The following is a 72,089-nucleotide window of genomic DNA, read 5'->3' as shown; positions in this document are numbered from 1 at the left end:
ACTGCACATGTAAACCCTGGCAGTGTATCCATGCAACTGCGCACTACCAAAAGCTGGTGACACACAACAAACACACATGTACCTACCCCCTTCCTGCTGCTGCTTCTCCAGTAAGCGCCTATCCAAGTCGGGGAAGACCACCGCCAGCACACGCTTCTGGATGTGGGTCAGACGCCGGCGCCCACGGTTCTTCCGGCTCTCAGGTGAGTCCCCCAGCAGGACCCGTGCAATCCTCCTCGTCCAGCACCGGATATCCTGCCAGCGTTTCCTCACCTGGGCTAGGCGCAGCTTCCGACCCTCCGTATTCCTCACGGCACTGACGGCTTGCTTCCATATCTCCCCCTTGGCATGGACGCCTACCTGTGAGGATGCAAACGTGAGAATACTTTAATTCCCCTGAGCAATGACACAGAGACACACATATTAACAAATTGTCTTCTTGGAACAGGCCATGGTATGCAGGCAACTCATTGCACATTTGTCATAGGGACATAATCCACTGTGGAAGGCAAAATGCACTAAGTGGCATTGAAGGTACACAGGTGGCATGAGGGGTGCCACACAATCAATGATCCCGGATCACACTGTGCATCACAAGCTACACAAGGATTATGTACAACACCTCAAAGCAGTCACATGTTCCAGCCCACTGACGCTACCTCAGCAGAGTACACAGACACACACAGGCACAGGACAATCACTTGCCATTGCCAACTGCGGGTACAAACCTCACTCTGCCCATGTGCCACTGGACTGGGGGGTGTCACAGGTGTGGGGCTGGCTCAGCACCACAGTCACACAGCACTGCTCCCTGCACACATCACATGGGCAGGGTATATCCATCCCTCATGCAGCTGGTGTGCAACACTCCCCATATGCACTCACCCACATGACAGGGGACTTACACACACACCAATGTCCAGGGGACGAACACATCATTTGTACACTCACAGCACAGCTACACTAAACAAACACACATCTATGGGTACTGTCACCTGTCACACGGGGGGGACCACAGAATCACATCAGGACTGTAGCAACAACATTCCCAGGAGGAGTAGCCATGCAGAATGTGGCATGCACCATGCATTGATTGTCACAGTAAGCACAATGCAAGTGAGGAGTGCACACAGGAACCACAGCATGCTCTGCATGGGAGACATGAGGCCTTCCCCACCCTGTGACCCACTCCAAACAACATTGCATGTCTGTCACACAGGGACACAATGCCAGAAGTCACAGTCACAAAACAGGGGCACAGTCTAAGCTTGTGGAGTCTGCACTCACCTGCTCCCCTGGTCAACCATACAACATGGTGTACTGTGGGAGGATGACATCGACCAACGCAATGTTCTCCTCCATGGTGAATGGCTGGGCCCTCTCCACAGACCTGGACATGGTGCCAGAGGAATCACAAGCAGCAGCAGTGTTGTGGAATGAAAGGATGTGCAGGCAAGTGCTCTCTCATGGGACCTGGCTGCCTTGTATCTGCCTTCCTGGCCTGTTTCATTCACAGGAGTACAGAGTGATTGGTCAGTCACATTAGCATCCTACGTTTCCTCCAATCCCTGTAAACCTACCCCAGTGAGTGGCTTTGCATGGTTTAAAAATTGAGCATGATGTCAAGTCAACAACCACTTTGCAACAAAGTATATTGTTTCCAACTGACTTCTGCTGGCCACCTGATGCAATAATTCAAAATTTAAACTCGGTCTCCATGACAACCAGCATGCATTTAGGCCCTTATACTTGTCCCTCATGTGTCCCCTATGTTATTTCAAGATTTACACACAGGTACGGTCCGTTCCATGGCCCTAGAGCACCCCAAATGCAGTGATACGGACCGTACATGCGTGTGTAGGGTCCCTATCACTATGGGAGTGCTGGCGAATGCGTACGCCATAGTGATACGGACCGTACACGCGTGTGTAGGGTCCCTATCACTATGGGAGTGCTGGCGAATACGTACGCCATAGTGATACGGACCGTACATGCGTGTGTAGGGTCCCTATCACTATGGGAGTGCTGGCGAATGCGTACGCCATAGTAATACGGACCGTACACGCGTGTGGAGGGTCCCTATCACTATGGGAGTGCTGGCGAATGTGTACGCATACGCCAGCACTCCCATAGTAATAGGGACCCAACACACGCGTGTACGGTCCGTATCACTGTGGCGTACCCGTGGAGGATGAAGGGCTTGGTCACGAGGCAAGTGATGTGGAGGAGGAGGAGGCGGTAGAGGACATGCGGAGTCGGCTCATACGCAACTTCTTTGCTTAGTGGTGAGTTCCAGTGCACGCATTGGGCCGTGTGTGGCAAGTGTTGCAATGTGTGTGTCCATCTGCATGTCTGCCAAGTGAGTCAGAGGTGTGTTTGGATGTGTCACTCGAGTGATGGTGCAATAGAAGAATGTTTTTCCAGAGTCATCATTGTCACCTAGCATGTTGACAACCTTATACGTGTCGAGTACATGCACATGCATGCGGATGTGCTTCTTTTGGCTGACTTCTGGTGTGTCTCTCATCCACAGGTACTTGCGCATGCTGGCTGCTGGTGGCATTGTTGTGCTCCTGCTATTCCTCATGAACACAGCAACATGTGCTGAATCAGCGTTACATGCACGGACAAGTTCGAAAAAATCTCCTTCGTGTAAGGGATGCAGCACGGCTTTTTGGGAGTGGTATTGGTTTTGAATGTGTGTGCACTGCTCCTGTTCATGTTTGGATACTTTACATACATGTTGAATCACCATGGGGCACATGACATGGAGCTGAATTCACCTGAATTGATGGTCAGCCATCAATGTGTGTAACACTGCCCTCGGAAACATACGGGTTGCACCGGGTTGACATGGTGTGTGAATTCCCCATTAGGGGCTCAATGGTGTATAGCAGCCTCTCCGTGAGCAGCAGGGGGTGTTTAGCTGTAACCCGTCACTTGTGTGCCAATGCCATGGATTTCCAGCATCTGTGGTGGTAAGGGGGGTGCCAGTGTTGGTCCCACTTGTTCATCCACATGACCTGTGTATGTGTTGACAGAGTTGCATTAGCATTCCAACACACATGAGTAATAAAGGTGTCCCTCTGGCTCCAAGGTGCCTCATCTCTGTCAATGGTGGTCTGTTGCCACTGTGCATGCGGCATGTCTGGCATTGTTCTCAGAGATGGTGCATATGTGTCTATGTGTAGAGTAGCAAGATGCAAGCTGTTTGTCAGGGATTAGATTCTGTATTGTGCATGATGTCCATGGCTGTGTAGGTATTGTGGCATGTCAGTCTCCACGACGGCCACTGTGCTGCATGTGAATCCATTGTGTGTGTGTGTGCCATGTTGAACCAGACATTCCTTCCTTGACATACACCTTTTGCATAGTTCCTTCCTGAGATCCTTGTCTTTGTGTGCTACTTGTGGCATTGTTTTCTTGACATGGCGCATGCTGCTGCAGGCCCTGCAGCAAGGGCACCCAGTCTCCACGCAAACGAGCTGGTGTTAATCATGGATTGCTTGCTGACATGTGCTATGCTGATCAGCAGCATCTGTGCCTCATGCGGCAGCACACTCTGCATTATGCACAAGATCCCCAGTTCCATCAACCTCAAGGCAAGAGGGAGACCATCCCCCAGGTCAACTACGACATCCGTGTCTAATCCTACCCTGCACTCTACGGACATGTGCGTTAGAAATCCCATGATACTTGTCCACATCCAGGGTGCATCTGCACAGCTCTGCTACTACATCCGGCGACCAGGCCACATCAACGTCCAACAGAGATGGGGGGAGTGGATCACTGCCAGCTGCAGGATGACCTTCTCAATCCACGCACACACTCAGGATGCAGCCCACAACCACAACACAACCTTGTGGCACTGTGATCCAACACCCAATTGTGCCATCTCCATGCATCCAACCTTGGCTGGCCCACCATTCTCCACATCCACCTGACTCAAGCATGCAGGACATGGTTCTGCCACGTGTCTACACATACCTGGGACTCCCACCCCAGGACACTCCACATGATCCCTGACCTCTGCGCATGACTGTTGCTCTTCTAAATAGGTCTGTAGGCACAGTTGTGCGGGCACCCCCTCAGCTGGTTGGGCCCATCACGGGTGAGTATGGTGCTCCATGTCTGTCTTGGATGGTACATTGTGACCCATGTGTGTCCTGTGCCAGACTCAGACCCCAGGGTATGGATGTTTGGAGTTACTTCTGAAATCAGGCATGGTTTGACTTTACAACACACACATGTAGTGGAATAATGCAAACTGACGGCATCATCTTGTGATTGTGATGATTTTTATTAGTGCTGGGGTATGTGTTTGGGGGGGTGACAAGAGGTGCTTGGCGGGAGTGTAGAATCCAAAGTTCACAGGGGGAGTTGGTATCCTGCCATTGAAAGTCATCAGAGTCTGTGCCACAGTCTTTGTCAACATTGGTCAGACAGTGACCAGCAAGGCCATGTGGCAGAGAATGTCAGTTGCTGCTGTGCTGCTGTTGGGCCAGAGGGTCAGGTGCCAGGCCAGGTGACCTGGGAGATGGTGATGTTCCGCTGACTCTCACGGTCTTTTGCGTGGACGACCCACCTTCCTGCGGGGACCCTCAGAAGCAGGCCTTGACGATGCTAGGGACGCTCCGTCAGATGAATCCTCCTCCTCCTCCCTCCCTGTTTCTGGTGCTGGTCTACGCCTGGTGGCACAGGGAGGGTTTGCCAGGCTTTGGGCGATCTGATGGAGTGATTGGCTTACATCCCTGTGCACCGCCAGGAGCTCAGCCAGTCTTGCCTCCATCCGTCCATGGTGTTGTAGATGACTGGCATGATGCTCGACCTGCAGGGTCTTCATCTCATTGAGGGTCTCCACTACCTGGTCGATGCCTCTGGAGTCACGCCGGTATGCGTCCAGGACGTTGTGGACGTGTGACATTACCGGTTCCTGAGCCAACTGGTCAGGTTCGCGCTTCCGCCGTCCTCCACTCCCACCACCCCTGCCCACTTGCGCCTGGCCTGCCGTTGTGGGCACATCGGGTCTCCGGGACCCCTGAGGCATCGCATTTGCGGTGTCGCCTGCCTCCTCCTGGGTGCCCGGAGCACCTTGTCCCTCCTGGACAGACTGGCTGTGTTGTTGTGTGCGGGCAGGGCTCCTGGGTGTCTCCTGGGATGTGGCAGGAATGGGGGTGGTGGTTGGCACAGTTGTACCTGACGCAGGTGCTGCAGGTGGTTGGACACCAGAGGGGCCAGGTTGGTCTGGGTCATCCACGGAGTGGTGAGAGTCGTCGCTGCCGGTGGGGTCCTCTTCACGCAGAACCTGATCCTGTGAGTCTTCCCCCCCAGTGTTGGGGGGAGATCGACGACGTTGACCTGTGTGTGAGAGAGACAGTGTTAATTGTGTTACATGCGACATCCATGTTCATTCATTTTTGATTAGGCACAGTTCCTCTGGGTGGTTGGATTTGGCGAGCATTCCTCTCACAGTGCACTTGTGCATGGGTATGTCCCTTGGCCACAGCTTTCGACACTTTACCTATGTGTCACACAATCTTAGTTGATGCATCTTTTGTGAACGCAGTCAGCAGTGAGTGAGCGGGCGTAGCAAGCCATGCAGAGCCGCCTTACGTGTTGCACTGTACGTGGCCAAATGGTGTTTTTTCCATGCTATTTGAGAATGCAGGTAGGTAACTTAACAATTTGTGACAGGGTTCTGACAAACACAGTGGGTGGGTATACTGGGTGTAAGGTTCTGTTTGTGCCTGCAGCACAGATGTACTCATGCACAGATTGACACATGGCCCAGTGTTTATCAAAGGTTGAAGGGGGGGTTCACGCAGTGCCAAACCATGTCTACATGCACACAGTCCACCTGCTGACGAGCGGACATGGCCACACCACCCAAGGGTGATTTGGTCTCCCTCTGTCTCCCTTTCTCCCTCCCTCTGTCAGCCTCCTCCCTCTGTCCATCTCCCTCTGTCTCCCTTTCTCCCTCCCTCTGTCAGCCTCCTCCCTCTGTCCGTCTCCCTTTCTCCCTCCCTCTGTCAGCCTCCTCCCTCTGTCAGCCTCCTCCCTCTGTCCGTCTCCCTCTGTCTCCCTTTCTCCCTCCCTCTGTCAGCCTCCTCCCTCTGTCCGTCTCCCTTTCTCCCTCCCTCTGTCAGCCTCCTCCCTCTGTCCGTCTTCCTTTCTCCCTCCCTCTGTCAGCCTCCTCCCTCCCTCTGTCTGTCTCCCTGTGTCCACCTCTGTCTCTGTCCCTCTCTCTGCCCCTCTCCCTCCCTCTGTGTGTCACCCTCTGTCACCTCAGCCCAGCTTCCTGGGCACACACAGTTTGCAGCTCTTTCAAAGGCCATTGGCTTGTTCATGTGGGTTTGTTTCTTCTCTGCCGGCACCCATTGGGCGGAGTGTCTGAGTCTGCGCTGCTGCTGTGGCGGTGTGTGCTGACACTCTTTCAGTGTGATGCGTCTTCATTAGCTGCTGTTATGTGCAAATTGTGCCTTCATACCCATGTCGTCCTGCAACGCGGCCACCATTAGCAGGCAAAACAGTACTGTGTGGGGACACACTGTTTGTATGGCTGTGCCCTAAGCCATATGGGCTGAGGGCATTGTTGTGTGCTTCAGAGTTGCTCTATGTTAGTTTTGAGGCCCACCCTCCCGGCATCGGGGACATCCTGTCTTGTGTTGGTGTTTTGTGTGGCCTGTGAGTTGGCATGGCCTTGCTTGGGGCATGGGGCATGGAGGCGCTAGTGGCATGTGTGAGTTTTTGGAGTGTGGTTGTGTACGGTGCAGGCTTTGGGGGGGTTGCGTGCATGATTGGTATTTGGGTTGTATATGGCGTTCCCCCCATGTGAGGTGAGTTGTTTGTGTACTCACCAGGCTCTCGGACTCCTTCTAGTCCGTCTACTCCCACCGGCGGCAGGGTGGCCATCACCTTCTCCTCCCAGGGATGGTAGTGTACAGGCATTCACGGAATTGACTATCCTCTCCCACATGGCAGATTTTTCGGATATGCTGGTCCGTCTGACCAATGTTCCAAAGAGCTGTGGCTCGACTCTGACGATTTCGTCGACAAGGACCTCCAGCTCCTCCTTTGTGAACTTTGGATTCTTGTTAGTGGGCATGGTGTGGGGTGTGGGTGTGGATGGTTGTGGGGGTGTGGGTGTGGATGGTTGTGGGTGTGTGAGTGTGGTTGTGCAGGTGTGTGTGTGTGTGAATGTGATGAGGGTGTGTTTGTGATGGTGGTTGTGTGAAGGAGTGCAAGTGTAAGGTGTATTGATGTATGTAGTATGGTGCAGTGCGTTGTCTGTGGTCTGGCTGTAGGGGATCTGATGCAAAGGATCATGGTTTGTGTGTACTGGGCCTTTTTATTGGTCCATTTGTGGGTGTGGCTGTGTTTGAGTTTTGGGTGGGTGTGTTATAAGGAGTGGTAGTGGTTTGGGCCTCTGTTTATCTGTTTGTCAGTTGGAGGTCAGTGTATAGGATGTATTTGGCCTTGTTGGATATGTTTTGTGGTGTTGTGTGCCTCGAATTGACTCTCCTTGTGTTTTTTTGGTTTGTCCTGGTTCAGTACGAGTGTTTTTTGCATCTGTACGGTGCATACATGGGCCATGTTGTTGTACAGTGTTGTCCTTTGCTATGGCTTAGTACGACTCGTACATGCGCGATGTTGGGTGAGGGTGCTGGTGTGTGGGCCTGGGGTAGGGTGCGTACGAACACGGGCAGGGTGTTGGTCCGCACCGTCCATCGGTGGTGGTGTTTCGCACCGTACATACAGGGGGGGCTGGGCGTAGGGTCCGTACATACACTGGTGGGGTGTGGGTACGGTCCGTACATACAAGGGTGGCGGTACACTCCATACATACAATGGGGGGGGTGGGTACGGTCCGTACATACACGGGTGGGGGTACGGTCCGTACATACACGGATGGGGGTACGCTCCATACATACACTGGTGGGGTGTGGGTACGGTCCGTACATACACGGGTGGGGGTACGCTCCATTCATACACGGGTGGGGAGTTGGTACGCCCCATGCATACACGGGTGGGGGTACGGTCCGTACATCCACGGGTGGGGGTACGGTCCATACATACACTGGTGGGGTGGGGGTACGGTCCGTACATACACGGGTGGGGGTACGGTCTGTACATACACTGGTGGGGTGGGGGTACGGTCCGTACATACACTGGTGGGGTGGGGGTACGGTCCGTACATACACGGGTGGGGGTACGGTCCGTACATACACTGGTGGGGTGGGGGTACGGTCCGTACATACACGGGTGGGGGTACGGTCCGTACATACACGGGTGGGGAGTTGGTACGCTCCATGCATACATGGGTGGGGGTACGGTCCGTACATACACGGGTGTGGGTATGGTCCGTACATACACTGGTGGGGTGGGGGTACGGTCCGTACATACACGGGTGGGGGTACGGTCCGTACATACACTGGCGGGGTGGGGGTACGGTCAGTACATACACGGGTGGGGGTACGGTCTGTACATACACGGGTGGGGAGTTGGTACGCTCCATGCATACACGGGTGGGGGTACGGTCTGTACATACACGGGTGGGGGTACGGTCCGTACATACACTGGTGGGGTGGGGGTATGGTCCGTACATACATGGGTGGGGGTACGGTCCATACATACACTGGTGGGGTGGGGGTACGGTCCGTACATACACGGGTGGGGTGGGGGTACGGTCTGTACATACACGGGTGGGGGGAACGGTCCGTACATACACGCATGGGGTGGGGGTACGGTCCGTACATACACGGGTGGGGGTACGGTCCGTACATACACGGGTGGGGTGTGAGTATGGTCCGTACATACACGGGTGGGGAGTTGGTACGCTCCATGCATACACGGGTGGGGGTACGGTCTGTACATACACGGGTGGGGGTACGGTCCGTACATACACTGGTGGGGTGGGGGTATGGTCCGTACATACATGGGTGGGGGTACGGTCCATACATACACTGGTGGGGTGGGGGTACGGTCCGTACATACACGGGTGGGGTGGGGGTACGGTCTGTACATACACGGGTGGGGGGAACGGTCCGTACATACACGCATGGGGTGGGGGTACGGTCCGTACATACACGGGTGGGGGTACGGTCCGTACATACACGGGTGGGGTGTGAGTATGGTCCGTACATACACGGGTGGGGAGTTGGTACGCTTCATGCATACATGGGTGGGGGTACGCTCCATGCATACACTGGTGGGGGTTCGGCGCGTACATCCGCGGCCGGGGGGCGTTTTGCGCGTACATGCGGGGTCTGTGGTGGGGTGTTCGGCGCGTATGCGGGCACATGTCTCCATGGTTGCTATGGGAGTTCGGTCCGTACGGTGTTTTTTCCATACAGTTGTGAAATCGAAAGGACGGGAGTGATCGTACTTGCGCGGTCGGACTTCATTTTTCCGATTCGTACAATAAATCGTCCGGGGATGTGTCGGACACAATTTCCGACCCGAGGACGTGTGGGGAAATTTTCCCGATGTGATTCGTATGGAGTTTTTCCCATGCGAATCGTACTTGGCAGTTTGTACGCTACTTGTACGATTCGTACGGAAAAAAATCCGGATACAATTCGGACGGGGGACATTTTTCCAGGATCGGAATCAGCCCCCTAATATTAATATTAATAATTAAAATATATTAATCATATATTTCAAAACATACAATTTCTTATAATTTCAGATAAAGTGTACAAATATTTGCAGTATACAATATAAATTAAAAAATATTAAACAGCTGTAAAAATCAGAATTTTTTATTTTTTATTTATTTTAATATATTAATGTCCAAAATATACATTACAAAAATGGATATCCATTATAATATATTTCTTACAATAATACAAATGTTAAATCCTAATTATTTTATTACATTTTATTTCAATGATTTAATTGTTAAAATATGCCTAATAATAAACAATATATTCTCTGTAATGAATATACCTTCCAACAACTATAAAAAAAATCATATTTTCCTTTGCACTATTTAATACAAAAAATGTCAGTTTACATTCTGATGTGACTTCTATATTTTATCCAATAAAAACTAAAATCTACAAAATTATTGTAAATTAAAAAAAAAAATTTAACTGTTCCTATTCAACTCTATATTTAATGATAATAACTACGGTTTAACAAACATAATTAATTTACTACTCCCACTACACACTTAACTTAATTAATTTACTATTTTCACTCCAGTCTATATTTAATTTGAAAAACTGCTGGACACTGAAGTTAATTAATGTACTAATCCCACTCCAAAATATATTTAATTAGGGTAGGTGCTGGACACTGAACTTAATTAATTTACTATTCCCACTCCAGTCTATATTTAATTAACATAAGTGCTAAACACTGAACTTAATTAATTTACTATTCTCACTCCAATCTATATTTAATTAGGGTAGGTGCTGGACCCTGAACTTAATTAATTTACTATTCCCACTCCAAAATATATTTAATTAGGGTAGGAGCTGGACACTGAACTTAATTAATTTACTATTCCCACTGCACTCTATATGTAATTAAGATACGTGCTGGACACTGAACTTAATTAATTTACTATTCCCACTCCAATCTATATTTAATTTGGGTAGGAGCTGGACACTGAACTTAATTAATTTACTATTCCCACTCCAAAATAGATTTAATTAGGGTAGGTGCTGGACGCTGAACTTAATTAATTTACTATTCCCACTCCAGTCTATATTTAATTAAGATAAGTGCTGGACACTGAACTTAATTAATTTACTATTCCCACTCCAATCTATATTTAATTAGGGTAGGAGCTGGACACTGAACTTAATTAATTTACTATTCCCACTCCAAAATATATTTTATTAGGGTAGGTGCTGGACACTGAACTTAATTAATTTACTATTCCCACTCCACTCTATATTTAATTAAGATAAGTGCTGGACACTGAACTTAATTAATTTACTATTCCCACTCCAATCTATATTTAATTAGGGTAGGAGCTGGACACTGAACTTAATTAATTTACTATTCCCACTCCAAAATATATTTAATTAGGGTAGGTGCTGCACACTGAACTTAACTAATTTACTATTCCCACTCCAAAATATATTTAATTAGGGTAGGTGCTGGACACTGAACTTAACTAATTTACTATTCCCACTCCAGTCTATATTTAATTAAGATAAGTGCTGGACACTGAACTTAATTAATTTACTATTCTCACTCCAATCTATATTGAATTAGGGTAGCTGCTGGACCCTGAACTTAATTCATTTACTATTCCCACTCCAAAATATATTTAATTAGGGTAGGTGCTGGACACTGAACTTAATTAATTTACTATTCCCACTCCACTCTATATTTAATTAAGATAAGTGCTGGACACTGAACTTAATTAATTTACTATTCCCACTCCAATCTATATTTAATTTGGGTAGGAGCTGGACACTGAACTTAATTAATTTACTATTCCCACTCCAATCTATATTTAATTTGGGTAGGAGCTGGACACTGAACTTAATTAATTTACTATTCCCACTCCAATCTATATTGAATTAGGGTAGCTGCTGGACCCTGAACTTAATTAATTTACTATTCCCACTCCAAAATATATTTAATTAGGGTAGGTGCTGGACACTGAACTTAATTAATTTACTATTCCAACTCCACTCTATATTTAATTAAGATAAGTGCTGGACACTGAACTTAATTAATTTACTATTCCCACTCCAATCTATATTTAATTTGGGTAGGAGCTGGACACTGAACTTGATTAATTTACTATTCCCACTCCAAAATATATTTAATTAAGATAAGTGCTGGACACTGAACTTAATTAATTTACTATTCTCACTCCAATCTATATTGAATTAGGGTAGCTGCTGGACACTGAACTTAATTAATTTACTATTCCCACTCCAAAATATATTTAATTAGGGTAGGTGCTGGACACTGAACTTAATTAATTTAATATTCCCACTCCAGTCTATATTTAATTAACATAATTGCTAAACACTGAACTTAATTAATTTACTATTCTCACTCCGATCTATATTTAATTAGGGTAGGTGCTGGACCCTGAACTTAATTAATTTACTATTCCCACTCCAAAATATATTTAATTAGGGTAGGTGCTGGACACTGAACTTAATCCCCATAACCCAACATCCCGCTCCTAAAATTAAATATAAAATGCAAAATTTTATTATAAATTTCTAAATAATTTTTAAAAATTATTCCTAAATTTATAAACATTTTTAAAACACTCCCCACCCTCATTCCCTATAACGCAACATCCCACTCCTAAAATAAAATATAAAAAACTAATTTTAAATCCTAATTTCTAAATAAATTTTATAAAATATTCCAAAAGAAAAACAAAATTTTAAAACACTTAAATATGAAATTCAAAATTACATTCAACAATTCTAAATACATTTTATAAAATATTCCAAAATAAATATACATTTTTAAAACACTTCCCACCCTTATCCCCTGTAACCCAACATCCCGCTCCTAAAATTAAATATAAATTTCTAAATTTAATTCTAATTTTCTAATTAAATTTTAAAAAATATGACAAAATTAATAAATATTTTTAAAACACTCCCCAACCTTATCCCCTATAACCCAACATCCCGCCCCTAAAACAATATAAATATTTTTCATATTATATACATTTCAACAATTTATACAAACAACTTAAAAATATTAACTAAACATACAATAACGATATTTTTACATGTTGATATTCTTACTAACGATATCACTTACATCGACATATGATTAAAAAAAATATATATATTTTTTACATCGATATTATCTATTTCGATATTTTTTACATTAGATATTTTTTACTCGATATTTAGGTCCCTCGATTTTAAAAAGTCGATATTTAGACTGCTCACCTCTCCACGTATGCTGAGAAAATACATGTTCAAAGGCTTTAGGTAATGTTGAGAAATGTTAATTACAAAATCAACGGAGACGATCCACTTTAGAGAGTGACTAATTTGTAAAAAGGGTGTCAAAACATCACAGAAGTTGTTTAAAAGAATCCTCACACATCAACCTGGTTGGTGTCATGCTTCATCATTGGGTTCCCAGTTGGGTAGCCGAATGCTACCAAACTGTGCTGCGACACCTGATTACAGTGGAGCGGGTTTTGGTTTGTTTTATGTGTGATGAAGTAGTGAAAGTGGTGAATATTAAAAATATCTATGGGAGACTTACTATATGACACTTTATTCCCAGTGGCCCATGGTATGCTTAAAAAATGCAGTGGATAATCTAAAAGAACAATACATTTGTGTCTGGATTATCCTCAGGTCAGGTCGACATGTTTCAGCTTAGTTGAAAAAAATGTTTTCTTCAGGACCTATTGAATAAGTGAATAATGTGCAAGAGTGAAGACGTGAGTGGTAAAAATAAACCACGTGTGTAGCGCAAATATACACACTTGCTAAGGTGTGCTTACCACGCGAAGTTCAACTGACCTTTCAGATTCAGCAATAGTAAAAAATATATAATATATCGTTATTCACGAGAATTCCATGTCAATCGTATCCAGGGCGGGAAGAGCCCCTATTAGGTACTTTTTGTCTCAGAACTCCTCCGCTGATCAACCTGTCTCGGCGTCCACTGGGAGGCGGCCAAGTGCAGCCTATGAATAGAGGTGGCGGAGTGCAGCTTATGAAGTAGAGGTGGCGGAGTGCAGCCGATGAAGTAGAGGCGGCGGAGTGCAGCCTATGAAGTGGAGACGGCGGAGTTCAGCCTATGAAGTAGAGGCGGCGGAGAGGTGGTGGAGTGCAGAATACGAAGTAGAGGCGGCAGAGTGCGGCCTATGAACTGGAGGCAGCGGAGTGCAGCCTATGAAGTGGAGGCAGTGGAGTGCAGCCTATGAAGTAGAGGCGGCGGAGTGCAACCTATGAAGTAAAGGTGGTGGAGTGTGGCCTATGAAGTAGAGGCGGCGGAGTGCAGCCTATGAAGTAGAGGCGGCAGAGTGCAGCCTATGAAGTGGAGGTGGCAGAGTGCAGCCTATGAAGTAGAGGTGGCAGAGTGCAACCTATGAAGTAGTGGTGGTGGAGTGTGGCCTATGAAGTAGAGGCGGCGGAGTGCGGATTATGAAGTAGAGGCGGCGGAGTGCAGTCTATGAAGTAGAGGCGGCAGAGTGCAGCCTATTATGTAGAGGCGGCGAGTGCAGCCTGGAGTGCAGCATATGAAGTAGAGGCGGCAGAGTGCGGCCTATGAAGTAGAGGTGGCGGAGTGTGGCCTATGAAGTAGAGGCGGCGGAGTGCGGCCTTTCAAGTAGAGGCAGCAGAGGAGTGCGGCCTATGAAGTAGAGATGGCAGAGGAGTGCGGCCTATGAAGTAGAGGCGGTGGAGTGCAGCCTATGAAGTAGAGGCGGCGGAGTGCAGCCTATGAAGTAGAGGTGGCGGAATGCGGCCTATGAAGTAGAGGCAGCGGAGTGCAATCTATGAAGTGGAGGCGGCAGAGTGCAGCCTGTGAAGTGGAGGCGGCAGAGTGCAGCCTATGAACTGGAGGCGGCGGAGTGCAGCCTATGAAGTAGAGGCGGCGGAGTGCAGCCTATGAAGGAGAGGCAGCGGAGTGCAGCCTATGAAGTAGAGGCGGCAGAGAGGTGGTGGAGTGCAGAATACGAAGTAGAGGCGGCAGAGTGCGGCCTATGAACTGGAGGCAGCGGAGTGCAGCCTATGAAGTGGAGGCGGCGGAGTGCAGCCTATGAAGTGGAGGCGTCGGAGTGCCGCCTATGAAGTGGAGGCAGTGGAGTGCAGCCTATGAAGTAGAGGAATACAAAAAACAGTGGTCCTAGACCTTCTTTAAGAGAGCATAAGTCAATTCTCTTTTAGTTTCCAGCAATTAGCAATTTTCATGAGCGTTCTCAAGTGCAGCCACACCCGCTCAAAGTATTAGATACATTATTCAGACTAAAACATATAAACAATAAAAATGCAATACCCAAGGTTTACTTAACCATGCATTTAATTCTTCATGCCAATGGTATACAATTCTAATATATTCGTTTTAAGAGGAAAAGAAATGTAATCATTGATCATTAGTTATAGAAGGTTGCTCCAGATGGAACGTGCGTAAAGAAAAGTGCTCAGGTGAAGAGAAATTGTGAAAAGACTTCAAAGTAGTGGCATAAGGGAGAAAAACATTGATAATTTTTGAACAGATGGACCGGTTGTGATTCACCGTCCTATCGGGACTGGCCACATATATGGTAAACAATCCACAATTTTCAATTTGAATTTACACAGAAATACATTCTTGTGTTGCACGTTTAAGGAAGCGTGTGTGGTCCAGACCAAGTTATAGGGGTGTCGACGTTTCGATCCGTCTTGTGGCCACGAGGGTAATTAAAGCCTCGGCCTTGCGGATCTTCCTCAGGACGGAAATGGGGCAACCAACTCCTATATTGATCTTAATCATAAGCCCGTCAAAGGCTTGCAAGGTGCGGGTCCTAATGAATAGGGGTCCGTCGGTTTTTAAGGCCCAGCAATTGCTTGATAATTGCGCATCAGGATAGTGGCCTTACTCATGTAGAAAGGTAAACAGTCTCTCACTGTAGTCGACCGTGTCGAGGGCATTCAATGCAAAGTTCATCTCTTGTGTACGGGTACGAACGGTTCCCAAGTTGGTGTGAAGTAGAGGAGGCAGAGTGCAGCTTATGAAGCAGAGGCGGTGGAGTGCAGCCTATGAAGTCCAGGTGGCGGAGTGCAGCCTATGAAGCAGAGGCGGCGGAGTGCAGCCTATGAAGTGGAGGCGGCGTAGTGCAGCCAATGAAGTAGAGGCGGCAGAGTGCAGCCTATTAAGTAGAGGCAGTGGAGTGCGGCTTATGAAGTGGAAGCGGTGGAATATGGCCTATGAAGTAGAGGCGGCAGAGTGCAGCTTATGAAGTGGAGGCGGCAGAATGTGGCCTATGAAGTAGAGGCGGTGGAGTGCGGCCTATAAAGTAGAGGTGGTGGATTTCGGCCTATGAAGTAGAGCCGGCGGAATGCAGCCTATGAAGTAGAGACGGCGGAGCGCAGCCTATGAAGTAGAGGTGGCAGTTTGCGGCCTATAAAATAGAGGCAGCGCAGTGCGGCCTACGAAATAGAGGCGGCAGAGTGCGGCCTATGAAGTAGAGGTGGCGGAGTGCGGCCTATGAAGTAGAGGCGGCAGAGTGCGGCCTTTCAAGTAGAGGCAGCAGAGGAGTGCGGCCTATGAAGTAGAGACAGCGGAGGAGTGCGGCCTATGAAGTAGAGGCGGTGGAGTGCGGCCTATGAAGTAGAGGCGGTGGAGTGCAGCCTATAAAGTAGAGGTGGCGGAATGCGGCCTATGAAGTAGAGGCGGCGGAGTGCAGCCTATGAAGTGGAGGCAGCGCAGTACAGCCTATAAAGTGGAGGCGGCGGAGTGCAGCCTATGAAGTGGAGGCAGTGGAGTGCAGCCTATGAAGTAGAGGCGGCGGAGTGCAACCTATGAAGTAAAGGTGGTGGAGTGTGGCCTATGAAGTAGAGGCGGCGGAGTGCAGCCTATGAAGTAGAGGCGGCAGAGTGCAGCCTATGAAGTGGAGGTGGCAGAGTGCAGCCTATGAAGTAGAGGTGGCGGAGTGCAACCTATGAAGTAGTGGTGGTGGAGTGTGGCCTATGAAGTAGAGGCGGCAGAGTGCGGATTATGAAGTAGAGGCGGCGGAGTGCAGTCTATGAAGTAGAGGCGGCAGAGTGCAGCCTATGATGTAGAGGCGGCGTAGTGCAGCCTGGAGTGCAGCCTATGAAGTAGAGGCGGCAGAGTGTGGCCTATGAAGTAGAGGTGGCGGAGTGTGGCCTATGAAGTAGAGGCGGCGGAGTGCGGCCTTTCAAGTAGAGGCAGCAGAGGAGTGCGGCCTATGAAGTAGAGATGGCAGAGGAGTGCGGCCTATGAAGTAGAGGCGGTGGAGTGCAGCCTATGAAGTAGAGGCAGCGGAGTGCAGCCTATGAAGTAGAGGTGGCGGAATGCGGCCTATGAAGTAGAGGCGGCGGAGTGCAGTCTGTGAAGTAGGGGCAGGAGAGTGCGTTCTATGAAGTAGAGGCGGCGGAGTGCAGCCTGGAGTGCAGCCTATGAAGTGGAGGTGGCACAGTGCAGCCTATGAAGTGGAGGCGGTGGAGTGCAGCCTATAAAGTGGAGGCGGTGGAGTGCAGCCTATGAAGTAGAGGCAGCAGAGTGCAGCTTATGAAGTAGTGGCGGCAGAGTGCAGCCTATGAAGTAGAGGCGGCGGAGTGCAACCTATGAAGTGGAGGTGGCAGAGTGCAGCCTATGAAGTAGAGGCTGCGGAGTGCAACCTATGAAGTAGAGGTGGTGGAGTGCAGCTTATGAAGTGGAGGTGGCGGAATGCAGCCTATGAAGTAGAGGTGGCAGAGTGCGGCCTATGAAGTAGAGGTGGCAGATTGCGACCTATGAAATAGAGGTGGCGGAGTGTGGCCTATGAAGTAGAGATGGAGGAATGCAGCCTATGAAGTAGAGGCGGCGGAGTGCGACCTATGAAGTAGAGGCGGCAGAGTGCAACCTATATAGTAGAGGTGGCGGAGTGCAGCCTATGAAGTAGGTGGCGGAGTGCAGCCTATGATGTAGAGGCGGCGGTGTGCAGCCTGGAGTGCAGCCTTTGAAGTAGAGGCGGCGGAGTGCAACCTATGAAGTAAAGGTGGTGGAGTGCGGCCTATGAAGTAGAGGCGGCGGAGTGCATCCTATGAAGTAGAGGCGGCGGAGGGCAGCCTATGAAGTAGGCAGCGGAGTGCAGCCTATGATGTAGATGCGGCAGAGTGCAGCCTAGAGTGCAGCCTATGAAGTAGAGGCTGCAGAGTGAGGCCTATGAAGTATAGGTGGCAGAGGGAGGCCTATGAAGTAGAGGCGGCGGAGTGCGGCCTTTCAAGTAGAGGTGGCAGAGTAGTGTGGCCTATGAAGTAGAGGCAGCAGAGTGCAGCCTATGAAGTAAAGGCAGCGGAGTGCAGCCATGAAGTAGAGGCGGCGGAGTGCAGTCTATGAAGTAGAGGCGGCGGAATGCGTTCTATGAAGTAGAGGCGGCAGAGTGCTGCCTGGAGTGCAGCCTATGAAGTAGAGGCAGTGCAGTGCAGCCTAAGAAGTGGAGGCGGCAGAGTACAGCCTATGAAGTGGAGGCCGTTGATTGCAGCCTATGACGTAGAGGCGGCGGAGTGCAGCTTATGAAGTAGAGGCGGCAGAGTGCAGCCTATGAAGTGGAGGCGGCGGAGTGCAACCTATGAAGTAGAGGCGGTGGAGTGCGGCTTATGAAGTGGAAGCGGTGGAATGCGGCCTATGAAGTAGAGGCGGCAGAGGAGTGCGGCCTATGAAGTAGAGGTGGCGGAGTGCGGCCTATGAAGTTGAGGCGGTGGAGTGCAGCCTATGAAGTGGAGGCGGCAGAGTGCAGCCTATGAAGTGGAGGCGGCAGAGTGCAGCTTATGAAGTAGAGGCGGCGGAGTGCAGCCTATGAAGTAGAGGCGGTGGAGTGCTGCTTATGAAGTGGAGGCGGCGGAATGTGTCCTATGAAATAGAGGCGGCAGAGTGTGGCCTATGAAGTAGAGGTGGCAGATTGCAGCCTATGAAATAGAGGAGGCGGAGTGTGGCCTATGAAGTAGAGATTGCGGAGTGCGGCCTATGAAGTAGAGGTGGTGGAGTGCGTCCTATGAAGTAGAGGCAGCGGAGTGCAGCCTATGATGTAGAGGCGGCGGAGTGCAGTCTGGAGTGCAGCCTATGAAGTAGAGGCGGCGGAGTGCAGCCTATGAAGTAGAGGCGGCGGAGTGTGGCTTATGAAGTAGAGGTGGCGGAGTGCGTCCTATGAAGTAGAGGCGGTAGAATGCAGCCTAGGAAGTAGGCGGCAGAGTGCAGCCTGGAGTACAGCCTATGAAGTAGAGGCGGCAAAGTGCAGCCTATGAAGTAGAGAGGGCGGAGTGCGGCCCATGAAGTAGAGGCAGTGGAGTGTGGCCTTTGAAGTAGAGGCGGCAGAGGAGTGCGACCTATGAAGTAGAGGCGGCAGATGAGTGCGGCCTATGAAGTAGAGGCGGCAGAGTAGTGCGGCCTATGAAGTAGAGGCGGCGGAGTGTGGCGTATGAAGTAGAGGCGGCAGAGTTCAGCCTATGAAGTAGAGGCGGCGGAGCGCGGCCTATGAAGTAGAGGCGGCAGAGTGCATCCTATGAAGTAGAGGCGGCAGAGTGCAGCCTATAATGTAGAGGCGGCGGAGTGCAGCCTGGAGTGCGGCCTATGAAGTAGAGATGGCAGAGAGTGGCCTGTGAAATAGAGGCGGCGGAGTGCATCGTTTGAAGTAGAGGCGACGGAGTGCAGCCTATGATGTAGAGGCGGTGGAGCGCAGCCTGGAGTGCAGCCTATGAAGTAGAGGCGGCGGAGTGCAGCCTATGAATTTGAGGTGGCAGAGTGCGGCCTATGAAGTAGAATCGGCAGAGTGCGTCCTATGAAGTAGAGGCGGGGGAGTGCAGCCTATGAAGTAGGCGGCGGACTGCAGCCTGGAGTGCAGTCTATGAAGTAGAGGCGGCGAAGTGCAGCCTATGAAGTAGAGGTGGCGGAGTGCGGCCTATGAGGTAGAGGCGGCAGAATGCATCCCATGAAGTAGAGACGGTGGAGTGCGGCCTTTGAAGTAAAGGCGGCAGAGGAGTGCGACCTATGAAGTAGAGGCGGCAGATGAGTGCGGCCTATGAAGTAGAGGCGGCAGAGAAGTGCGGCCTATGAAGTAGAGGCGGCGGAGTGTGGCGTATGAAGTAGAGGGGCGGAGTTCAGCCTATGAAGTAGAGGCGGCGGAGTGCGGCCTATGAAGTAGAGGTGGCAGAGTGCAGCCTATGAAGTAGAGGTGGCAGAGTGCAGCCTATGAAGTAGAGGCAGCGGAGTGCAGCCTATGAAGTAGAGGCGGCTGAGTGCATCTGAGGGATAAAAAAGTAGATTTCCTGTATATAAGGGGTATCGGACCTATATTATGTTAGCATGATGCATCTATACGTACACTCCCTGTTTGATATATATGCTTTTGCTTGGAGGAAACTTGTTTATTTCCTCATTGTATATCTATTGCTATAAGAGTAGGCCGAGAACCATACAGACGCCATCTTCTGATCATATGCTCGAGCCCGGGCAGTGATCATATGTTGATCACATGCAGTTGTCAGGCCCTAGTTCAGTGCAGCCTATGAAGTGGAGGTGGCCGAGTGAAGCCTATGAAGTAGAGGCGGCGGAGTGCAGCTTATGAAGTAGAGGTGGCGCAGGAGTGCGGCCTATGAAGTAGAGGCAGCGGAGTGCGGCCTATGAAGTAGAGGCGGCGGAGTGCAGCCTATGAAGTAGAGGCGGCGGAGTGCAGTCTATGAAGTAGAGGCGGCGGAATGCGTTCTATGAAGTAGAGGCGGCAGAGTGCTGCCTGGAGTGCAGCCTATGAAGTAGAGGCAGTGCAGTGCAGCCTAAGAAGTGGAGGCGGCAGAGTACAGCCTATGAAGTGGAGGCCGTTGATTGCAGCCTATGACGTAGAGGCGGCGGAGTGCAGCTTATGAAGTAGAGGCGGCAGAGTGCAGCCTATGAAGTGGAGGCGGCGGAGTGCAACCTATGAAGTAGAGGCGGTGGAGTGCGGCTTATGAAGTGGAAGCGGTGGAATGCGGCCTATGAAGTAGAGGCGGCAGAGGAGTGCGGCCTATGAAGTAGAGGTGGCGGAGTGCGGCCTATGAAGTTGAGGCGGTGGAGTGCAGCCTATGAAGTGGAGGCGGCAGAGTGCAGCCTATGAAGTGGAGGCGGCAGAGTGCAGCTTATGAAGTAGAGGCGGCGGAGTGCAGCCTATGAAGTAGAGGCGGTGGAGTGCTGCTTATGAAGTGGAGGTGGCGGAATGTGTCCTATGAAATAGAGGCGGCAGAGTGTGGCCTATGAAGTAGAGGTGGCAGATTGCAGCCTATGAAATAGAGGAGGCGGAGTGTGGCCTATGAAGTAGAGATTGCGGAGTGCGGCCTATGAAGTAGAGGTGGTGGAGTGCGTCCTATGAAGTAGAGGCAGCGGAGTGCAGCCTATGATGTAGAGGCGGCGGAGTGCAGTCTGGAGTGCAGCCTATGAAGTAGAGGCGGCGGAGTGCAGCCTATGAAGTAGAGGCGGCGGAGTGTGGCTTATGAAGTAGAGGTGGCGGAGTGCGTCCTATGAAGTAGAGGCGGTAGAATGCAGCCTAGGAAGTAGGCGGCAGAGTGCAGCCTGGAGTACAGCCTATGAAGTAGAGGCGGCAAAGTGCAGCCTATGAAGTAGAGAGGGCGGAGTGCGGCCCATGAAGTAGAGGCAGTGGAGTGTGGCCTTTGAAGTAGAGGCGGCAGAGGAGTGCGACCTATGAAGTAGAGGCGGCAGATGAGTGCGGCCTATGAAGTAGAGGCGGCAGAGTAGTGCGGCCTATGAAGTAGAGGCGGCGGAGTGTGGCGTATGAAGTAGAGGCGGCAGAGTTCAGCCTATGAAGTAGAGGCGGCGGAGCGCGGCCTATGAAGTAGAGGCGGCAGAGTGCATCCTATGAAGTAGAGGCGGCAGAGTGCAGCCTATAATGTAGAGGCGGCGGAGTGCAGCCTGGAGTGCGGCCTATGAAGTAGAGATGGCAGAGAGTGGCCTGTGAAATAGAGGCGGCGGAGTGCATCGTTTGAAGTAGAGGCGACGGAGTGCAGCCTATGATGTAGAGGCGGTGGAGCGCAGCCTGGAGTGCAGCCTATGAAGTAGAGGCGGCGGAGTGCAGCCTATGAATTTGAGGTGGCAGAGTGCGGCCTATGAAGTAGAATCGGCAGAGTGCGTCCTATGAAGTAGAGGCGGGGGAGTGCAGCCTATGAAGTAGGCGGCGGACTGCAGCCTGGAGTGCAGTCTATGAAGTAGAGGCGGCGAAGTGCAGCCTATGAAGTAGAGGTGGCGGAGTGCGGCCTATGAGGTAGAGGCGGCAGAATGCATCCCATGAAGTAGAGACGGTGGAGTGCGGCCTTTGAAGTAAAGGCGGCAGAGGAGTGCGACCTATGAAGTAGAGGCGGCAGATGAGTGCGGCCTATGAAGTAGAGGCGGCAGAGTAGTGCGGCCTATGAAGTAGAGGCGGCGGAGTGTGGCGTATGAAGTAGAGGGGCGGAGTTCAGCCTATGAAGTAGAGGCGGCGGAGTGCGGCCTATGAAGTAGAGGTGGCAGAGTGCAGCCTATGAAGTAGAGGTGGCAGAGTGCAGCCTATGAAGTAGAGGCGGCGGAGTGCAGCCTATGAAGTAGAGGCGGCTGAGTGCATCTGAGGGATAAAAAAGTAGATTTCCTGTATATAAGGGGTATCGGACCTATATTATGTTAGCATGATGCATCTATACGTACACTCCCTGTTTGATATATATGCTTTTGCTTGGAGGAAACTTGTTTATTTCCTCATTGTATATCTATTGCTATAAGAGTAGGCCGAGAACCATACAGACGCCATCTTCTGATCATATGCTCGAGCCCGGGCAGTGATCATATGTTGATCACATGCAGTTGTCAGGCCCTAGTTCAGTGCAGCCTATGAAGTGGAGGTGGCCGAGTGAAGCCTATGAAGTAGAGGCGGCGGAGTGCAGCTTATGAAGTAGAGGTGGCGCAGGAGTGCGGCCTATGAAGTAGAGGCAGCGGAGTGCGGCCTATGAAGTAGAGGCGGCGGAGTGCAGCCTATGAAGTAGAGGCGGCGGAGTGCACCCTATGAATTAGAGGCGGTGGAGTGCAACCTATGAAGTAGAGGCGGTGGAGTGCGGCTTATGAAGTGGAAGAGGTGGAATGCGGCCTATGAAGTAGAGGCGGGAGAGGAGTGCGGCCTATGAAGTAGAGGCGGCGAAGTGCGGCATATGAAGTAGAGGCGGCGGAGTGCAGCCTATAAAGTAGAGGCGGTGGAGTGCAGCTTATGAAGTGGAGGCGGCGGAATGCGGCCTATGAAATAGAGGCGGTGGAGTGCAGCCTATGAAGTAGAGATGGCGGAGTGCGGCCTATGAAGTAGAGGCGGCGGAGTGCGTCCTTTGAAGTAGAGGCGGCGGAGTGCAGCCTATGATGTAGAGGCGGCGGAGTGCAGCCTGGAGTGCAGCCTATGAAGTAGAGTCGACGGAGTGCACCCTATGAATTAGAGGCGGTGGAGTGCAACCTATGAAGTAGAGGCGGTGGAGTACGGCTTATGAAGTGGAAGCGGTGGAATGTGGCCTATGAAGTAGAAGCGGCAGAGGAGTGCGGCCTATGAAGTAGAGGCGGCGAAGTGTGGCGTATGAAGTAGAGGCGGTGGAGTGCAGCCTATGAAGTGGAGGTGGCAGAGTGCAGCTTATGAAGTGGAGGCGGCGGAGTGCAGCCTATGAAATAGAGGCGATGGAGTGCAGCTTATGAAGTGGAGGCGGCGGAATGCAGCCTATGAAGTAGAGGTGGCAGAGTGAGGTCTATGAAGTAGAGGTGGCAGATTGCGGCCTATGAAATAGAGGCGGCGGAGTGTGGCCTAAGAAGTAGAGATGGCGGAGTGCGGCCTATGAAGTAGAGGCGGCGGAGTGCATCCTTTGAAGTAGAGGCGGCGGAGTGAAGCCTATGCTCTAGGGGCGGCGGAGTGCAGCCTGGAGTGCAGCCTATGAAGTAGAGTCGGCGGAGTGCGTCCTATGAAGTAAAGGCGGGAAGTGCAGCCTATGAAGTAGGAGGCGGAGTGCAGCCTGGTTGTGCAGCCTATGAAGTAGAGGCGGCGAAGTGCAGCCTATGAAGTAGAGGTGGCGGAGTGCGGCCTTTGAAGTAGAGGCGGCAGAGTAGTGCGACCTCTGAAGTAGAGGCGGCAGATGAGTGCGGCCTATGAAGTAGAGGCGGCAGAGTAGTGCGGCCTATGAAGTAGAGGCGGCGGAGTGTGGCATATGAAGTAGAGGTGGCGGAGTTCAGCCTATGAAGTAGAGGCGGCAGAGTGCAGCCTATGAAGTAGAGGCGGCAGAGTGCAGCCTATGATGTAGAGGCGGCGGGGTGCAGCCTGGAGTGCAGCCTATGCTGTAGAGGCGGCGGAGTGCAGCCTGGAGTGCAGCCTATGAAGTAGAGTCGGCAGAGTGCGTCCTATGAAGTAAAGGCAGGAAGTGCAGCCTATGAAGTAGGAGGCGGAGTGCAGCCTGGAGTGCAGCCTATGAAGTAGAGGCGGCGAAGTGCAGCCTATGAAGTAGAGGTGGCGGAGTGCGGCCTTTGAAGTAGAGGCGGCAGAGTAGTGCGGCCTATGAAGTAGAGGCGGCGGAGTGTGGCATATGAAGTAGAGGCGGCGGAGTTCAGCCTATGAAGTAGAGGCGGCAGAGTACAGCCTATGAATTAGAGGCGGCAGAGTGCAGCCTATGATGTAGAGACGGCGGAGTGCAGCCTAGAGTGCAGCCTATGAAGTAGAGGCGGCAGAGTGCAGCCTATGAAGTAGAGGTGGCTGAGTGCAGCTGAGGAATAAAAAAGTAGATTTTCTGCATATAAGGGGTATCGGACCTATATTATGTTAGCATGATGCATCTGTACGTACACTCCCTGTTTGGTATATATGCTTTTGCTTGGAGGAAACTCGTTTACTTCCTCATTGTATATCTATTGCTATAAGAGTAGGCCGAGAACCATACAGACGCCATTTTCTGATCATATGCTCGAGGCCGGACCGTGATCATATGTTGATCACGTGCAGTTGTCTGGCCCTAGTTCAGTGCAGCCTATGAAGTGGAGGTGGCCGAGTGCAGCCTATGAAGTAGAGGCGGCGGAGTGCAGCTTATGAAGTAGAGGTGGCGGAGGAGTGCGGCCTATGAAGTAGAGGCAGCGGAATGCGGCCTATGAAGTGGAGGCGGCGAAGTGCAGCCTATGAAGTAGAGGCGGCAGAGTGCAGCCTATGAATTAGAGGCGGTGGAGTGCAACCTATGAAGTAGAGGCGGTGGAGTGCGGAAGCGGTGGAATGCGGCCTATGAAGTAGAAGCGGCAGAGGAGTGCGGCCTATGAAGTAGAGGCGGCGAAGTGCGGCATATGAAGTAGAGGCGGTGGAGTGCAGCCTATGAAGTGGAGGCGGCAGAGTGCAGCTTATGAAGTGGAGGCGGTGGAGTGCAGCCTATGAAGTAGAGGCGGTGGAGTGCAGCTTATGAAGTGGAGGCGGCGGTATGCGGCCTATGAAGTAGAGGTGGCAGAGTGCGGTCTATGAAGTATAGGTGTCAGATTGCGGCCTATGAAATAGAGGCGTCGGAGTGCGGCCTATGAAGTTGAGATGGCGGAGTGCGGCCTATGAAGTAGAGGCGGTGGAGTGGGTCCTTTGAAGTAGAGGCGGCAGAGTGCAGCTTATGAAGTGGAGGCGGCGGAGTACAGCCTATAAATTAGAGGTGGCGGAGTGCAGCCTATGAAGTAGAGTCGGCGGAGTTCTTCCTATGAAGTAGAGGCGGCGGAATGCAGCCTATGATGTAGAGGCGGCGGAGTGCAGCCTGGAGTGCAGCCTATGAAGTAGAGGCGGCGAAGTGCAGCCTATGAAGTAGAGTTGGCGGAGTGCGGCCTATGAAATAGAGGCGGCGGAGTGCGGCCTTTTTTAGTAGAGGTGGCAGAGGAGTGCGCCCTATGAAGTAGAGGCGGCAGAAGAGTGCGGCCTATGAAGTAGAGGCGGCAGAGGAGTGCGGCCTATGAAGTAGAGGTGGCAGATTGCGACCTATAAAATAGAGGTGGCGGAGTGTGGCCTATGAAGTAGAGATGGAGGAATGCAGCCTATGAAGTAGAGGCGGCGGAGTGCGACCTATGAAGTAGAGGCGGCAGAGTGCAACCTATATAGTAGAGGTGGCGGAGTGCAGCCTATGAAGTAGGTGGCGGAGTGCAGCCTATGATGTAGAGGCGGCGGTGTGCAGCCTGGAGTGCAGCCTTTGAAGTAGAGGCGGCGGAGTGCAACCTATGAAGTAAAGGTGGTGGAGTGCGGCCTATGAAGTAGAGGCGGCGGAGTGCATCCTATGAAGTAGAGGCGGCGGAGGGCAGCCTATGAAGTAGGCAGCGGAGTGCAGCCTATGATGTAGATGCGGCAGAGTGCAGCCTAGAGTGCAGCCTATGAAGTAGAGGCTGCAGAGTGAGGCCTATGAAGTATAGGTGGCAGAGGGAGGCCTATGAAGTAGAGGCGGCGGAGTGCGGCCTTTCAAGTAGAGGCGGCAGAGTAGTGTGGCCTATGAAGTAGAGGCAGCAGAGTGCAGCCTATGAAGTAAAGGCAGCGGAGTGCAGCCATGAAGTAGAGGCAGCGGAGTGCAGTCTATGAAGTAGAGGCGGCGGAATGCGTTCTATGAAGTAGAGGCGGCAGAGTGCTGCCTGAAGTGCAGCCTATGAAGTAGAGGCAGTGCAGTCCAGCCTAAGAAGTGGAGGCGGCAGAGTACAGCCTATGAAGTGGAGGCCGTTGATTGCAGCCTATGACGTAGAGGCGGCGGAGTGCAGCTTATGAAGTAGAGGCGGCAGAGTGCAGCCTATGAAGTGGAGGCGGCGGAGTGCAACCTATGAAGTAGAGGCGGTGGAGTGCGGCTTATGAAGTGTAAGCGGTGGAATGCGGCCTATGAAGTAGAGGCGGCAGAGGAGTGCGGCCTATGAAGTAGAGGTGGCAGAGTGCGGCCTATGAAGTTGAGGCGGTGGAGTGCAGCCTATGAAGTGGAGGCGGCAGAGTGCAGCCTATGAAGTGGAGGCGGCAGAGTGCAGCTTATGAAGTTGAGGCGGCGGAGTGCAGCCTATGAAGTAGAGGCGGTGGAGTGCTGCTTATGAAGTGGAGGCGGCGGAATGTGTCCTATGAAATAGAGGCGGCAGAGTGTGGCCTATGAAGTAGAGGTGGCAGATTGCAGCCTATGAAATAGAGGAGGCGGAGTGTGGCCTATGAAGTAGAGATTGCGGAGTGCGGCCTATGAAGTAGAGGTGGTGGAGTGCGTCCTATGAAGTAGAGGCAGCGGAGTGCAGCCTATGATGTAGAGGCGGCGGAGTGCAGTCTGGAGTGCAGCCTATGAAGTAGAGGCGGCGGAGTGCAGCCTATGAAGTAGAGGCGGCGGAGTGTGGCTTATGAAATAGAGGTGGCGGAGTGCGTCCTATGAAGTAGAGGCGGTAGAATGCAGCCTAGGAAGTAGGCGGCAGAGTGCAGCCTGGAGTACAGCCTATGAAGTAGAGGCGGCAAAGTGCAGCCTATGAAGTAGAGAGGGCGGAGTGCGGCCCATGAAGTAGAGGCAGTGGAGTGTGGCCTTTGAAGTAGAGGCGGCAGAGGAGTGCGACCTATGAAGTAGAGGCGGCAGATGAGTGCGGCCTATGAGGTAGAGGCGGCAGAATGCATCCCATGAAGTAGAGACGGTGGAGTGCGGCCTTTGAAGTAAAGGCGGCAGAGGAGTGCGACCTATGAAGTAGAGGCGGCAGATGAGTGCGGCCTATGAAGTAGAGGCGGCAGAGTAGTGCGGCCTATGAAGTAGAGGCGGCGGAGTGTGGCGTATGAAGTAGAGGCGGCAGAGTTCAGCCTATGAAGTAGAGGCGGCGGAGAGTGGCCTGTGAAATAGAGGCGGCGGAGTGCATCCTATGAAGTAGAGGCGGCAGAGTGCAGCCTATGATGTAGAGGCGGCGGAGCGCAGCCTGGAGTGCAGCCTATGAAGTAGAGGCGGCGGAGTGCAGCCTATGAATTTGAGGTGGCAGAGTGCGGCCTATGAAGTAGAATCGGTAGAGTGCGTCCTATGAAGTAGAGGCGGGGGAGTGCAGCCTATGAAGTAGGCGGCGGACTACAGCCTGGAGTGCAGTCTATGAAGTAGAGGCGGCAAAGTGCAGCCTATGAAGTAGAGGTGGCGGAGTGCGGCCTATGAGGTAGAGGCGGCAGAATGCATCCCATGAAGTAGAGACGGTGGAGTGCGGCCTTTGAAGTAAAGGCGGCAGAGGAGTGCGACCTATGAAGTAGAGGCGGCAGATGAGTGCGGCCTATGAAGTAGAGGCGGCAGAGTAGTGCGGCCTATGAAGTAGAGGCGGCGGAGTGTGGCGTATGAAGTAGAGGGGCGGAGTTCAGCCTATGAAGTAGAGGCGGCGGAGTGCGGCCTATGAAGTAGAGGTGGCAGAGTGCAGCCTATGAAGTAGAGGTGGCAGAGTGCAGCCTATGAAGTAGAGGCGGCGGAGTGCAGCCTATGAAGTAGAGGCGGCTGAGTGCATCTGAGGGATAAAAAAGTAGATTTCCTGTATATAAGGGGTATCGGACCTATATTATGTTAGCATGATGCATCTATACGTACACTCCCTGTTTGATATATATGCTTTTGCTTGGAGGAAACTCGTTTATTTCCTCATTGTATATCTATTGCTATAAGAGTAGGCCGAGAACCATACAGACGCCATCTTCTGATCATATGCTCGAGCCCGGGCCGTGATCATATGTTGATCACATGCAGTTGTCAGGCCCTAGTTCAGTGCAGCCTATGAAGTGGAGGTGGCCGAGTGAAGCCTATGAAGTAGAGGCGGCGGAGTGCAGCTTATGAAGTAGAGGTGGCGCAGGAGTGCGGCCTATGAAGTAGAGGCAGCGGAGTGTGGCCTATGAAGTAGAGGCGGCGGAGTGCAGCCTATGAAGTAGAGGCGGCGGAGTGCACCCTATGAATTAGAGGCGGTGGAGTGCAACCTATGAAGTAGAGGCGGTGGAGTGCGGCTTATGAAGTGGAAGAGGTGGAATGCGGCCTATGAAGTAGAGGCGGGAGAGGAGTGCGGCCTATGAAGTAGAGGCGGCGAAGTGCGGCATATGAAGTAGAGGCGGTGGAGTGCAGCCTATGAAGTGGAGGTGGAAGAGGGCAGCTTATGAAGTGGAGGCGGCGGAGTGCAGCCTATAAAGTAGAGGCGGTGGAGTGCAGCTTATGAAGTGGAGGCGGCGGAATGCGGCCTATGAAATAGAGGCGGTGGAGTGCAGCCTATGAAGTAGAGATGGCGGAGTGCGGCCTATGAAGTAGAGGCGGCGGAGTGCGTCCTTTGAAGTAGAGGCGGCGGAGTGCAGCCTATGATGTAGAGGCGGCGGAGTGCAGCCTGGAGTGCAGCCTATGAAGTAGAGTCGACGGAGTGCACCCTATGAATTAGAGGCGGTGGAGTGCAACCTATGAAGTAGAGGCGGTGGAGTACGGCTTATGAAGTGGAAGCGGTGGAATGTGGCCTATGAAGTAGAAGCGGCAGAGGAGTGCGGCCTATGAAGTAGAGGCGGCGAAGTGTGGCGTATGAAGTAGAGGCGGTGGAGTGCAGCCTATGAAGTGGAGGTGGCAGAGTGCAGCTTATGAAGTGGAGGCGGCGGAGTGCAGCCTATGAAATAGAGGCGATGGAGTGCAGCTTATGAAGTGGAGGCGGCGGAATGCAGCCTATGAAGTAGAGGTGGCAGAGTGAGGTCTATGAAGTAGAGGTGGCAGATTGCGGCCTATGAAATAGAGGCGGCGGAGTGTGGCCTAAGAAGTAGAGATGGCGGAGTGCGGCCTATGAAGTAGAGGCGGCGGAGTGCATCCTTTGAAGTAGAGGCGGCGGAGTGCAGCCTATGCTGTAGGGGCGGCGGAGTGCAGCCTGGAGTGCAGCCTATGAAGTAGAGTCGGCGGAGTGCGTCCTATGAAGTAAAGGCGGGAAGTGCAGCCTATGAAGTAGGAGGCGGAGTGCAGCCTGGTTGTGCAGCCTATGAAGTAGAGGCGGCGAAGTGCAGCCTATGAAGTAGAGGTGGCGGAGTGCGGCCTTTGAAGTAGAGGCGGCAGAGTAGTGCGACCTCTGAAGTAGAGGCGGCAGATGAGTGCGGCCTATGAAGTAGAGGCGGCAGAGTAGTGCGGCCTATGAAGTAGAGGCGGCGGAGTGTGGCATAGGAAGTAGAGGCGGCGGAGTTCAGCCTATGAAGTAGAGGCGGCAGAGTGCAGCCTATGAAGTAGAGGCGGCAGAGTGCAGCCTATGATGTAGAGGCGGCGGGGTGCAGCCTGGAGTGCAGCCTATGCTGTAGAGGCGGCGGAGTGCAGCCTGGAGTGCAGCCTATGAAGTAGAGTCGGCAGAGTGCGTCCTATGAAGTAAAGGCAGGAAGTGCAGCCTATGAAGTAGGAGGCGGAGTGCAGCCTGGAGTGCAGCCTATGAAGTAGAGGCGGCGAAGTGCAGCCTATGAAGTAGAGGTGGCGGAGTGCGGCCTTTGAAGTAGAGGCGGCAGAGTAGTGCGGCCTATGAAGTAGAGGCGGCGGAGTGTGGCATATGAAGTAGAGGCGGCGGAGTTCAGCCTATGAAGTAGAGGCGGCAGAGTACAGCCTATGAATTAGAGGCGGCAGAGTGCAGCCTATGATGTAGAGACGGCGGAGTGCAGCCTAGAGTGCAGCCTATGAAGTAGAGGCGGCAGAGTGCAGCCTATGAAGTAGAGGTGGCTGAGTGCAGCTGAGGGATAAAAAAGTAGATTTTCTGTATATAAGGGGTATCGGACCTATATTATGTTAGCATGATGCATCTGTACGTACACTCCCTGTTTGGTATATATGCTTTTGCTTGGAGGAAACTCATTTATTTCCTCATTGTATATCTATTGCTATAAGAGTAGGCCGAGAACCATACAGACGCCATTTTCTGATCATATGCTCGAGGCCGGACCGTGATCATATGTTGATCACGTGCAGTTGTCTGGCCCTAGTTCAGTGCAGCCTATGAAGTGGAGGTGGCCGAGTGCAGCCTATGAAGTAGAGGCGGCGGAGTGCAGCTTATGAAGTAGAGGTGGCGGAGGAGTGCGGCCTATGAAGTAGAGGCAGCGGAATGCGGCCTATGAAGTGGAGGCGGCGAAGTGCAGCCTATGAAGTAGAGGCGGCAGAGTGCAGCCTATGAATTAGAGGCGATGGAGTGCAACCTATGAAGTAGAGGCGGTGGAGTGCGGAAGCGGTGGAATGCGGCCTATGAAGTAGAAGCGGCAGAGGAGTGCGGCCTATGAAGTAGAGGCGGCGAAGTGCGGCATATGAAGTAGAGGCGGTGGAGTGCAGCCTATGAAGTGGAGGCGGCAGAGTGCAGCTTATGAAGTGGAGGCGGCGGAGTGCAGCCTATGAAGTAGAGGCGGTGGAGTGCAGCTTATGAAGTGGAGGCGGCGGTATGCGGCCTATGAAGTAGAGGTGGCAGAGTGCGGTCTATGAAGTATAGGTGTCAGATTGCGGCCTATGAAATAGAGGCGTCGGAGTGCGGCCTATGAAGTTGAGATGGCGGAGTGCGGCCTATGAAGTAGAGGCGGTGGAGTGGGTCCTTTGAAGTAGAGGCGGCAGAGTGCAGCTTATGAAGTGGAGGCGGCGGAGTACAGCCTATAAATTAGAGGTGGCGGAGTGCAGCCTATGAAGTAGAGTCGGCGGAGTTCTTCCTATGAAGTAGAGGCGGCGGAATGCAGCCTATGATGTAGAGGCGGCGGAGTGCAGCCTGGAGTGCAGCCTATGAAGTAGAGGCGGCGAAGTGCAGCCTATGAAGTAGAGGTGGCGGAGTGCGGCCTATGAAATAGAGGCGGCGGAGTGCGGCCTTTTTTAGTAGAGGTGGCAGAGGAGTGCGCCCTATGAAGTAGAGGCGGCAGAAGAGTGCGGCCTATGAAGTAGAGGCGGCAGAGGAGTGCGGCCTATGAAGAAGAGGCGGCAGAGTGCGGCCTATGAAGTAGAGGTGGCAGAGAGGTTGCAGATTGCGGCATATGAAGTAGAGGCAGCGGAGTGCGGCGTGTGAAGTAAAGGCGGCGGCGTGCAGCCTATGAAGTAGAGGCGGCGGAGTGCGGCCTATGAAGTAGAGGCGGCAGAGTGCAGTCTATGAAGTAGAGGCGGCGGAGTGCAGCCTATGATGTAGAGGCGGCGGAGTGCAGCCTGGAGTGCAGCCTATGAGTAGAGGCGGCAGAGTGCGGCCTATGAAGTACAAGCGGCAGAGTGCGGCCTATGAAGTAGAGGCGGCTGAGTGCAGTTTAGGGATAAAAAAGTAGATTTCCTGTATATAAGGAGTATCGGACCTATATTATGTTAGCATGATGCATCTATACGTATACTCCTTGTTTGATAGATATGCTTTTGCTTGGAGGAAACCCGTTTATTTCCTCATTGTATATCTATTGCAATAAGAGTAGGCCGAGAACCATACAGATACCATCTTCTGATCATATGCTCGAGCCCGGGCCGTGATCACATGTTGATCACGTGCAGTTGTCAGCCCTAGTTCAGTGCAGCCTATGAAGTGGAGGCGGCGGAGTGCAGCCTTTGAAGTAGAGGTGGCAGAGTGCAGCCTATGAAGTAGAGGCGGCGGAGTGCAGCTTATGAAGTGGAGGTGGCGAAATGCGGCCTATGAAGTAGAAGCGGCGGAGTGCAGCCTATGAAGTAGAGGCGGTGGATTTCGGCCTATGAAGTAGAGCCGGCGGAATGCGGCCTATGAAATAGAGGCGGCAGAGTGCGGCCTATGAAGTAAAGGTGGCGGTTTGCAGCCTATGAAATAGAGGCGGTGGAATGCGGCCTTTGAAGTAGAGATGGCGGTGTGCGGCCTATGAAGTAGAGGTGGCAGAGTGCGGCCTATGAAGTAGAGGTGGCGGAGTGCGTCCTATGAAGTAGAGGCGGTGGAGTGCAGCCTATGAAGTAGGCGGCAGAGTGCAGCCTATGATGTTGAGGCGGCAGAGTGCAGCCTGGAGTGCAGCCTATGAAGTAGAGCCGGCAGAGTGAAGCCTATGAATTAGAGGTGGCGGAGTGCGGCCTATGAAGTAGAGGCGGCAGAGTGCGGCCTTTGAAGTAGAGGCATCAGATGAGTGCGGCCTATGAAGCAGAGGCGGCAGAGTGCGGCCTATGAAGTAGAGGTGGCAGAGAGGTGGCACAGTGCGGCGTATGAAGTAGAGGTGACGGAGTGCAGCGTATGAAGTAGAGGCAGCGGAGTACAGCCTATGAAGTAGAGGCGGCGGCGTGCGGCCTATGAAGTAGAGGCGGCGGAGTGCAGCCTATGATGTAGAGGCGGCGGAGTGCAGCCTAGAGTGCAGCCTATGAAGTAGAGGTGGCGGAGTGCGGCCTATGAAGTAGAGGCGGCTGAGTGCAGCTGAGGGATAAAAAAGCAGATTTCCCGTATATAAGGAGTATCGGACCTATATTATGTGAGCATGATGCATCTATACGTACACTCCCTGTTTGATATATATGCTTTTGCTTGGAGGAAATTTGTTTATTTCCTCATTGTATATCTATTGCTATAAGAGTAGGCCGAGAACCATACAGACGCCATCTTTTGATCATATGCTTGAGCCCGGGCCATGATCACGCGTTGATCACGTGCAGTTGTCAGGCCCCAGTTCATTTGAGTTACTGGTAGCAGCTGAAGGTAGGCTGTTTACTCGACTGTTCTAATACACAAGGTCGCATCTGGCTTTGGGGGTGATAAGCTCATTCCTGGAGGCGCCGTGTCTACACTCCCAGGCACCAAGACGAAAGGGAGTCACCCCTCCTGACCTCATCAGTAATAGATAGTCAAGGCTCTGTACTGGTCTTTTATGTGTACCATATATGGTCCTTCCTTGGAGCTCGAGGGCCAACTGGTGTTTTTCCTTTTACAGTGATTATATGTGTTGAACCGAAAAGTATATAACCTCATGTTTGAATACGAGCCAACAGTCTTCTCGGCGCACCTGATGAGTGAGGTTCGGAGAGGCTCCTCTATAGAGTATTTTGTTTAATAAATGATTGAACCTTCTTCACTGCCAACTGACTGATTATTTGGTAATGGTACTGGGGCTATTGGTAGCTATAGTCCTTTAGTTCGATTTTTTGTGGTGCATCACACCTATGAAGTAGAGGCGGCGGACTGCGGCCTATGAAGTAGAGGTGATGGAGGAGTGCGGCTTATGAAGTAGAGGTGGCGGAGTGCAGCCTATGAAGTGGAGTCGGCGGAGCACAGCTTATGAAGTAGAGGCGGCAGAGTGCAGCATATTAAGTGGAGGCGGCGGAGTGCAGCTTATGAAGTGAGGCGGCGGAGTGCAGCCTATGAAGTGGAGGCAGCAGAATGCAGCCTACGGCGGAGGGCGCCTTATGAAGTAGAGACGGTGGAGTGCGGCTTATGAAGTAGAGGTGGTGGAATGTGGCCTATGAAGTAGAGGTGACGGAGGAGTGCGGCCTATGAAGTAGAGGCGATGGAGGAGTGCACTTATGAAATAGAGGCCACGGAGTGCAATCTATGAAGTGGAGGCGGCAGTGTGCAGCCTATGAAGTGGAGGCGGCTGAGTGCAGCCTATGAAATAGAGGCGGTGGAGTGCAGCCTGGAGTGCAGCCTATGAAGTAGAGGCGGCGGAGCGCAGCCTATGAAGTAGAGGTGGCGGAGAGGTGGTGGAGTGCAGCATACGAAGTTGAGGGGGCGGAGTGCAGCCTATGAAGTGGAGGCAGCGGAGTGCAGCCTATGAAGTGGAGGCGGCGGAGTGCAGCCTATGAAGTGGAGGCGGCGGAGTGCAGCTTATGAAGTAGAGGCGGCAGAGCAGCTTATGAAGTAGAGGCGGCAGAGTGCAGCCTATGAAATATAGGCGGCGGAATGCGGCCTTTGAAGTAGAGATGACGGAGTGCGGCCTATGAAATAGAGGTGGTGGAGTGCGGCCTATGAAGTAGAGGTGGCAGATTGCGGCCTATGAAATAGAGGCGGCAGAATGCGGCCTTTGAAGTAGAGATGGCGGAGTGCGGCCTATGAAGTAGAGGCGGCAGAGTGCGTCCTTTGAAGTAGAGGCGGTAGAGTACAGCCTATGAAGTAGGCGGCGGAGTACAGCCTATGATGTATAGGCGGCGGAGTGCAGCCTGGAGCGCAACCTATGAAGTAGAGCCGGCGGAGTGCAGCCTATGAAGTATGCGGCGGAGTGCAGCCTATGATATAGAGGCGGCGGAGTGCAGCCTGAATTCAGCCTATGAAGTAGAGGCGGCAGAGTGCAGCCTATGAATTAGAGGTGGCGGAGTGCGGCCTATGAAGTAGAGGTGGCGGAGTGTGGCCTTTGAATTAGAGGTGGCAGATGAGTGCGGCCTATGAAGTAGAGGCGGCAGAGTGCAGCCTATGAAGTAGAGGTGGCAGAGAGGTGGCAGAGTGCGGCGTATGAAGTAGAGGCGGCGGAGTGCAGCGTATGAAGTAGAGGCGGCGGAGTGCAGCCTAAGAAGTAGAGGCGGTGGAGTGTGGCCTATGAAGTAGAGGTGGTGGAATGCAGCCTAGGAAGTAGGCGGAGGAGTGCAGGCTATGATGTAGAGGTGGCGGAGTGCAGCCTGGAGTGCAGCCTATGAAGTAGAGGCGGTGAAGTGCAGCCTATGAAGTAGAGGTGGCGGAGTGCGGCCCATGAAGTAGAGGTGGCAGAGTGCGGCCTTTGAAGTAGAGGCGGCAGAGGAGTGCGACCTATGAAGTAGAGGCGGCAGATGAGTGCGGTCTATGAAATAGAGGTGGCAGAGTAGTGCGGCCTATGAAGTAGAGGCGGCGGAGTGTGGCGTATGAAGTAGAGGCGGCAGAGGAGTGCGGTGTATGAAGTAGAGGCAGCGGAGTGCGGCCTATGAAATGGAGGCGGCGGAGTGCAGCCTATGAAGTAGAGGCAGCGGAGTGCGGCCCATGAAGTAGAGGTGGCGGAGTGCAGTCTATGAAGTAGAGGTGGCGGAGTGTGTTCTATGAAGTAGAGGTGGCGGAGTGCTGCCTATGAAGTGGAGGCGGCGGAGTGCAGCCTATGAAGTAGAGGCAGTGGAGTGCAACCTATGAAGTAGAGGCGGTGGAGTGTGGCTTATGAAGTGGAAGCGGTGGAATGCGGCCTATGAAGTAGAGGCGGCAGAGGAGTGTGGCCTATGAAGTAGAGGCGGCAAAGTGAGGCCTATGAAGTGAGGCGGCAGAGTGCAGCCTATGAAGTGGAGGCAGCAGAATGCAGCCTACGGCGGAAGGCGCCTTATGAAGTAGAGGCGGCGGAGTGACGCTTAAGAAATAGAGACGGCGGAGTGCAGCGTATGAAGTAGAGGCGGCGGAGTGCAGCCTATGAAGTAGAGGCAGCGGAGGGCAGCCTATGAAGTAGAGGCGGCAGAGTGCAGTCTATGAAGTAGAGGCGGCAGAGTGCAGCCTATGATGTAGAGGCGGCGGAGTGCAGCCTGGAGTGCAGGCTATGAATTAGAGGTGACAGAGGAGTGCGGCCTATGAAGTAGAGGCGACGGAGGAGTGCGGCTTATGAAATAGAGGCCGCGGAGTGCAATCTATGAAGCGGAGGCGGCGGAGTGCAGCCTATGAAGTGAAGGCGGCAGAGTGCAGCCTATGAAGTGAAGGCGGCAGAGTGCAGCCTATGAAGTGGAGGCGGCAGAGTGCAGCCTATGAAGTGGAGGCGGCTGAGTGCAGCCTATGAAATAGAGGCGGCGGAGTGCAGCCTGGAGTGCAGCCTATGAAGTAGAGGCGGCGGAGTGCGGCCTGTGAAGTAGAGGTGATGAAGGAGTGCGGCTTATGAAGTAGAGGCGGCAGAGTGCAGCCTCTGAAGTGGAGGCGGCGGAGCGCAGCTTATGAAGTAGAGGCGGCAGAGTGCAGCATATTAGGTGGAGGCGGCGGAGTGCAGCTTATGAAGTGAGGCGGCAGAGTGCAGCCTATGAAGTGGAGGCAGCAGAATGCAGCCTACGGCGGAGGGCACCTTATGAAGTAGAGGCGGCGGAGTGCGGCTTATGAAGTAGAGGTGGCAGAAAGTGGCCTATGAAGTAGAGGTGACGGAGGAGTGCAGCCTATGAAGTAGAGGTGACAGAGGAGTGAAATAGAGGCCGCGGAGTGCAATCTGTGAAGCGGAGGTGGCGGAGTGCAGCCTATGGAGTGAAGGCGGCAGAGTGCAGCCTATGAAGTGAAGGCGTCAGAGTGCAGCCTATGAAGTGGAGGCGGCAGAGTGCAGCCTATGAAGTGGAGGCGGCTGAGTGCAGCCTATGAAATAAAGGTGGCGGAGTGCAGCCTGGAGTGCAGCCTATGAAGTAGAGGCGGCGGAGCGCAGCCTATGAAGTAGAGGCAGTGGAGAGGTGGTGGTGGAGTGCAGCATACGAAGTAGAGGGGGCGGAGTGCTGCCTATGAAGTGGAGGCAGCGGAGTGCAGCCTATGAAGTGGAGGCGGCGGAGTGCAGCTATGAAGTGGAGGCGGCCGAGTGCAGCCTATGAAGTGGAGGCGGTGGAGGAGTGCGGCTTATGAAATAGAGGCCGCGGAGTGCAATCTATGAAGCGGAGGTGGCGAAGTGCAGCCTATGAAGTGAAGGCGGCAGAGTGCAGCCTATGAAGTGAAGTGGGCAGAGTGCAGCCTATGATGTGGAGGCGGCAGAGTGCAGCCTATAAAGTGGATGCAGCGGAGTGCGGCCTATGAAGTAGAGGCGGTGGAGTGGGTCCTTTGAAGTAGAGGCGGCAGAGTGCAGCTTATGAAGTGGAGGCGGCGGAGTACAGCCTATAAATTAGAGGTGGCGGAGTGCAGCCTATGAAGTAGAGTTGGCGGAGTTCTTCCTATGAAGTAGAGACGGCGGAATGCAGCCTATGATGTAGAGGCGGCGGAGTGCAGCCTGGAGTGCAGCCTATGAAGTAGAGGCGGCGAAGTGCAGCCTATGAAGTAGAGGTGGCGGAGTGCGGCCTATGAAGTAGAGGCGGCGGAGTGCGGCCTTTTTTAGTAGAGGTGGCAGAGGAGTGCGCCCTATGAAGTAGAGGCGGCAGAAGAGTGCGGCCTATGAAGTAGAGGCGGCAGAGGAGTGCGGCCTATGAAGAAGAGGCGGCAGAGTGCGGCCTATGAAGTAGAGGTGGCAGAGAGGTGGCAGAGTGCGGCGTATGAAGTAGAGGCAGCGGAGTGCGGCGTATGAAGTAAAGGCGGCGGCGTGCAGCCTATGAAGTAGAGGCGGCGGAGTGCGGCCTATGAAGTAGAGGCGGCAGAGTGCAGTCTATGAAGTAGAGGCGGCGGAGTGCAGCCTATGATGTAGAGGCGGCGGAGTGCAGCCTGGAGTGCAGCCTATGAGTAGAGGCGGCAGAGTGCGGCCTATGAAGTACAAGCGGCAGAGTGCGGCCTATGAAGTAGAGGCGGCTGAGTGCAGTTTAGGGATAAAAAAGTAGATTTCCTGTATATAAGGAGTATCGGACCTATATTATGTTAGCATGATGCATCTATACGTATACTCCTTGTTTGATAGATATGCTTTTGCTTGGAGGAAACCCGTTTATTTCCTCATTGTATATCTATTTCAATAAGAGTAGGCCGAGAACCATACAGATGCCATCTTTTGATCAGATGCTTGAGCCCGGGCCATGATCACGCGTTGATCACGTGCAGTTGTCAGGCCCTAGTTCATTTGAGTTACTGGTAGCAGCTGAAGGTAGGCTGTTTACTCGACTGTTCTAAGACTCAAGATCGCATCTGGCTTTGGGGGTGATAAGCTCATTCCTGGAGGCGCCGTGTCTACACTCCCAGGCACCAAGACGAAAGGGAGTCGGTCATTGACCTATGTGATGCTTTATTTTCAATCCCATTACACCCTGACAGCCAAGAAATGTTTGCGTTCCGGTTCGGCGAACGTACCTTGGCATGGTGCCGAATCCCACAGGGGTATACAGAAAGTCCATCGATATTTAATCAGATTCTAAAGAAATCCCTGGAAGATTTAAAAATGCCCGAAAGCTCAGTACTAGTGCAATACATCGATGAAAGAAAAACAAAGAGGGGAGTAGAGAGGTGCCACTCAACGAGTGGTGGAGGTGGATACTTCCTCCCAGTAAAGCGTAGATAAACAAAAGGATCCACCCGCAGGTACAGAGAATTAAGAGTCTCCCGTTTATACAATATGTATCCCACGGTCGTGGAAAATACACATCAGTTGTTAAAATACCCCTCACACACCAAAAGGGCCCTTGGTGTCATGCTTCATCATAGGGGTCTTCCCGCCCCTCTACGGGACGGGGCGTGCTACAACCTACGTATGCGTGGGAGCACTGTTCTTAATGAGACTACTATGTGTAGTGCAGGGGTGTGCAAGGAAGGGTTGGGAGTGGATGGAGAGTGATTTAAAAAATACCTGGCTCTCTGGACTAGGAAAATTTATTCTGCCGTCTAAGCTGGTATTAGTAAAAAGGTGGGGGGGAGGAGGGTGTATGCCTCAATGAGCTAGACCTCCTGGTGTCGACATGTTTCGAAGCTTCCCCATGCTTCTTCGTCAGGACCTTAAGGATCCCTTCCTACGACGCACTGTGATGTGTTAAAAATCAAAATAGTGAGTGAAAAAAAATCAGAAAGGAAGTAAATAGCCTCCAAAAGTTGGTAATGCCCCAATGGGTCTTAGATACTCCTATTAACTTGCTGCTAAATGAACAGTATCCTCATGAGCTCAAATACCGAGTGGTAGAAGTGCCAAATAGGCTGCGACTCCAAGGATCAATATCCTGCCCAAATAACCACCCCGGTCGGCTCCGACATCACAGTGCGTCGTAGGAAGGGATCCTTAAGGTCCTGACGAAGAAGCATGGGGAAGCTTCGAAACATGTCGACACCAGGAGGTCTAGCTCATTGAGGCATACACCCTCCTCCCCCCCACCTTTTTACTAATACCAGCTTAGACGGCAGAATACATTTTCCTAGTCCAGAGAGCCAGGTATTTTTTAAATCACTCTCCATCCACTCCCGACCCTTCCTTGCACACCCCTGCACTACACATAGTAGTCTCATTAAGAACAGTGCTCCCACGCATACGTAGGTTGTAGCACGCCCCGTCCCGTAGAGGGGCGGGAAGACCCCTATGATGAAGCATGACACCAAGGGCCCTTTTGGTGTGTGAGGGGTATTTTAACAACTGATGTGTATTCTCCACGACCGTGGGATACATATTGTATAAACGGGAGACTCTTAATTCACTGTACCTGCGGGTGGATCCTTTTGTTTATGTACGCAATACATCGATGACCTACTGGTGGCATCGAGAACCAGAGAAGCCTGTGTGGTAGATACAGTTGCATTACTGAATCATTTGGCGGATGGAGGACTTAAAGTATCCTTATCAAAATTACAATTTTGCAAAAAAGAAGTACAATACTTAGGTCATAAAATTGAGAAAGGCCTGAGAAAAGTGACTGCAGATATGATCAGAAAAATAAAGGGAATGAGAGCACCAATGACTCAAAGAGAAGTGAGAATGTTTCTTGGAATGGTTGGGTATTGTGGGTGGACCGGCAAGATGCCGGCCAGTCCTATGGCCGGTTGAGCTGGATTGAGGCTCCGCTCCGCCCGACCTCGTTGCCCGACCTCGTTGCATAGCTGGCATTGACGGATCCCATTTAGTGAAGTTTAAAATGCGCTGCTAATATTAAATGGATTTAATACCTATTCCGGAATGCTGTGGTGGCGTGTATCGTATCTTAAATCATCGCTACTTGTGAACAGGATCTTGTCTTACCACCCTGATTGTGTGGCGTGTAGCTCCTGGGTCTGCCGGGCTCATCTTCTCTACTCAGGACTCCAGCCGCTTTCGATTGAAATGCCGCTGAAAAGTGCAAAGAGTCAGCCACAGGTGAAGAGTGCTCCGGTAGCAAGAGCAGCAGCGGGTCGAGGCTCAACCCGTTACGGAGGGCCTCCCAGGGCGGCCAGCGAGCTTGACTCTACCTTGCCGACCGTTATTCCGGGAACTGCAACAGGCGGTCCGCAGGCCGATGTGGATCAGCCGATTAAGTGGAAAACAGTTCAAACTGTGCCATCAATGTTTCGCAGACCTCCAGGGAAGGCTGGTTCACCGCAATCTGTAAAAGGTAAAAGGGAACATGCAGAAGCAGTTGCTGCAACGGTGCTTATTACCAATTCAGTTAAGAAACCTGGTATTAATTTATTGACAGAATCTAGTGTAAGAACTGCCGTTTCTGAAGTTAATGCAAAATCTGCTCACCCAGACGTTAGTCAGCAGCACAGTGGCCTTCTGGGAGAGGTAGTCCCGGATGAAGAATCTACAATTAGTAATGCCGGGAACGTAAGTGAAGCAAGCAATCCTACTTTGCAGTGTATGACGCAAAGCCTGCGGTATGATGCAGAAGGAGGGGATAAATTCTACTCCCTGTCAGACCACACAGTGTCCTCGGAGGAAGATCTTGTGGATGGAAAGGAGTGGTCAGATGATAGCGAGCCCGGGGAGTGGGGGAGCACTGAGATGCTACCCTCAGGTATTGGAACAGTTCGAAAATCTACAAAAAGTCCTGACTTTGTGCACCCTGATGTAGGATCTTTGGCTTGGGACTATTCTTTTTCTGAGCAGGCAGCACTTGAAGCTCCTTCTACTGATCCGGGGGTAAATCAATCTGTTAATGGCTCTGCACCGTTGGGCCCTCCTTCAGGAGAAATAACACTGGCAGTGATTTATCAAACTATTATGGCCCCCTGCGACGAGACTCGGCAGGAAAGTGCCCGCACTCAAGGGGTGTGTCGGCGAGTGCAGAACTCCATACGGAGGGTTGCTAAGACCTGCTCGGATATTGCTTCTAGAATGGGAGTGGTAGAGGAGCGAATCTCTACGTTGGAGGACGATATGGCTGCACAAAGGGGCATCACAGAGAGTCTTAATGTGCAAAGAGAGGACATTGTCTGGAAGCTTACAGATCTCGAAAACAGATCGCGTCGGAATAACCTTCGAGTTCTTGGTGTTCCAGAAGGAATGGAAGGATCAGATGCCAGGCTGTTCATCTCAGATTGTTCACGGAGGCATTTCCTGAGGTCAAGCAGTGGGACTGGCAGATCGAGGTTCAGTGTGTGCATCGTTTTCCGTTCAAGCAGAAGCCCGGTCAAACGGAAAACAAGCCCCGTGCCATTCTTATTTGTCTGAATAATTTAATGGCCAGAGAAAAGATTTATGACTTGGCCAGACCGGATAGGAAGAGATCTGCAAAGGGATGCCAATTTTTTGTACGGCCTGACTTATGCCCAGCCACTGTTGAGCGGAGATGGCATCTCCGTCAACTAATTGCTCCATTCCACTCGAAGGGGGCCCAGGCTTTCTTGCTCTATCCTTCTAAGCTTAAGACAATCCATCAGGGTCAAGTAAAAATTTTCATGTTGGAAGTTAAAGCTAAGGACTATCTGAATTCACTCTGAGAGAACCATGATATAGATAGGCGCACAGTAACCTGCCCCCTTATGATTATTTTTGTTGTAAGGGGATCTCGAACTGTTGCAGCATTTATGGAGGGGGCGAGCCTGCTAGGGGTGGGGGAGGAGGGCATTCCTTCTGTGTTTTCTTATGATCTACTTTTTAGTCTGCCGCCTCTGCACACCTCGGGAGGCTGCCCCAAACTTGGCTAGTGGTACGGGGTCGGGGTCGGGGTCGGGAGCTTGTGGGTCTTAACCAGCTCCCCCATCACAAGGACTTTGGTCCTGTTGCCTTTTGTGGGGGGTGGTAGGGCAGGGGGGTGCTTTAGGGGTGGGTTCCGGGGGGGTTTTGGCTGGGGTGGGGGAAGGAAAGGAGGGTGGGGGTGGAACAAAAGGTTAAAAAAAAAGCTTGTGCTTAATTTGCAATGGTGGCACTCTAGTTTTTAAGCTTGGTCTCAATGTAGACAACTGTTTTTTTTGCAATTTAAGAAATGTACACTATATAGACATATTCTAAGAGTATATCAGCAAATTGATGGCGCAAACTAAGGTCCACATAGTATCCTGGAATATCTGTGGGCTGAACGATGGGGAAAAAAAGGGCATTATTTTCTAGAATAGTTCAGGCTTTGCATATAGACATGATTTGTTTACAGGAAACTCATGTTGCATGGAATGACCGTGGCTTTTTGCGTATACCAGGATTTGATTTAGTGGGTTGTTCACATCAGACATCCAAGATTAGGGGGGTAGCTATTCTTTTGCGGCGCGGGGTTGGCTCTTGCAGGAAGACTAGTCAGGACAATGTGGGGAGGTGGGCTATTTCAGAGGTAGTTGTAAATGATAGGCCTTTCACAATCTGCACTGTTTATGGCCCAAATTCAGACGATCCTGAAGTACTGCATCATTTGAATGTCAAGTTAGCACTATATTCTCATCCTATATTGTTGTGTGGCGACTTGAATATTAATCTACCTGCTAACTTTGACTTATCCACGGATCAACCTTATGTGGGCAAGAAGCCTAGAGTTTTCAGTGCGTTGCGTGCTCTGGCTCAAGAACATCTCTTGATTGATTCCTGGTTTTACCACAATCGTTTGCAGGATGGATTCACATACTATTCGGCACCGCATAACAAACTGGCTCGCCTCGATTATTTTCTTCTATCTGAACAGTTAATAGCAGCATCTTCCGTCTTAGTCTACCCTAGAGTACTTTCTGACCATGACCCTCTGATCATTGAATGCTCTATCCCCCACATACCTCCGAGTATAAGGGTATGGACATTTGAGCGGAAACTTTTGTTAGAACAACCCTATTTAGATCATATTAGGAAGTGGATGGAGGAATTCTTTAATTTTAATATTGGGTCAACTTCTGATTTGCTGGTTTGGGATACATTCAAGGCTGCTCTGAGAGGTGAAACAAAGAGTTTTTCATTCTATCGGCGAAAATCTGCTCATCAGCAAGTAATCCAGCGCTTGGCTGAACTTAGCAAAGCCGAGATATCATTAATAGATGCGGTCAAAGAGGGACGGGACACCAACTATAGTCAGGCAATAATTGCTAAAATCAGGTCATCCTTGCTGGAGTTTTTTGGTCAGGATCTTGCTGCTAAATTTCTGCAATATCGTTCTGAGATGTTTGAGCTCGGGGAACAGTCGGGCAGGGTTCTGGCCAAGCGACTCCAGTAGAAGAGCCTGGCTAACGGTGTCCCTAGGATATGCAATGCCCAGGGTCAGGTTCTGGAAACACCTGAAGGAGTCCTAGGGGTATTTCATCATTTTTATAGTAATCTGTATAACGAGGATAGTACAGGGGGTCCGGACTTGGCCCAGCAGGCGGCATTTTACCTGTCAGGCATTGCAACGGCTCAACTCTCGGAACAGCAGAATGAAATCCTTGCTGCTCCTATAGAGTGGGAAGAGGTTGATCTTGCAATTAAATCTCTGGCCAATGGTAAAGCAGCCGGCCTGGATGCCGTTCCGATGGAATTTTATAAAACATTTTCGCAGGAGATGCATCGGGTTTTTCTACCAGTTCTTAGAGCAGCACAAGAAGGTCCAATACCTGAATCCTGGTGTTACACTAACATCATTCTCTTTAGGAACAAGGGCAAACCGGAGCTGGACCCGTCTTCCTTTCGGCCAATATCACTTATTAATTCGGATAATAAAATATTTTCAAAGATCCTAGCATCTAGACTGTCAGCTGTAATCACCCCTATGGTATCGCTGCGTCAGCATGGCTTTATCCCCGAGAGAGATACAGCTAATCATATTTCTTGTGTAGTTGCATTACTGGACTGGGCTCAGGCCACTGAGTCATCTGTCGGGGCGATCCTGCTGGATGCCGAGAAGGCGTTCGACAGGGTCTCCTGGGCCTTCCTATTGGCGGTAATGAAGTGGAAGGGATTTAGCCCGGATTATATATTAGCAGTTCAATCTTTATACATCTCTCCTAAATCAATAGTTTCAGTATCTGGGCTGTCTTCAAAACCATTTAGTATAAGCAGGGGGACTCGGCAAGGCTGTCCGTGCTCCCCCCTGCTTTTTGCCTTGTATATTAAACCTTTTATAAGTTCAATAGAGAGCGCCCAGGGTATCTTACCAGTTAGGACCAATTCTACTGACTATAAGGTGTTGGCTTACGCTGACGATATTGTAGTCTTAACTACGGAGGTGGCGTCTGCATTTCCTGCAATTACAATATTAGCAGATCAATTTGGCCAGCTTTCTGGCTATAAACTTAATACATCTAAAACTCAGGTAATCCAATCTGCAACTATGCCCCCTTCAGATGCCCCGATAGTTCAGACTGCTATGTATTTGGGGGTTAATATCACTTCACAGGTAGATCTTATTCCAGATCTGAATATCTAACCTCTAATTAACTCAGTCTTTCTTTCTTTATCTTTATTTCGGTCACTTGGACCATAAAAGAATTACAGAAATATTAAAATAATTAGGAATGGTAAAATGATAAGTTACAGAAAATTGACCAGAATATAAAACAATCATTCAGTTGATAATAACTTAATACATTGGTTACGACTATGCCACATTGCTGTTAAAAATTTTGCAACTGCAAATACAATTGGGGCCGAAAAATCTCTTTTTAGAATCCTGTATGCGGGAAGGTACCGCCTAAAGCCCAAGTTTTTAAGTAGTGGAACAAGCCAATAATTCCTTGCTCTTCTGTATGCTGGACAGAAGAATATTATGTGCAAGTCACACTCCCTCGGATAAGCACAAGCTGGACATTGTAGTGTAGTCTCGGAACTTATCCAGCGAGCAGTATGCGCTTTAAGAGGAAGGGTACTATACCGCCATTGCATAAAAAGCTTCCTAGTAAGCGGGGGGCCTATGTTATCATATACAAGCTCTTGGTGGTATGAGTCTTTTGACCCCAGAAATTTTCCCGTTAAAGACTTCTCCTCTGTATTAACAATGTGAGCGCATAAATGGTACTCGTAATAGGCTTTAGAGAGAGACTTTCGTGAGGTTCTAGGGCAGGTGTTTTCAGGATCCAACCATAGATTCTGTCTACCTAATGCCTCGCATATTTGTTTGATATATCTCAGCCAAGGAATCCGTGCGGGGTTACAAAGCCGCATGATCTCCTGAAGCTCAGATCTATAATTAGACAGTTCAGGTGTAGACCATAGTTTTCGCCAATACATTAGGGGCTTAAGGCCCAACTCTTCAGTAATTGGTCTGAGGCCTAGATCGAGTCTAAGGGGTAGGAGGGGGGTACTAGACGGGAGGCCTGTCAGATGCCTGACAAAGTTATTCTCAGGGACCTGCATGGTCTGGGTGGCAGTATGCCCCCATAATTCGGCTCCATAGGTCACTGCCCCTTTTGTCTGTGTTTTGTAGATTTGCAAGCGAGGGGAGAACGGCTGGAAGGTCAGTCCTCGAGTCATCCTTGATAATCCTCCTATCATTTGGGTCAGTTTCAGATTTGCCCTGGTACGATGGGAATCCCAGGTCATAGACTGGTTTAGTGTTACCCCCAGATATTCAAATGTGTGGACCCTCTCCAGCCTAGAGGGCCCGAGGGTAGGATTGGCGCGTGTTGTCGAGGGTGGGTTGAAGATCATATACTTGGTTTTAGAAGCATTGATCTCCAAGCCACGGATCGCGCAAACATTCGCAAATCCATCAAGGATCCGTTGTATACCCATGGGGGACTTGAAAAGCAACAGGGTATCATCCGCAAAAAGAATGGCGGGTACCCTCGTGCCTCCAAGCCTGGGAGCATCAGTATCTTCCAGGGCGTTCAGAAGACTGATCACCCCGTTGACAAAGAGGCAGAAAAGAGTCGGTGCCAGCACACAGCCCTGTCTAACCCCCCTGTCAACGGGGAAGCGGTCTTTGAGAGTCCCTCCTCTCCCACACCTCACCCTTGCGAAATTCCCCAGATGCAGTCTTCTCAAAATTACTAAAATGTCAGTTGGAAGCCCAAGGTCCTCCAGAACGGCCCACAATTTGTCCCTGGGCACTAAATCAAACGCGGCACGTAAGTCAACAAAGACCGTAAATAGGGTGCCGCCCTCTATTAGCACAGTCTTCCAGTGAATAAAATTTAAACGAAAAATCTGGTCAATAGTAGAAACGCTTCTTCTAAAACCAGCTTGATATGTACTCAGAATTCTTGATTCCTCAATCCAGTCTTGTAAATGATTGAGAATAAGTCTGCCAAATAATTTTTGAGGGACATCAATAAGACTAATTGGTCTATAATTGGCTGGAAGCAGAGGCGTACCCTTTTTAAAAATTGGGACAATCTCTGCGCCCAGCCAAGTATCAGGTAACTCCATGCCCTCCAAGATAGAATTAAACAGAAGCGTAAAGTAGGGTGCCCAGACTTCTGGTTCCTGCTTGAATAGGTCTCCCGGAAGGCCGTCCAGGCCCGGTGCCTTTCCTGACGCCAGACCCATAATAGCTGTTCTGACTTCTTTAAGTGTAAATGACAGTCCCCGCGAATTAGTAGTTTCTACCTGGACAAGATCAGCTCCAGTCCCCACAGGTGACATATATAGGGACTGGAAATGGTCTTGCCAGGTCTTGGCTGAAATATTAGGTTCTACCGCAGAGACCAGCTCCTCTGTGCCTGTATTTGCACAGCGCCAGAATTTTCGCGAATCTCCACATACCAAGAATTTCACTAATTTCTCCCATTTGTGGTGCTCCCATTCAAGTTTTGCGTTCTCAATTAGGGATTTGAATACCAATCTTCTTTCCCTAATTTCTGCCCGACCCTGTCCTGTCTTGATTGCGGTCAGAAGATCACCTTTGGCCTTCCTACATGCAGAGTTATACCAAGAGGGAACAGGAATAGACTTGTTAGCCCTTTTGGATTTGCTAGTAAAAATTTCTGATGTAGATGTAATAAGATCTGCATGTAGCTGCCCCAGCTGGTTAAATAATCCCGGAGTGCTACCTTGCATGTTTAGGGCTTGAGCCTTCTCTAACATGGGAATAAGTAGGGCATATAGCTTGAATATCGGCCCTTGTTTGGCTGCTAAATTCTCCCACTTTATTCTGCGTCTGTTGTTTGAGAGTAATAACCCCAAATCAGGTGTCTCCCTATTCTTCTCCCTAGACTCCAGACCAGAGTAGTAAAGCTCAATCTCCAGAGCATTGTGGTCACTATCTTCTCTTGGTATTACCCGAAAATCATTTATTTGTGACCACAGGGCCAGTGGGACCAGAATATAATCTAGTCTTGATGTTTTATCCTCTCTGTGGAAGGTGCATCTTGGGGGGATATCCGATGGTAACCTTCCATTGCAAGCCCTGAGCCCGTGTTTTAGAATGAGGGATGTGATTTGTAATGCCAGAGGGGACCATACTCTTGGGGCCGGTAAATGGGACGGTGGTATGGACCAAGCGAGGTCCTCCTCCTGAGCCAGACCATCCAAAGATCCCAGGAGTGGCTCTAAGTGGCAGTTTAAGTCACCTCCTAGTATATAAGGGGTGGCCTCTGGGATTACATTAAGGGCAAGATCAAGCTCATCAATGGTGCAGGATTCTTGCGAGATATTAACTGGCCTCGAGTAGACATTCATTACCAAAAGGCGATGCGAATCTGGCCACTCCAATAATACAGCCAGAATATCATCTGAATTTAGTGGAAAAGGAACAGCCCTACAACCTAGATCTGTGGCTATCCAAATTACAAGACCCCCCGAAGGGCGGCCTTTGCCACTCCATTTTGCATTTTTGGAGAAAACGGCAAAGCCAGTACGGGTAAGGTCTTCCCTCAGCCAAGTTTCTTGGAAAATGGCATATATCCTTATCCTCTATAAAAGTATTCCAAGTCGGGCAGTTCAGTTTGTTAGACAGACCCGCCACGTTCCAAGATAAAATATTAAGAAGGGGCAGTTTAGTCGTTTCGGATTTGGGAGATGAGAATACAGTGACCATAGGATGAGCCTTCGAGTTGACAGTCAATTCATCCTGTGCTGGTATCGCCAATGATGCAATAGTTGGTGAAATAGGGGCCGCCACGCAGGGTTCCAAATTGGTTACTATCTGCTTTGCTCCATTACTCTGTATGGGGGTATCTAACTGTACAACATGTAGTGAGGGCCTTTTGTGACCCAGAAATTCACCTGGCCCTAGCCTACCCAGTCAATCTACCATGTCTAGATAGCTGAACCTGTTATATGTGGGAAAATAATCATCCAAAGTAAATCTAGAGTTAGGGTGCACTTTCATTGCGTTGGGCCTCCACCTACGACCCCTTCTACGCACGAGTTCCCAACCCACCTCTTCTCCCTCTGGCCCCACCAAGGGGTAGAAAAATTACAAGGGGAGGGTTTGAATGGGCGATTCGTACACATTCCGGGGCCAACCACATATATGCTTAACAGTAGCGGGGTCCCTGAAGTTAATCACAACACAGTCACCCTGGATAGACTTCCTAGTGGTGCCTACCCAAGGGGCTCTTCTCACCATGAGGACCTCACTGTGTGTGCCCTCAGGAAGGGGTCTGTTGATAGAGAGCCAGTGAGTAACCTTGTTTTTTAGTGCCCCCACAGGTTCTCTGGCAGAAGGTTTTAATTCAGGGATGCCAGCTAGAATCACTACATAAGGAATGGCCTGAGGTGGTAAATTAACTGTCCCATGCAGTGGGTCCGTCACCAGTGCCCCAACTGGGGGTGCAGCCGATTCTTCTTGGAGATTTATGTTTGCGCATGTTGGATTGCATATTGATGGAATTTCTAATGCAGATACAAGGGGTTCTTGCGTTGAAATAGGCTGGGATAAAGGTAAACCTTTTTTAGGGAGGGACATAGATTTAATCTCGCTCTCCTTGTTAGTCATATCAGTAGGTGTCTGCTTCACCTCCGCTATATGTGCAAGTCCCTTGTGAATTTCCAATAGGAGTGATTCCATCTTGGACATACGATCCTCCAAGGGATTAAAAATTTCCTTTAGGAGGATTTGGATATCCGAGAGGATGGGGGATTCGTTCCCTAATGTAGGATTTGCACTGGGAGGTGACTCAGGCAGGGTTGTGATAGATAGCAGCCTATTTTTCCCAGGTTGATTCGGCAACTTAGTTTTAAAGATCTGGTGAGTGGGCTTGTTTTTAAAATTGCATTTGGGAACATTCGCCTTGCGCCCCCCTGTAAGGCCAGCCTTTGTTTTTCTTTTGGAGATAGCTCCCTCCCTCTCCCGCCGTGGCGACTGAATGTTAGAAGTAGCTCTCTCAGTAGTTGCATCACTGTTGGGGAGAGTCAATATGACACTAGGTGGGAGCGAGGGGGGCTTGGCACGGGGGAGAGGTAGAATACTTAACTCCGTGATGGCAGACATATCGCAATCGGTGATAATTGTAGTGGGGCTGCACAGGTCAGCTGAATAAGGAGTCCCATTTGTCCCCCCAGTGTCTGGCAATGTGAGAGCGCCAGTTTGTTCAGGCGTAATAGCAAGTGCAAGGGGGCCTAGTGAGGATCTCCTAACCCAGTCAATCTCTTGGGATATTCGCCTTTCCAAGATAGATATTTCATCAATTATAAGCGAACCAGCTTTGGCTAAGTAAGTGTCTAAAGTACCTTTAGCCGCCCCAGCGGCCAGCATGGTTCTACTTCTTGTTTCTCTAGCCGTCATTTTCAAGTGTCTCTTCCGTGGATATGTACAAGAATTGGCGACAATGGGGGGCCCTGGCCCTGCCTCGCCCGTCCTCGAACGGCCTCAAACGGCCCGCTCTTAGCCCGGTCTTCGCACCGCGCTTCGTTCTGCGCGCGTTCCGCTAGCGCGAATGAAGAAGGCAATATTTGTGAGGAGAGAAAGCCAGAGGAGTGGCTGGGAAGAGGACCCAGCTGCGCCGATGGTGCTCAGGGCGCTGGGGAAGCTGGTCCTCACAGTCCCACCCTCCAATGAATGAAAGGTCTCTTTCTGGCGTGCAGGCGTGCAGGTACAAAGCAGTGATCAGGACACCCACAGTTTGAAGGCAGAGCAGCAATTTAAATCCGCGAGCGGCGCCCGCGAAGCGGGGGCCGCGAGTCGTTGCCGCGCTGATCAGGGGAGTGGCTGGGAAGAGGACCCAGCTGCGCCGATGGTGCTCAGGGCGCTGGGGAAGCTGGTCCTCGCAGTCCCACCCTCCAATAATTGAAAGGTCTCTTTCTGGCGTGCAGGCGTGCAGGTACAAAGCAGTGATCAGGACACCCACAGTTTGAAGGCAGAGCAGCAATTTAAATCCGCGAGCGGCTCCCGCGAAGCGGGGGCCGCGAGTCGTTGCCGCGCTGATCAGGGGAGTGGCTGGGAAGAGGACCCAGCTGCGCCGATGGTGCTCAGGGCGCTGGGGAAGCTGGTCCTCGCAGTCCCACCCTCCAATGAATGAAAGGTCTCTTTCTGGCGTGCAGGCGTGCAGGTACAAAGCAGTGATCAGTCAATTTAACACTAATACGACTGGATAATTTACATCTGTCTCTGTATGGTAGGTGTAACGTCCTTAAAATGCTAATTCTTCCTAAATTCCTATACTTGTTTCGGACCATCCCTTTGCAATTCTCCCAATCAAGCCTAGCCAAAGCGGACAGTATATGCAACAGGTTTCTCTGGGGTTACCATCGGCCGCGCAGGGCGGCAAAGTGGATGTGTCTACCCCGGCAAAGGGGTGGTTGGGCGGTTCCCAACCTTTTATTTTATTTTTGGTCCTCCATAATTCAATATTTTGGATTACCACTGTTTGGAGATACTGCTGGGCCTCCTTTACCGTGCAGGCCCTCAATTTTTTGAAGTAGGACTTGGTGAAAATGCAAGGGGGATTTTATTACGAGTACTGGAACCTAGCTATTACAAGAAAACCAAGTTTAAGGCAGCTTGGTCCATGTTTTCAGTATGGCGTAAGGTTTGTCGAAAATGGGCGGTTTCCAATCTGAACTATTATACGCCGTTTTCAGCTTGGTCACTACCCTCAGTCTTCCGGGATCAGATTACCTTTAATTGGATGGAACGAGGGTTGGTAAAACTGGGGGATTTAGGTCATGATGGGCGGCTCGCATCTTTCTCATGGCTTAGGGACAGGTACCAGCTTAATAAGCAAGATTTTTAAAAATACCTACAGCTCTGGAGTTTCTTAGATAGAACTAAGCTCAACCCAGAGGTATTGTTCGGAAAAATAACATTGCTGGAGTTGATTTCCAGACGCTCGAAAATAGGGGTAATTAACCAGCATTTACTCTCAGGCCTGCCAGATGATATTGCTGTTTAATTTATAAAACTTGAGACCAAGCTGGGGGTAACAGGGTTAGATCTAGCAGCAGCTCTTGAATTGGCTGGGAGTGTCTTAATTTCTGGGAGTTTACGGTCTCAGTGTTATATGGCCATGTTTGATTTATACTATACCCGGCCAAGATATCTAAGTGGGGGGGAGTAATGGTCTGCATGGCTGTCCCAGATGTGGGCTTCCGGCTGCAAATGATGTTCACATGTTTTTCGAATGTGTAAGACTACGTCCCTTCCTGGGTTATGTTGAGCAATTTATCAACGTAAGGCTTCGGATACCCGTTACTCTTTCCTCTGAATTAGTGATCTGTGGGCTCGAAAGCAGTATGTTGCATGAAAGATCTTGTTATACCTCTGCTTTTGTGTTAATTGCAATGGCTATGATTCATCTATGTATAACTTCAGACTGGATCAGCCCCGAGGTTCCTATGTTTTTTAATTGGAGAGCAAGGATAAAGGCCTTTCATAACGTGGAGACTGCAGTGTGGGTAAGATGGGGCAGACGGAGACGCAACCTGGGTAAAAAGATTTGGGCCCCATTCGAAGATTGGTTAGCCCAATAGGGGAAATAGCAAGTGTAGGGGAAAGACTGATACCATTTTCTCTCCCTTTTTTTGTTTCCCCCCCTCTTTTTTGTATGCTCAGCCCTGTTATCATTGTCTGTTTTTCAGTAATGTAAATAATTGCTTGCCTTCTCCATCATTAATACTTTAATGTTAACTTTATATAGCCACCATGCTAAGTGTAAACCGTCTCATCTTATATATGTAAACAAGCTTTCTTTAAATTAATTTTTTTTTTTTAAAAAAAGGAATGGTTGGGTATTGTCGTCAGTGGATCAGCAACTTTTCGCTGATTGCAAAACCTCTGGTACACTTGACAAAGAGTGATGTGAAAGACCCCCTTGAATTGAACAAGGAAGAATTGAAGGCTTTTAAACAAGTGTGAAGCCCCGGCTCTTGGAATGCGAATGAGAAAGAGTTTGAGCTCTATTGCGGTGAGGTAGATGGATGTGCCCTTTCGCTGTTGGTACAGAAGCATGGAAAATTAAGGTGACCAATTGCATATTTTTCAGCTGTACTAGATCCTGTAGTTGTGGCATTGCCTGGTTGTTTGAAAGCAGTGGCTGCTACTTGTAAGAGCCTGGAACAGAGTGAAGGAATTGTAATGGGATATCCTGTGAGAGTGTTTGTACCTCATGACGTGGCAATCCTTTTAACAAGGAGCCGCACACAATTTATGATGCATAGTCGTCTAACTAAATATGAGAAGGTCATTTTGGGTGCTACGAATGTGAGCCTTGTGAGGTGTCTCAATGTAAATCCCTCAACATTGTTGCCTGATGCTGTGAATGTGGAAGTGAAGGATGATGTGGATCATGATTGTTTAGAAGTGTTTGACTTTTGCACCAAGCCGCGTCCGGACATAAAAGATGTGCCTCTGAAAGAAAGTGATTATGTGATGTTTGTGGATGGGTCATGTCTGAGAACCGAAGAAGGAGTTTTGAGTGCAGCATACGCAGTGTGTACTGTAGCGGCTGTATTGGAAGCGTTTTGTCTGAAAGGAGTGAGATCATCTCAGGTTGCTGAACTGTTTGCATTAGCAAGAGCATGTAAATTGGGAAAGAGGATCACTGACGAAATATCAAAAAGGAGAATATCGAATTGCCAAAATATCGAAGGAAAAATATAGAATGCCAAAATATCGAAGCCCTATCTCCAAACAGGTAAGTACAAAAATATAGAATCCAAAATATCGTTGTCAAAAATATAGTTAGTCACAATATCGAATTATTTTAAATGTCTTAAAATAAATGTAAAATTAATTAAATAAAACATATAATTAACTGAAACATACTTAAAAATACTTAAATAACTTTAAAATTAATAAATAATTAATGTAAGTAAAAAAAAAAATACATATATATTAACGTATTAATTTAAAAAAACGCAATATTTTTTGCATAGGATAGCGGGCGGGTAAAATTTACTATTACCACTCCAGTAAGTGCAATAGTAGGGAAAGCGTTGGATAGCGTAGGTGTAAAAATTAATATTCACACTCTAGAGAGTGCAACAGTAGGGAAAGCGTTGGATAGCGGGAGGGTAAAATTTACTATTCCCACTCCAGTGAGTTCAACAGTAGGGAAAGCGTTGGATAGCGTAGGGGTAAAAATTACTATTCCCACTCCAAAGAGTGCAACAGTAGGGAAAGCGTTGCATAGAGTAGGGCTAAAAAATTACTATTCCCACTCCAGAGAGTGCAACAGTAGGGAAAGCGTTGGATAGCGTAGGGGTAAAAATTACTATTCCCACTCCAGAGAGTGCAACAGTAGGGAAAGCGTTGGATAGCGGGAGGGCAAAATTTACTATTCCCACTCCAGTGAGTGCAACAGTAGGGAAAACGTCAGATGGCGTAGGGGTAAAAATTACTATTCCCACTCCAAAGAGTGCAACAGTAGGGAAAGCGTTGGATAGCGTAGGGGTAAAAATTACTATTCCCACTCCAGAGAGTGCAACAGTAGAGAAAGCGTTGGATAGCGTAGGGGTAAAAATTACTATTCCCACTCCAAAGAGTGCAACAGTAGGGAAAGTGTTGGATAGCGTAGGGGTAAAAATTACTATTCCCACTCCAGTGAGTGTAACTGTAGGTTAACGTTGGATAGCGTAGGGGTAAAAATTACTATTCCCACTACAGAGAGTGCAACAGTAGGGAAAGCATTGGATAGCGGGAGGGTAAAAATTACAATTCCCACTCCAAAGAGTGCAACAGTAGGGAAAACGTTGGATAGCGTAGGGGTAAAAATTACTATTCCCACTCCAGAGAGTGCAACAGTAGGGAAAGCGTTGGATAGCGGGAGGGCAAAATTTACTATTCCCACTCCAGTGAGTGCAACAGTAGGGAAAACGTCAGATGGCGTAGGGGTAAAAATTACTATTCCCACTCCAAAGAGTGCAACAGTAGGGAAAGCGTTGGATAGCGTAGGGGTAAAAATTACTATTCCCACTCCAGAGAGTGCAACAGTAGAGAAAGCGTTGGATAGCGTAGGGGTAAAAATTACTATTCCCACTCCAAAGAGTGCAACAGTAGGGAAAGTGTTGGATAGCGTAGGGGTAAAAATTACTATTCCCACTCCAGTGAGTGTAACTGTAGGTTAACGTTGGATAGCGTAGGGGTAAAAATTACTATTCCCACTACAGAGAGTGCAACAGTAGGGAAAGCGTTGGATAGCGGGAGGGTAAAAATTACAATTCCCACTCCAAAGAGTGCAACAGTAGGGAAAACGTTGGATAGCGTAGGGGTAAAAATTACTATTCCCACTCCAAAGAGTGCAACAGTAGGGAAAGCGTTGGGTAGCGTAGGGGTAAAAATTACTATTCCCACTCCAGAGAGTGCAACAGTAGGGAAAGCGTTGGATAGCGGGAGGGTAAAATGTACTATTCCCACTCCAGTGAGTGCAACTGTAGGATAAGCGTTGGATACCTTAGGGGTAAAAATTATTATTCCTACTCCAGTGAGTGCAATAGAAGGGAAAGCGTTGGATAGCGTAGGGGTAAAAATTACTATTCCCACTCCAGTGAGTGCAATAGTAGGGAAAATAATAATTGTAATATTTTATTAAAAATAAATAAATTATTAATACCAAAAAACAAAATTAAAATTAATTACCAAACACACAATATTTAATAATTAATTTATTATAAATACCAATATTTCTTTTATTAATAACCTATAAATAATTAATTAACAACCAATGAATTTTCAATACCAAAAATTAATAAATAAAAGTAATACCAATTAATAATTAATTAAGAATAAATTAATTAGAAATATACAAAAATTATTTAAAAAATTAATTGTTTACAATTAAATTAATTCCCACCATATTCCCCTATTAACCCACAACCCGCTGCAAATAATAAATTAATACAATTAACATAATTATCAATTAAACAAATAATACAAATTAATTACCAATTAATACAAATTATTTACCAATTAATAATTAATCAACAACCAATTAATTTTCAATACCAATTAATAATTACCTAATAAAAATTAAATTACTTCCCACCCTATTCCTCTATAAACCCACAACCCGCTACAGAAGTAAAACGCAAAATTAAATTAAAAATAATTAATAATTTGCGTACGACCCGTATCCGTATTTTTTACGTACAAGTCGTACAAGTACCGTACAAATGGCCAAGTACGATTCGTACGTGAAAAATAACTACGAATAACTACGAATAGCGTCGGTAAAAGTGTATGAGAGTGCGTCAGAAAGTTTTTACATCCAAATATCGTCGGGAAAAGTGTACGAGAGTGAGCCGGACATTTTTACGTGCAAATCGTAAAACACAAGTCCGAGCGCGCAAGTACGATCCCGACCGTCCGTCCGAATACACAATCGCACGTAAAATGGCCCGTACGGAGCCAACGCAGTAGCACACATGTACACGGCTAAACTTATGCCCGTGTATGAGCCGTACAGCCCCCCCACCCCCAATATGTCAGCACCGTACACCACCCTGTCCGCACTGTACCCCAGCCCCGCAACTGTACGCGCCGTACCCCCCATGTATGCGCCGTACCCCCATGTACTAGCCCTACCTCCGCATATACGCGCCGTATCCCCCATGTACGCGCCTTACCCCCCTGTCCGCACTGTACCCCAGCCCCGCAACTGTACGCGCCGTGCCCCCCATGTACGCGCCATACCCCCCCATGTACGTGCCGTACCTCCGCAAGTACGCGCCGTACCTCCGCATGTACGTGCCGTACCCCCCCATGTATGCGCTGTACCCCCCATGTACGCGCCTTCCCCCCATGTACGCGCCGTACCCCCGCATGTACGCGCCGTACCTCCGCATGTACGCGCCGTACCCCAGGCCCGCACCTGTACGCGCCGTACCCCCCCTATGTACGCGCCTTACCCCCCGCATGTACGCGCCGTACCTCCGCATGTACGCGCCGTACCCCAGGCACGCACGTGTACGCACCGTACCCCCACCGCATGTACACGCCGCACTCCAACACCGTACCCCAGCACCCTCACCCAGCATCACGTATGTACAGACCGTACCCACGCGAAAAAGACTCTTACAGAACCAGGACACTGTAAAACAGCACAAGGAGGGTCAATTCGACTCGCACAACACCACAAAACACGTCTACATGACAAAATACATCTCAATGACTGACCTGGCACATCCAAAGAGGCAAACAGAGGACCAAATCACAACCACCTCTTATAACACACCCACCAAAATTCAAATACAGCCACACCCAAAAATGGACCAATAAAAAGGGCCCACACACACAACCCATGAGCCTTTGCAACAGACCCACTGCTGCCAGACCCCACAGAGAAACAACTCTACATTACTGATACCTTCACTACACCTTCACTCACACACCTTCACACAACCTCTCTCACAAACATCCCCCTCTTTACATTCACACACACACCGTCACATTCACACCCACACACCCACAACCATCCACACCCACACCCACACCCCACACCATGCCCACAGACAAGAACCCAAAGTTCACAACGGCGGAGCTGGACCTCCTTGTCAACGAAGTCATCAGAGTGTGGTAAATATTTCGTTACCGGTACTATTTTTTATGCGGTAAAGTCTATCAAGAATAACTCAGTAAATATAAGAGGCAGAATCCGTGGTATTAGAGGTTTAAAAATGCTTTATTCCTATAAAAAGGAAGACAATTCGAATTGTGGGCCTTCTATTCCATCACCACGAAAGTTCAGGAAGGAAGGGAGCATATATTATTAACAGATAGGCAGTTTTATAGAAAATACATTACAGTGAAACAGATGCAAGAGGCGTAACAGCTGATAAAAGGTGCATACGTAGCTAATAGAGGGCGTAATTCAAGAAACGTCATTAAACATGATGTCACAAGTGGGTGGATCCATAAAAGAATCCTGCAATGTCAGCAGAAATGTTTGGCAAAGATGCGCACGCAGCCGCATGACGTGTGATTGACGTGCAACTAGAGGGTGAAGGGGACTTGACATTTAGCTCTACATGTGGAGACAGAAGTCTGGGGTTATGTCAACCTAATTCCAAATCATATCTAATATCCTATGTTTAAAGAACTGTGTTATCCAAAAGGAAAGGTCTCTTAGGATAGAATCTTATTCTATACTGACTATACTGACTGTTAGTGCGTGTACAAGCGTCTAAGTGTCTACACTAGATGCGAGGGGGTAGGAATATTCCATGGTAACGGGGCTATGAATTACTTGCATGAGGACAGCGAGGCCTGGCCCCTTTGCATGGTAGCTGGAGGAATGTTTACCTAAACTACTAGACAGGAATGCATCGGATGAGGAGCGAAGGAGATAATCTCGAAGGTGAAATACAGTTTTTGGCAGGCGACAGGCTGGATCAGGCACCGTTAGCCGCGCAAGGAGTAAGACAAAGTTCATGGTCACAGATGCAGGCTCAGACTGGAGCTTTCAGAGGCAGAAGGCAGGAAAAGGCTTGATGACAGAATTCGGGCCTACTCGCCTGAATCTGTGAAATGTGGAAAGTGAACCACATAAAGTCGGTGGCCTTTCATACTTAGGAATGGAATATCTGACCCATTCATGGCGGATCTGAAAGAGGACATGTTGACGGTGGACGCACATATGTTTGCGTCTTCAGAACTGGAGCAGGAGGGAACATACATGTACTTATAGCATGCACATGGAGCCGTTGGAGTCTACGATAGGGGACATAACTGATCACAAAATTCATATTTCCTCAAGAGTGCGAGCCACAGCTGTTTGGAACATTGGTCAGACAGACCAGCATAGCTGAAAAATCTGCCATGTGGCAGAGGATTGTCGATAAGGTGAATGCTGTTGCGCCCATCCGAAGTACCAGGCATGAAAGCCAAGCCAGGTGGTACGATCTGGGCAGGGCGGTCAAGAGGAAAATGAACGAAGAATATGCCCAGAGTAACATCACTGGAGGTGGGCCGCCCCGCAGACCCGTACACTTACCATCCCTGGGAGGAGAAGGTGATGGCCCTGCTAACGCCTGGTGAGTACACAAACAACTTACGTAACATGGGGGCAATGGGGTCCACACCACATATACACCAAATGCACGCAACTTCCCCCAAGCACTCACCGCACACAACCACACTCAAAAACCACACTCATGCCACTAACGTCTCCATTCACCCTTCACAAATCAAGGCAAGGCCATGTCCAAGGCTACAACAACCACAAACACAAGACTGGATGTCCGGGAGGCTGGGAGGGTGGGCCCCACACAACACATTGTGAAAATGAGACGCAGACACCAATGCCCTCAGCCCATATGGCATAGGTACATACCCATGCACAATGCACAGGGACTGGCAAAGTACTGACAAGGTAGCTGACACTTGGCCCCGCTATATGCAGCACAAGGCCCCCTGGGACCACTGTACACTCAAACACCAACTCCACAAGCACAGGTATACAGCACAGGAACTCACACTCACTGTCATGCCAGCATGCACCATGAGGGGACAGACACATCACCTGGGAGACCCAATGACAACTCACACTACACACAACAGCAGGCCCGGTCACACCCCCCCCTAACACAAGCACACACCCCCGGGGCAGGCAACGGATTTACACACTCCCACAATGGACATGTGACACAACAAGACCAATCCATAGCCAAATAAGCATCATAGCCAACAATCTACAGGTCAAACACTCAGGAGAACATCCCAATCTGTCCCCCGCAACATACCCATCCCCAAGTGGACATTGAGAGGAATGCTAGGCACATCCAACTACCTGGAGGAACTGTGTCAACTTGAATATGTATGAAACATAGATGTCGCATGAAACACCATTAACATGGTCTCTCTCTAACACACAGGGCAACGTCGTCGATATCCCCCCAACACTGGGGGGGAAGAATCACAGTCCCAGGCTCCGCGTGAAGATGATCCCACCGGCAGCGACGACTCTCACCACTCCGTGGATGACCCCGACCAACCTGGATCCTGTGGTGCCCAAGCCCCTGCAGCACCTGCGTCAGGTACATCTGTGCCAACCACCCCCCCATTCCTGCCACATCCCAGGAGCCCTGCTCGCACTGAACAACACAGCCAGTCTGACCAGGAGGGACAAGGTTCTCCGGGCACCCAGGAGGAGGCAGGCAACCCTGCAAATGCCATCCCTCAGGGGTTCCGTAGACCCGATGTGCCCACAAGGGCAGGCAAGGCTCAAGTGGGCAGGGGTGGTGGGAGTGGAGGCAGGCGGAGGCACTAACCTGACCAGCCAGCTCAGGACACTGGTATGTCACACATACGCAACATCCTGGACACATACCGGTGTGACACCAGAGGCATCAACCAGGTCGTGTCGAGACTCTCAGAGATGCAGGGGACCCTCGATGAGATCAAGAACCTGCAGGTCGAGCATCATGCCAGTCATCAACAACACCAAGGACGGATGGAGGCAAGACTGGCTGAGCTCCTGGCGGTGCACAGGGACATGAGCCAATCACTCCGTCAAATCGCACAAAGCATGGGCAACCCTCCCTGTGCCACCAAGCGTAGACCAGCACCAGACACAGGGAGGGAGGAGGAGGATTCATCTGACGGAGCGTCTCAAACATCGTCAAGGCCTGCATCTGAGGGTCCCCGGAGGAAGGTGGGTCGTCCACGGAAAAGACCGTGAGAGTCAGCGGACCATCCACATCTCCCAGGTCACCTGGTCTGGCACCTGGCCCTCTGGCGCAACAGCAGCACCTCATCCAATGACATTCTCTGCCACATGGACTTGCTGGTCACAGTCTGACCAATGATGACCAACACTGTGCCCTGGACTCTGATGACTTCCAATGCCAAGGATACCATCTCCCCCTGTGAACTTTGGATTCTATTCCCCCGGTAGATCACCTAATTTCATCTACCAAAACACGTACCCCACCGCAAATAAATATATTACTTTGGTCATGAGACGTTCCTGTCATTTTGCATTATACAACAACATATATATGTGGAAATGTCAAACTATGCCTGAGTGTTGAACTAACTCCAGCCATCCATACCCTGGGATCAGAGTCTGGTACAGGACACACATGGGTCACAAGGTATCATTCAATGTAGGCATGGAGCACAACACTCACCTGTGATAGCCTCTGGCTGCTGAGGGGGGGCTTGCTAAACTGTGCGGACAGACCTATTTGGGAGATTATCATCAAGGCGTAGAGGTCATGGCTCATGTGGAGGTTCCCGGGGAGGGAGTCCCAGGTATGTGTGGCCAGGTGGGAGAACAATGTCTTGTATGCTGGAGTACGGTGGATGTGAAGAACGGTGGCCAGGGCAAGGTTGGATGCACGGTGATGGCCCAACGGGATCTAGGATGACAGACGTACAAGGTTGGTTTGGGGTCGGGTTGTGGACTGCCTCCTGAGTGTGAGTGGGGAGTGTGGAGGTCATCCTGCAGCAGACAGTGATCCATTGCAGCTATCTATGGTGGACGGTGAGGTGGCTGGGGCGCAGGGTGTTGAAGCTGAAGTGTGCAGATGCACCCTGGATGTGGACAAGTTTCCTGGGAGTTTGGATGTACTTGCTTCATAGAGGGCAGGGCAGTATTTGACACGGATGTTGTCATGGACCTGGGGGATGGTCTGTCTTTTCTTGGAGTGGATCTATCTGTGGATCATGTGCATAATGCAGAGGGCGTTGCAGCATGAGGTACAGATGCTGTGGACTAGCATGGCAAATGTGAGCGAGCCAAACATGAGGCACACCATCTTGTGTGTGTGGCCACTGGGTGCTTGTGCAGGGCTCTTGCGGGTGGGACACAAGCACTTGACCCAGCTGGAAGGGGACAATCCTCAGATGATCACCTCGGTCCTGTACAAGTCCAGCCTCAGGTGGCTCGTGTTCAGCCATTCATCAATGGATCTCATGCATACTTGAATGATGGAACTGCCAATGTCTGTGTCTTTGTTGAGGGTGAGGAGCACCTGGCTGTCAATGGCATACGAGCTGATGATGAGGTGCTGTGTGCATGTGATGGTGGAGAGGGGGGTCCTGGACACTCTGTAGATTGACATGCTGAGAGATGATACCTGTGCCATGTCCCAGACGATGACACCATTCTACATGCTGAAGCCTTGAGTCCCACTCCCATGCCCTTGCTGGGCTACAGAGCCGGTGGGGAGTATTATGGACGTGACCTGGTTGGTGTGACAGGGCCTGGAAGGCGGGGCAGCACAGTGTAGGCAGTTGGAGTTGCACACTCAGCATGCAAAGGTGTCGTGTGTGTGCCCAGGGTATGTCTGACAGCAGGCGTTAGATGTGCGGATGGACATAGCTCGGAGTGTGGCTGCTACATCAGACTGTAGTGTGATGTGGGTTATGCAAGGACAGGATGGTGGTGCAATGTGCACCTTGCATGTGCTGATGGTCCAGCCTTTGGCACCGCGTGGCGGCAACAGTGGCATAGACAAGCTGAGGACAGCCAAATGAATGGGTGGAGGGAGGAAGTGAGGAGCATCTTGGAGGCGTGTGTGTTGCCAAATCTGGATACTCTGTGGGCCCTTGCTGCAGGGGCCGCAGCAGCAGGCGGCATCTCCTTGCCAAATGCCAGAATTTGCACACAAAGACTAGGATGTCAGAAGGACAACTGCAACAGGCGCGTGTGTAAAGTAAGGAGTGTCCAGTGTCACATGGCACACCCAGAGACAATGCATGCACAATCACAAAAGAAGCATGACACCGGATCAGGAAACTGAAGGCCGACCTGCGCACAGGAGACACACCCTCAGCAGGTGTTGATGGCCCATTGTGTGGACCAACATGCCAAAAAACATACACAACCATGTACTTCATGCCCAATAGGGAGTCTAATCCATGAGCAACTGAATGCATGTTGCTAAACTACACATGGACTCCTATGCATAATCTTCCACAACTATGCCAGATATGCCGCATGCAAAGTGGCAAGAGACCTGCATTGACAGAAATGAGGCACCTTGGAGTGTGACGAACACCTTTATTACTCAGCCTCACACTAAGGGAAATGCATCAATTGGAACAGACTCACAGGTCATTTGGCTGACCATGTGTGACCTACACTGGACACCCCCTTCAAAACACAGATGTGGTAAATCCTACTGAGCTGGCACACAAGTGAAGGGATTGAGCCTAACACCCCTTGCTGCACACGGAGAGTCTGCAATTCCCCATTGAGCCTCATATGGGGATGTCCCACACTATGTCCACCATTAGCATCCCGTATGTTCCGGAGGGACGTTATACACACATTGATGCCTTCATCAGAATCCACAAACCATTACAGATGACTGTCAGGAAGGGTGACTATCAATTCATGGGAGCCATGCAACACGTAATGTGCCCCATGGTGAGTCGACATGTATGCATGGTAACACAACATGCACAGGAGCAGTCCCCACATATCACAAACACGTACCACACACAAAATGCCTTGCTGCACTCCTTACCCCAAATGACTTTTCGCCATGTCTGTGCATGTAACTCTGATCCAGCACACGTTGGAATACTCATGAGGAATAGCAGGAGGGCAATGATGACATGAGCAGACGACAGCCGCAAGAACCTGGGGAGGACAGACACACAACCAGTGAGCGAAGAGCTAGTAATCCGCAGACATGTACATGTACTCTACAGGAATTATATTGTCACCATGCTCTTAAAAAATTTAGTGTCCCAGCTAAAATGTGTGGAATGACATCATCACTTGAATGACACATCAGAACACACCTCCAAGTCACTTAGCACACAGTCAGCTGGACACACACATTGCAACACATGCCACACAAGGCTCAAAGCGTGCACACTCAGACACAGGGACTCACCATTATGAGAAGAAGTTGCGGATAAGCTGACTCCGGATGTCCTCATCCTCATCCTCATCCTCACTTGCCCCGTGCCCAAGCCCTTCATCCTCCACGGGTGGATGATCCTGCACATCCGGATCAAGGATGAGTGGCACGGCCTTCTCCACTGCCATGTTGTGCAGCATGCAGCACACAATGAAGATTTTGCAGACCTTCACCAGGGCATATGGGAGGGCGCCGCCGGTCTTGTGGAGGCACCGGAATCTGCTCTTCAGGAGTCCAAACGTCCTCTCAATCACGTGCCTCGTCTGCCCATGGGTGTTGTTGTACCGGTGTTCTGTGGCTTTTCTGGGGTTGCGGAGAGGCGTCATCAGCCATGGCATGTTGGGATAGCCAGGGTCCCCTACATGGAAACATGATGTGAAGAAGTGGGCCAGGAGATGCCGTAAGATACAAATATAGCGCGAAACACAGGACTAACAGAGTATACCCACCAACAAGACATGCTCGTTCCGCGTGCAGCTGCAGCATCATTTCTGTCACCCTGCTACGCCTCATGATGTAGGCATCGTGTGCGGACCGTGGAAAACGGGCACAGACATGGGAAATCAGCATGTTAGCAAGACACACCACAAGGGCATTGATAGAGTGATAATGTTTGCGGTTCCGAAAGGCTACCTCCTGTGCCTGTGGTGGTACCAAAGCCACATGTGTCCCATCAATGGCCCCAATTATGTGAGGCATCCCTCCCAGGGCATAGAACTCACCCTTGATACCTGTCAACTGCTCACGAGTGGGAAAATGGATGTATTCATCCAGGTGCACCAACATGGCTTCTAAAACATCATGCAGGACACGGCTGAACATGGTCTGAGACATGCCACCCACATCAGCTATGGTCAATTGAAACGTACCGGTGGCAAAAAAATGTAGGGCTGCCAACACCTTCATCTTGGGGGTCAGAGCTGTAGGATACCTGTGTTGTGGTTGGAGGTGTGGTTCAAGCCGGCGGGTCAAGTCCTCTATCAACTCTTGCGAGAAGCGGTATCTGCGTATGCAGTCATGTTCACGCATGGCATCCAGGTCTGGCATTCATCTGGGGAGAGGCGGTGCCCTGCAGAGATTTGGAAGGAATAACGAAGAGTGAGTACATTACCACACCAATGTCACTGAGGTGAGCACATGTTCAACAGCTAATACACATCTGCTCAATACAGAGTCCGGTCTGTGCAATACATCCAGGACACGTAGGCCAGCCAGGTGATACTCCTACGAAGAGCCAGCCACAATAGTTGCATGGCAATGTTGACGTGACATGCCATTAAAATAGCTGTGGGCCAGTGTAAGTGACCAGCCAGACACATTAAATGAGTGACAGACATCCACATATCAGCATTTGAAGGATGTTATCTCATACAGACAGCTGGCGGGAGTCTAGACGCACAGGTCACATGTCATCTGAAAAAGGACAGATAACACACATTTCCATGAAGGGGTACATGTCAAAAACTGATGACACAGACATTGAGACAACGCAGATATTGCCTCATGTCAGGAAGTCATCTTCGAACCATCATGACACATGTAACGTGTGAGTCCACATGTGGCATGGTGTGCGTATATGTGTGTCATGCACATATGCACACAGACACATGTTGGATGCTGCAACAGCAGATGGAGTTGACGGAACACCAACGGCAAGCTCATGGGAACACATGACACACACATGACATAGTCACATCGTGGCACGCTGGTAGTCACATGTCAGGTGTAATTATCCGTGTACCTGGCATCAGGGGACAGTTGCGGGTGTTGGTGACTGTGCCATACCAGTGATGCAGTGCTTGACACGTGTGTCCTACATGCACACATGTGCAAAGTGTGAAGGGGAAGAGTGCCACGTAGTGCCCCATCACACATGACATGTGTAAACAGCTCATCACACATCTATTGTGCCACAACATGATGAGACATGTGCCACATCACTGCCTGACACACCTAGGTCCTGCACATGAAGGACTGCACTGACAATGACTTGATGTACAGCCTTGTGCGAGTCTCACACCTCCATTCCTTTCGTGTGCGCCTCCTATCACCAGTGTAAGCTGTGAAACGCAGTACACATGCTCTGAGGGCGTGTGTACGGGCCGTACTCACGCATGAGTACGTGCCATACACGCGTGAGTACGTGCCTATCACTATAGTTGTGCTACCGTAGGCCCTAGTGATACGGCACGTACTCACGCGAGTACAGCCCGTACACGCGTGAGTACGTGCCTATCACTATAGTTGGGGTACTGTAGGCCCTAGTGATACGGCCCGTACTCACGTTTGTACGGCCCGTACACACGTGAGTACGTGCCTATCACTATAGTTGGGGTACCGTAGGTCCGAGTGATACGGCCCGTACTCACGCGTGTGTGGCCCGTACACGCGTGAGAACGTGCCTATCACTATAGTTGGGGTACCGTAGGCCCTAGTGATACGGCCCGTACTCGCATGTACGGCCCGTACACGCGTGAGTACGTGCCTATCACTATAGTTGGGGTACCGTAGGCCTTGGTGATACGGCCCGTACTCACGCGTGTACAGCCCATACACGCGTGAGTACGTGCCTATCACTATAGTTGGGGTACCGTAGGTCCGAGTGATACAGCCCTTACTCACGCGTGTGCGGCCCGTACACGCGTGAGAACGTGCCTATCACTATAGTTGGGGTACCGTAGGCCCTAGTGATACGGCCCGTACTCGCGTGTACGGCCCGTACATGCATGAGTACGTGCCTATCACTATAGTTGGGGTACTGTAGGTCCGAGTGATACGGCACGTACTCACGCGTGTACGGGCCGTACACGCGTGAGTACGTGCCATATCACTAGGACCTACGGTAACACAACTATAGTGATAGGCACTTACTCACGTGTGTACGGCCCGTACATGCGTGAGTACGTGCCTATCACTATAGTTGGGGTACCGTAGGCCCTAGTGATACGGCCCATACTCATGCGTGTACGGCCCGTACACGCGTGAATACGGCCTGTATCACTGTAGTGATGGTGCCCTAGGGGTGCGTGTGAAACGCGCCGTACCTGTGTGGGGATTTAAGAATTACAATGGGGACACATGAGGGACAAGTATTAGGGCCTAAATGCATGCTGGTTGTCATGGCTACCGAGTTTCAAGTTCAAAATTTTACATCATGTGGTCTGGAAAAAGCAGTTGGCCACATTATACATTGTTGCAAAGTGGTTGTTGACTTGACATGATGCTGCAAAATCGAAAGATGTTAAGGCTGTCACTGGTGTATGTTTAAAGGGATTGGAGGAAACGTAGGATGCAAATGAGTCTGACCAATCACTTTGTACTCCTGTAAATGAAATAGGCCAGCAAGGCAGATATAAGGCAGGCAGAACCCATGGGAGCGCACTTGCCTGCACAACATGTCAGTCGATACCACTGCTGCTGTATTCTCTCCCTCTGGCACCATGTCAAGGACTGTGGAGAGGGCCCAGCCTTTCACCCAGGAGGAGAACGAGGCCCTGCTGGATCTGATCCTCCCACGGTACCCCATGCTGTATGGTCGACCAGGGGAGAAGGTGAGTGCTGACTCCACTACCTTTGCCTGTGCACCTTTTTTGTGTCTGTCACTTCTGGCATTGTGTCCAGGTGTGACAGACATGCAATGTTGGTTGGAGTGGGTCCCAGGGGGGGTGGATGGCTTATGTCTCTCATGCAGGGCTTGATGTAGTTCATGTGTGTACTCCTCACTTGCATTGTGCTTACTGTGACATTCACTGCATAGTGCATGGCACATTCAGCCAGCCTAATCCTCTTGGGCATTCTTGTTCTATTGTCCTGCGGTGATTCAGTTGTCACCCCGGTGTGACAGGTGACTGCACCCACAGATGTGTGTGTGAGTTGATTGGAGCTGTGGTGAGAGTGGTGAGAGTGTCCAAATGATGTGTACGCCCCCTGGACATTGATGTGTGTGAATGTTTCTTGTCATGTGGGTGAGTGTCTATGTGGAGTGTTGCACCACAGCTGCATGGAGGAGGCAACGGCTCAATCCATCTGATGTGAGAAGTAAGCCGTGCTGTGTGTTTGACTTGCTGAGCTAGCGCCACACCTATGACCCCCCCTGGCAAGTGGCACATGTGCAGAGTGAGGTTTGCATCCTCTGTTGCCAATGGCAGGTGATTGATGTGTGCCTGTGTGTGTCTGTGTACTCTGCTGAGGTTTCGTCAGTGGCCTGTGGCATGTGACGGCTTTGCGGTGCTGTCCATCAGCCTTGTGTTGCTTGGGATGCACAGTGTGTGCCATGATCAGGGATTGTTTTGCACCCCTCATGCCACCTGTGTACTTACTATGCCATGTAGAGCATTGGTGCGTCCCCAGTGGAAAAAGTCCCTATGACTAAGGTGCTATTACTTGCCAGCATACTATGCCCTGTTCAACAAATCAAAGATGTTCAAATGTGTGTCTCTGTGACAAGGTGCAGGTGTAGTGATGTTGTCCCACTTTGTCATCCACACAGGTAACCGCCTACCACAAGGGGAAGATCTGGAACGATGCCGTCAAGGCCGTGCAATCGGTTGAGGGTCGCAGTCGGCGCCTGTCACAAGTGAGGAAGAGATGGCAGGACATCCGGTGCTGGACCCGGAGGATCGCCCGGGTCATGCTGAAGGAGGAGGCTCCTCGCAAGCATGGCAGGCGCCGGCGCCTGACCCACCAGATGAAGCGTGTCCTGGCGGTGGTCTTCTCTGACCTGGATAGGCGGATACAGGAGTTACAGCAGCAGGAAAGGGGTAGGTACATGTGTGTTTGTTGTGTGTCGCCAGCTTTTGTAGCTGCTCAGTCGCCTGGATACACTGCCAGGCTTTATATGTGCAGTGCATATCCTGTTCCCCCAAGTCAACCTGAGCTGTTCTTCCTCCCTTCCCCTCCTTGACATGTGTTACCTGGTCTGTGTGTTATCACTATTGCACATGGTCATCTAGGCTGCCAGTTAATCAAGGTGCACACTGCTTTCAGCATCATGTGTGGGGGTGGACTGCCTGTGCCCTGTCCTGTTCAGTCATTTGGGGGTGCATAATTGTTGGCACTGATGCTGAGTCTCAACATAGGAGTGTGAGGTTTCAAATGAACAGACTTGCAGCATGCATTACCAATGTTGTGGCCTCAGACATGATGTGCATGAGTGAGATATATGCATAGTGCCGGGACGGTTGCTCCTGTTACAGTCAGCTCATTCCAGGACCATGGAGCAGTGTGCCCACTACAGTTCCCTGACACAGCCTGCCCTCCTACTCATGTGTGTCATCCAACACTGTGCACATTCACTGTGGGTTCAGCATGGCTCTGCTTCTGTGGCATTGTTCCCTGGCCTAGGTAGTATTTTTCACATGTGTGATACATTTGTCCACTGGACAGGGATACACCAGTTTGCTTGTGCATACTCACACTGGGCAGTGCCTGTGTGGCTAGTCACAACAATCTGTAGATGTTTGTTTGTGACCAATATGTTTTGGCAGCCCTACAAGGTGATGTCGTGTTAATGAAGCTAGTTTTCAAGCACAGTTATTGTAACCCTGAATAAGCGGTGTCACTTCTTGATCGGTATCAGCCACATTGACTCAGGTATGGGTGGGTGTGTGCAGGAGGGGCGTACATGTTCAACCCTGATGTTTCATTGCCAGTTCTGACTTGTGTGTGATGATTCGCAGTACAGAAAGTCATCGTGCAGTGCCCCCGTGATGTTGGCCAGTGCTTAATGTTCGTGCTTGGTAGCCTGTGTCAGTTTTTGACAATCATGTATCCTGCTTGTACATTTTTGGCACCTGCGTGTGGTTCAGATGCTACACAGTTGTGACTTTGTGTGCTGACATCTGTGGGTACATTCTGGCTTGCCATGAACCCACAGTACAGCTAGGCTTTTTTGCTAAACAATTGCAGGCCCATTAGCTTATGCATTGTCCTGGGTGTGGACATGTGTGCCACTCCAGATGACAGTCAGTAGGTCATATGTGTAGCCAACTGTGTGATCAGGTGACGGATAGCCATGTGACAAATGACATTATTCAAGTTGTTACTCAGAGAAAATGTCCATTGGCACTCACTACACCTGTCAACATGTCTCAATGTTTCATATGATTGACCTTGGTGTTTTGTTGTGAAGGACAATGATGTGCCTGCATGACAGATGTCTCCCAAGGAAGTGCACAAGACACCACCTTTACACTTTCCAGGGACACGCTGGCACATTTTAAAGTAAGGCACAGTTTGAACAAAACTTGTTTGGAGTTCATACATATACATGTTCCCACAGTGTGGTAGCATTTGGGTTAGTCCTTGGTTGTTGCTGATACCAACTTACGAGTGTCAAGTCATCAAGACCACCGTGGTGCCATGTATATGTACTTACTGATACGCCATTTCTGCCTAACAGTGGCTGATTTGAATGAGTCTGGCAGCTCAGACAATGACTGTGTACATGTAGTTTGGTGTGCACCTCCTTGTGTGACTTCTGCTATACAGACACACGTGTGTTGTGTTCACAGAGTGCCACATTCACACATTCTAGACATGTCCATTGTGTAAAGGGTTGTGATTCTCCAGGAGTCACAATGTATTTCTTTGGGGTGTCAAAAGTACTCACAGGTCTCTGAGTGTGGGGACACCTTCTGCATTGACATGTGGTATTTGGCCTTGGGTGCGACAATACTGTTTGGTTCACAGTGAACAAGAGGTGGCATGCCTTCATAGTCTTGCTGTGCTCAACTGATCCCAGACACTAGCTTCTCATGATCTTGTGATTTCAAGTTATTAGCTGTTGTGTCCTAATTTTCATTGTTTCCAAGTGGCATGGTGGGTCAACCAACTGGGGAGTGCAGGGCTTACATATGTGGGGAGTATTCTAGATGTTACTCATGATGCCTTTCCTGATATGTACTGTTGCCTATTTTGTTTGGACTCATGTGTCAGATGTTTACAGGTGACAGATTTTTTCCTGTCTCTTCACCTTGCCCACAGCATCATCGGAGGACACCGAGGGAGACACCGGCACGGACGTGGAGGAGGGATCGAGCACTGGTGCCACCACTGCTGAGGAGTCGGCGGAGTCAAGTGGCACCGAGGGCGAGGGGAGTGAGGCGGAGGACCTGCCAGTACCAACACTGACTACGAGGCTGACGGGTCCGAGGCTGAACTCCCTGAGGGGGCGGAGGCTGCTCCAACAGCTGGCAGCAGCACTCCATCCGTACCCGCCCCCTCCATTCCCATCACCGCCCTCCCACTTGCTCAGGTCCCTTCTGTCCGTGCTAGGCCACACCATGTCTCCTTCGTGCCAGGCACCGGACCCCCTGCCCCTGTTTCCCCTGCTGCCCTCACTGCTGAGTCTGTGGACATTCAGCGGCAGTTGCAAGTTGGGCAGACATCGATCCTGACTGTCCTCCATGGCCACACCAGACTGCTGACCCAGATGGTGTCGTACATGGAGGGCATGTCATCAGCGATGTCTGACCAACGGATGTTGCTGAGGTCCCTGGACTCGTCACTGACGGCAGTAGTGAGTCACCTGCAGCGCTGCCTCCCCCCCTACCCCTGCCCCATCCACAAGTCCCACACCCATGCCTGTCCCAAGCACACCAAGACATCCACACACACGCACCCCACCAGACACAAGCAGCACACCACCACGTAAGGGCAAGCGCACACCTCCTGACACACACACTCAGGGGGAAGCAGGCACACCCACTGGGTCTGGGGCACACAGGCAGGCACACAGCCACAGTCCTCGTCCACATGACTCACTCCCCAGTCCCTCTGATGTCACTCCCCTTGGCTCCCCTGCCCCAGATTCTGAGAAGGAGGCCTACTTTGCTGGGCTGGGCCTCAGCCCCACTAGTTCACCTGGCCGGAAACGTTCAAGGCACTCCACGGGTAGGGGAGTTAAGTCCCCCAGCCTGTCCACCACCTCCCCCAGTAGCGCTGCAACCCATCCCTCCGACCCCCCCCTGTTGTTTCTCCGGGTGCAGGGGAGACGCTTGAAGAACTGGCAGAAGTGTGCAGCGCCGAGCTCACCTCCACCTTTGGCGCTGCCCCACCCCCTCTGGTGGAGTCGTCCGTCCCTGCACCCACAACACCTACCCTTCCCCCTCCTGTCCCTGCGGTGCCTGGTCCTTCCCCACATGATGCCCCCCCCCAGTCGACGACACAGAGTCTTCTGATGTGCAGGCAAGCTAGGGGAGACGCATGGCCATGTGTCCCCCCCCCCAAGGACTGATGATATGGACTGGCCATTGGCCTTTATGAATAGTCTCGTTTACACATTATTATTTTCATGCTGAATAAAGCATTTTCTATTTTCGTTAGAATAGTCTTGCATTTCAGGTATTGATGTTGATGCTGATGCTAAAGGAGTTGGGGTTGTGGGCATGTGTTATGTTTCAGGGAAATGTTGTAGTCTGCTGCTCATGGGGTGGAACCTGATATCTGCGTGCCATCACAAGGTGTCTGCAAAGATTCTTTGTCGTGT

The sequence above is a fragment of the Triturus cristatus genome, chromosome 1_1 (assembly GCF_964204655.1).
Source record: "Triturus cristatus chromosome 1_1, aTriCri1.1, whole genome shotgun sequence".
NCBI lineage: Eukaryota > Metazoa > Chordata > Amphibia > Caudata > Salamandridae > Triturus > Triturus cristatus.
The sequence above is the reverse complement of the archived record's forward strand: the minus strand, read 5'-3'. Positions refer to the sequence as shown.